General features: G+C 42.1%; 1 pseudogene; it reads right to left on the bottom strand.

The window, feature by feature from the left end:
- Window positions 1-26,729: 26,729 nt before the first annotated feature.
- Window positions 26,730-29,435, bottom strand: LOC129561802 (ATM interactor pseudogene; annotated as a pseudogene).
- Between the last annotated feature and the right edge of the window lie 42,654 nt (window positions 29,436-72,089).

The following is a 72,089-nucleotide window of genomic DNA, read 5'->3' as shown; positions in this document are numbered from 1 at the left end:
TTTTCCAGTGAGTCAACTCTTTGCATGAGGTGGCCAAAGTATTGGAGTTTCAGCTTTAGCATCAGTCCTTCCAATGAACACCCAGGATTGATCTAAATGCTATGAAGTAAAATGAAACAAGAGTGAAAGTGACGGGCAGGTGGTAGGGTGAGGTGGTGGGGTGTATTTTAAATGGAATAGTCAGAGAAGTCATCTCGAACAAGAGCTTTGAGCAGAAACTGAATGACCCGAGAGGACATTTGATGTATATATGTATGTACTATAGATGTATTGGGGAAAAAGTGTTGAAGCAGCTGTGCAAGGTCTTGGGTTGGTTCAAGCAAGAGTTGGGAGGCCTGTGAATCTTAGCATGAGTACTAATTATTCTGCTGGACCAAGTCAGAGTCATAAGAAATTTAAAAGTTGCTATGTGGTTTTCCAAACTTTGTCAGGGCAGACCCAGTCAATTTTTCTGCCTTATGGGGAAAAAATGTACATGATTAAGAATAGCTTATATCTATATAGTATTTTATAGTCTTAAAGTGCTTCGACATAACGATCTCATGGGTCCCCACAACCTGGCAAGGTAAGCACAGAGTGCCTTTCCTACTAAAGAAACGGAGGTGCATCAAGGTGAAATGACTTGCCCAAGGTCACACAGGTATATGGCAGGTCCATATCTAGGACTCTTACTTGCATCATCTTCCCTCTTCAAAGCCGGGGTTCTTCGTCTCCCTATTTACTATAATCACCATCCAGCCTAGGACCTGCCATAGCCCTCTAAACCCACAATAAATGCCTCTTGATGTTGCTGCTGAAGGCTGTTGTAAAGGGTGCCAAGGGGGACTTCTCAGAAGAGATGAGGTAGTGAGAGCAACTAGAATATGGCAGGATGTTGAATCTATTCTTGGCATCTTGTAGATGGAAATTCTAAGGCCCAAAGAGGAAACTGACCTGTTCCCAGAGTGAACAGAGGTCTCAGCAACTGATGCCCAGTTCTTTTGTTTTCTTCCTTGAAAAAGAATACATATGCATGTATATAGCTGTCTATTTATACATATCTATCAAGATACTGAATATTAACATTTCATTTACTTGAAAAGGAATGAAGAAAAGCAATAAGAATTTAAGAAATTGATTCCAAAGGCAGGCAACCAGCCCTCAATTTGAAACCAGCCTACTTTCTCTCTGTGTGGCTCAAGTAGGAACACACTCTTTTAAGACTCGGTTTCAATTTTTTAAGAATTTTTTTAGACAAGTTTTTGTTTTACAACAAAACTGAGAGAAAAGAACGGAAATTTTTTACGTATTTCTGTCCCCTATACATGTATGCATGCTAAGTCAAGTTGGACTCTTTGCAACCCTTTGGACTATAGCCCACCAGGCTCCTCTGTCCATGGGATTCTCCAGGCAAGAATAATGGAGTGGGAAGCCATGCCCTCCTCCAAGGTATCTTCCCAACCCAGGGATCAAACCCAGGTCTCTTACATCTCTCCTGCATTGGCAGGCAGGTTCTTTACCACTAGCACCTCCTGGGAAGCCTCCTACACATGTTTCCGTTCCGTTCCGTTCCTTCGCTCAGTCGTGTCCAACTCTATGTGACCCCATGGACTGTAGCCTACCAGGCTTCTCCGTCCATGGGATTCTCCAGGCAGGAATACTGGAGTGGGTTGCCGTTTCCTTCTCCAGGGGATCTTCCCGACCCAGGGATCGAACCCGGGTCTCCCGCATTGGCGGCAGACTCTTTAACCTCTGAGCCACCAGGGAAGCCTCTCCCATTATTAGCATCAATCACCAGAATGGTGTTTTGGTTTTTTTTAAACTAAGGATGAACCTACACTGACGCATCATAACCACCCACAGTCCATTGGTTACCTAAGGGTTCACTGTTGGTGTGGCCCATTCCATGGTTTGGACAAAGGTACAATGATGTGTATTCATCATTATAGTACCATGCAGAACAGTTTCAGTGCTCTGAGAGTCCTCTCACTGCATCCCACTGCCCCACCCCTGGAAACCACTAATCTTTTTACTGTCCCCGCAGTTTTACCTTTTCCATAATGTCATATGGTTGGAATTATAGGGTGGGTTGCCTTTTCAGATTGGCTTTTTTTACTTTGTAATAAACACTTAAGTTTTATCCATGTCTTTTCATGGCTTGATAGCTCATATCTTTTGGATACAATTGCTGTGAGTAATATTCCACTGTCTGAATATACCACAGTTTATCTATCCATTCAGTTACTGAAGGACATCCTGGTTGCTTCCAAGTTTCAGCAATTATGAATAAACATCCATGACCAAGTTTTTGTGTGGACATAAGCTTTCAACTCATTTGAATAAACACCAAGGAGTCCAATCATTGAATTGTAAAGTAAGAGTATGCTTAGTTTTGTAATAAACTGCCAAACTGTCATCCAAAGGAATTGTACCATTTTGCATTTCCACCAGCAATAAAGGAGAGTTCCTGCTGTTCCACGTCCTTGCCGGCATTTGGTATTGTCAGATGTTCTGGATTTGGGCTCTATTCCAACAGGTTAAGACTCAGTTTTCACATCTGTAAAGCAGAACTAGCAACAGTGCCTAATTTTTATCCATCCGTCCGTCAGTGGACACTAGGGTTGCTTCCACCTTGTGGTTATTGTGAATGACACTGCTGTGAATATGAGTCTATGAATGTGCTGTGCTGTGCTTAGCGCTCAGTTGTGTCTGACTCTTTGTGACTCCCTGGACTGTAGTCTGCCAGGCTCCTCATCCATGGGGACTCTCCAGGCAAGAATACTGGAGTGGGTTGCCAGCTCCTCCTCCCAGGATCTCCCTGACCCAGGGATTGAACCCACATCTCTTTGTATCTCCTGCATTGGCAGGTGGGTTCTTTACTGTCTGACCCACCAGGGAAGTGAGCCTATGTATACCTCAACTCTTTTGGCTATATACCCAAAATGGAATTACAGGATCATATAGTGATTCTAATTTCAACTTTTTGAGGACTGCATCAGGGACTTGACATAAACTATTCTAGTTCCTACCACAGATTCTGCAATGAGGGCACTGTCACACTTATTTTAGAGATAAGGAGCTGAGGCCTGCACCACCCAGCAAATTGAAAGCCTGAGCTCAGATCTAAACGTGCCCAGCTTGAAATCTCTAGCTCTTTCCTTGAGGCAGCTCTGTCTCTCGTCATAGGTTTGAGAAGGGTATTTTGAGAATTTGGCTTCCGCTCTTAACTCACCAGCTAAACCACAGGACAACCTGAGTGAGTCTCTTTATCACTTTGAATCTCAGGGTCCCAGTCCATTCTGGCTGCTGTAACAGAATCCTATAAACTGGGTGACTCTAACAACAAACATCCTTTAGAGATCTGCTTGCAATAAGGAAGAAATAAAACTGTCTTATTTGCCAAATCAACGTGTTTGTGTGTTCATGAGTGACTTTGGGGTGGCCAGAACCAGATTATTCTGCAGAAGTTCAAAAACCTCTTTTGCAGCCTCCTTCATACAGTCTAGCATTGCACATTAAGGAGAAGAATGGATTCAAATGGCCCACCACACTCCTTCTGGGTTAGGTGCATGGAATACGTGAGTTGACGATGCTATGTCAATGCCTTTGCTCAAAGCTGGAGCAATTGGTTCTGAGCTTCAGGAACAATGATGTGAAATAGGTTGTCCTTGCTCTAGAGACTACGTCCCAAACAGACAGCTTACTCTCGGCTCCATGCAGCATCCTCCCTGGCCAGGTTCTGCAGGCCAGCTTAGCAGGGGTTCCTGCCATCATTGAGCACATATCTGGCCCCTCCATCCCCGCTCCTCTACAGACATCTCATCTCTCCCTAACTGGCCAGGGAAGTTGGTACCACACCTTTGCATTCAGGTAGCAGATACCTCTTCTAATAGGTTGGGAATTGGTCCCTAGGTAATGTTTCCAAAAACATGGAAGGTGAACAGCATCATGGGGTCAGAGCCTGAGCTCCAGACTCAGTCTTCCACCAGTTGGGGTTCTTATGCACAATCATGTATGGATGTGAGAGTTGGACTGTGAAGAAAGCTGATCGCAGAAGAACTGATGCTTTTGAACTGTGGTGCTGGAGAAGACTCTTGAGAGTCCCTTGGACTGCAAGGAGATCCAGCCAGTCCATTCTAAAGGAGATCAATCCTGGGTGTTCATTGGAAGGACTGATGCTAAAGCTGAAACTCCAATACTTTGGCCACCTCATGCGACGAGTTGACTCACTGGAAAAGAGTCTGATGCTGGGAGGGATTGGGGGTGGGAGAAGATGGGGACGACAGAGAATGAGATGGCTGAATGGCATCACCAGCTCGATGGACATGAGTTTGAGTGAACTCCGGGAGTTGGTAATGGACAGAGAGGCCTGGCGTGCTGTGATTCATGGGGCCGCAAAGAGTTGGACATGACTGAGCGACTGAACTGAACTGAATGGGTGGTGGCAGTAGTGGTAAAAAACCCACCTGCTAATGCCAGAGACTTAAGAGATGTGGGTTCGATCCCTGGGTTGGGAAGATCCGCTGGAGAAGGGCATGGCAACCCACTCCAGTATTCTTGCCTAGAGAATCCCATGGACAGAGGACCCCAGCAGTCTACAATCCATAGAGTCACAAAGAGTCGGACAAGATTGAAGCAACTTAGCATGCACGCACATGGGTGCCTCCACTTCCCCATCTGTAAAATGAAAATAATGATAATAATAACAGCAAACATTTGTTTTTATCTTCTCCCCAACAGATACAGTTCTGAGCACTTTCCATATATCAACCAGCTAACTCACACAAGTCAGCACTGCTATTAACCGCCTTCTCCTCCTCCCCCTACTTCACCATGAGGGTTAAATAAATTTACACCCAGGAAGGAAGCAACTGGAACAGTTCCTGGCCTACATCACTCAATAAATCTTAGCTATTTTCACATGAGATGACTCTAAAGGTCACATGGATAGCATTTTTGTGTTCATAGAGTGCATTCATAAAATTAAACGCATATTAGAAAGAAACTACATCCTTTGCCCAAGAGTTCATTGCTATTATTGCCTAAATTAAAGACAAGAATGGTATTTAAGTAAAAATATAGAGTCAATTTAAAAAAGATTGAGTAAACAATAGCATAGACTCTAAAGAGATTGCAGTAAAAACCACTAAAATGGAACGTAAATGCCCAAACTTTGGGAAATACTGCTCTAGACCCAAAAGAGTGTCTTGTTTTTAGCAGTTGTCTTCCCTAATCTCCTTTATTCCTAATGCCCACCTCTGTCTAATTCCCCAGTTGAGAAAGAAGCCCTATTACCTCCCTAAAACAGCCTGTCCTTTTCAGCTCCTGCTGTTTCCAGGGTCCAATCCATGCCTTCAGGAAGAGGCAAAGAGTGTCTCCCACTCAATGTAGAGGTGAACTGGAGGGAGCTCCCTAGACCACACCTGTCAGGCAGGTGATGATAACCTCGTGGGTGAAGAGATACCCCTGTCCCACTAATGACAGGACACGGGCCAGCCAGAAGCCTTAATGGTTCCTCTGGCCCTTTAAGTCCACTCCTCATTTAACCCATAACAAATCCCTTCTCCAGGAAATTGGAAGGCACTTGAGCTGTTGACAAGTGCCCTTGGAGACAGAGGGAAGGGCTTGGCTGGGTTGGCGAAGCTGTCTCAGCAATATTTACAAACAGGTAACCCTTTAGCTTTTCGGTATGATGTTGAATCAGGAGGGAGCTGTTGAGGCTCTGGTAGGTCTACAGAAAGAAGTCTTGGTCACATGTTTGCTTTCCTGTGAAGAAAAGCACGTGTCTGTCCCAGTCAGCTCAGACTTCCTCGTGGACTGATCAGGAAACCAGGGTGGGTAGCTGGATTTCCTGGGATCTGCCTAGGCTTGTAGCTGCCAGACTGCTCTCTTTCAAATGCATTCAACATCACCTTCACAGATTTAGTTTCATTCCCAGAGGAAAACACGAACTGAGAAACAGAAATAGCTTATTTTTAAAGGCTTCCAAACCTTGTGCCCCCCAAACTAGAATCCCTGGTCTCTCTGGTCTGCAGTCTCCCCATGCTCTGCTATTGTTTTCCCTTCTCCCAGGGGCACTACTGCCATTCCTCTGATGATTACTCTGCCTTCAGTAGTCCCTGAGTCTTGAAATTCAGACCCATGTGTTGGCAGCTTATGAGATACCAAAGACTCTGCTAAGAGCTTTTCAAACATCATCTCATGCAAACCTCACAATGGCCCTGTGAGTTTGGGTTTATTTTTTTCTGGACGTCACTTAATAGGAAGTCTGGAGTTAAAGACAGGGCTGGTTCAGTGGTTCCAGCTGTCATCAGTCTTCCTAGTTTTCCATCTTTGCTCACTGCCATCCTTCTCCAAGGAAACAGAGGTTCAAAGGGTTTAAGCCAGGGCCCCCAGCCTCTAGGCCACAGACCAGAGCCAGTCCGCGGCCTGTTAAGGAACCAGGACGCACAGCAAGAGGTGAGCAGCAGGCAAGCAGGCAAGCCAGTGAAACTTCGTCTGCCGCTCCCCATCACTGCATGACCACCTGAATCCCCTGTCCCCACACCACCCGTAGAAAAATTGTCTCCAGTCCTTCCAGTGCCAGAAAGGTTGGGGACCACTAGTTTAAGCAATTTGCCACCAATCACGAAGCTAGTTAAAAGAAGGGATGGGATTTGAACCCAATACTTCCTACCTCCAAAATTCTTTTCTGGTATGCCAGCTGGAATTTCCCTAGGGATGGAGTAGGGGAGGGGATGACAGGGATCTATCTGCCCAGCCCCAGCTCAAGTCCCCCACACAGGGAGGATTTGGACCAGCAGCTGTTAATAGGAGCTGCAGACGTGGGAGGAGAAGCATCTGGGACCCTCACTTCCTGGGCATGGGCTCTACCTCTGCCTGATGCCGCTCCTATTCTTGCAACTCCTACCAACCTCCTCACCCAGGACTTCAACCTCCAGATCCTCCTCATGCAGAGCTCTCAGATTTAGGGAAAAAACAAGACAAAACAGAATGTTCAGTTAAATTTGAATTTCAGATACACAAAGAAGCATTTTTTAGTGTAAGTACAGACATCCATTCAACAGAATAACAGGCAGGTTGGCAAAAATGATTCATTAAAATAATAACATCACAGTTCTCTGATCTCCCTAGAAACAAACTATGTAAGCATAAAACATTATGACTAATATACTATTATCATTTTATGCTTATGTTTGAGATTACTCTAATCTTAATACTAAAATGATATAGGTGTTAACCAAAGACATAAGTATTAATATTAGACACAGAGGGTGAGATTTTAAAGACCATAACACGGATAAGTTATTTTGCAGTCAGCACTAAGAAACGAGGACAGCATATAATGCATATTCTTTTTTGCATTATGATTCACTGCAGCTGGAAGGATAAAAGATAGTGTTTGAAACTATCTTATAAAACATTCTTAGACATCAAAACTTGAACAAAAAGGTGTTAAAGGTGATCAACCTCACTAATACCAAAGAGTTAGAGCAAAAATTATTACTTTTTATTTATTATATGAATACATGAATCAAAGAATTGAATAAACCATGCTGATAATGGCTGGTGTTGTGATGGAAGTGGGTAGAATGTGGCAGGGTTCTCACATTCAACCCTAAAAGGAGAAAATATCTATACTTTTCTCTAGAACAGTTCAGCAAAATACATCAAAAGTCTTAGAAATGGGCATACACTCTGATTCAAAGTTTCCTCTAGGAATTTGTCCTAAGAAAATAACTTGGGATGGGTGGGAAGACTTCACTGCAAAGATGTCCAGTGTAGCATCGTTCATGTGTAGATACTATTGAGTTGGCCGAAAAGTTCCTTCAGTTAATGAATACACTGCTCAGTAAAGTTCTGGGTGAAAATGAAAAATGTGTCTTTTATTTTTTACTTAAAATCGAACAAACTTTTTGGCCAACCCAGTATTGTATACCATTACAGTTTAATTATAGGGCTTGGCTTCCTAAGTCGCTCAACAGTAAAGAATCCACCTGCCAATGCAGGAGACGCAGAAGACCTGGGTTCGATTTCTGGGTCCATAAGATCTCCTGAAGGGGGAAATGGCAACCCACTCCAGTATTCTTGTCTGCAAGACCCCATGAACAGAGGAGCCTGGTGGGCTACAGTCCATGGGAACGCAAAGAGTCGGACACAAATGAGCACACACACATGCACCCACATGGTTTAATCATATATGCCATTATTAGTAATATACAGACACATATGTATGTGCAAATATACATACACACAAATGAGGGAAGAGAGAAATAAATTGTGGCATATGTATTCAAAGGCAGGCATTTTAAGTGATGTTATAAAAGACTATTTCAAGATAAAATAGTGTTCATGAGTACCTTCCTTCTTCCTTGCGTGGACCTGAGGCTAGAGGTGAAATAGCCATCTCGCAACCATGAGGTGACAAACACGAAAACAAAGGCACCCACTCAGGGCAGCGAGGAGAAAAGATGAAGGACCAGAAACACAAACAGCTGTAGAGCCGTTACACCAGGCTGAGCGTCAACCCCAAACTCCTTGTGAAGTGATTTGCCCTTTCTCACTTGGAGCTTTTAAAATTTCTCCTTTCAACAAAAAATATTGCAGACTTAGGATATTAATAACTTTAAAATGTACAAAATATATGTAAAGAAAACATTTTAATTTTATTGAAGGACACAAAGACTTGAATTTATATTTTCACCCAGTCTTCACAAAGATGCTTCGGATGGATATTATTTCACCTTTTTATGCCTGGAGATCAGGTAAGTGGCTCCAGTCCCCAGAGTGGCAGAGCTCAAGTTCAAACCTGGGTCAGCCAGAGTCTCACATTGGTGCTCTGTATGGTAATTTACACTGGCTGAAAGGAACTGATGAACAAAATAACAAAATGTGATTTCAAGTCTTCCTTTACCCCAAATTATTCCATCATACACACTCACAATGACAGACTTACAATTACAGGAAGTTTCCCTTTTAGTTGTAAATACAATATGAATCTCATATTTGTGACAAGAACCATCCAACACTGAAAGGAAATTTAAAGGTTTTTAGAGTTAATGTTGTTAAGATTCTAAAATGATGATTGATAAAGAAGTTCCTCAGGACCTTTGCACTTGCCCTTCTCTCTGTCTGGAAAGACTTCCTCCTAGATGTTGATATCACTAGCTTCTTAACTTCTTCAAGACTTTGTTTAAACATTGCTTTCACAAAGAGTTCTTCCCTGATCACCCATTTAAAACCATAACTTCTCCTGACTTTACTAGACAGTGTATTAATAAGCAGAGACATCTCTTTGCTGACAAAAGTCTGTATAGTCAAAACTATGGTTTTCCCTGTAGTCATGTATGGATATGAGAGTAGGACCATAAAGAAGGCTAAACGCCAAAGAATTGATGTTTTCGAATTGTGGTGCTGGAGAAGACTCTTGAGAGTCCTTTGGACAGCACGGAGATCAAACCAGTCAATCCTAAAGGAAATCAACCCTGAATATTCATTGGAAGGACTGATGCTGAAGCTGAAGTTCCAATTCTTTGGCCACCTGATGCAAAGAGCCAACTCGTTGGAAAAGACCCTGATGCTGGGAAAGATTGAGGGCAGGAGGGGAAGGGGACAACAGAGGATGAGATGGTTGATGGCATCAGATGGCATCACTGAATCAAGAGACATGAGTTTGAGCAAACTCCAGGAGATAGTGAAGGACAGGGCAGCCTGGCGTGCTATATAGTCCATGGTGTCTCAAAGATTTGGGCACGACTTGGAGATTAAACAGCAACAACAGATAGTTCTTATCACCCTCTATTATACTATACAATTTACATATTTATTTTACTTTACTGTCTCCTCCTTACCCTCACCCACCCCCAAAAATATTAGCTCCAGATTAGAAGCAAGATTTTTATCTGTTTTGCCATCAGCACCAAGAACAGTGCTTTGCATGCAGTTGGCACTCAATGTTTGTTGAATTAACGTATGAACAAATGAAACCAAAAGCACACAGTGTAAGCACCACTCAAGTGCTGGCAAATTAAAATCTTGCCCACGGTCATCTCAAGATGGAAGGGGGGAGAAACGGAAGGAGAGAGGAACACAGATAGACTGATCGGATGGGAATATAGTTCATTCTATCTGCTTTTGCACTTTATGTAAATGATACATTCTTTTTCACACGTCCTTTTGTGAATTGCTTCTGTCACTCATATTCTGACTGTAGGATTTATCTGTGTTGTCATGCCGGATGTAAATTACATACATTTTTATTGCTGTATGAAATGCCATTGTAAGAAGAATATAAAATGTATTCTACTTTTTCAGACATTTATGTTGATTCCAGTTGGGGGTGTTTTGATCCATCCTAGTGTAACCATTCTTGTCCAAGTTACAGGTATACATGTGTAAGAATTTCTCTAGAAGGGAAGGTAATAGAATTTCTCTATTTTGCTAAGTAATACCAAACTGTTACCCAAAGCAGTTGCACTGATTAACACTCCCATCAGCAAAGAATGCTGTCATTGATTCTCCACATCCTTGCTAATGCTTGGATAAAGGTTGCTGCTGGAATTTTTGCCATTCTCAGGAGAGTAAAACGGTATTTCCCTCTGGTTGTGTTTTGAATATCCCCGATTACAAATGAGGTTGAGAACCTCTTTATAAGATACATTTTTTGTTTTTCCTTCCTTTTACTAAAAGGAAACAGTCCATGTGGGTACTGGAACCAGGTACATATCACAGAGACTGGTGACGAAATAACTACCCAGGATCTCAGCCCATAAGAGATGAGGACCTGGAACTGAGCCCATTCCCAAGTAAACACAGAAACCATGAAGTCTCTGAAACAGGCAGCAGCAGAAGTCCTTTTATTGGCCAGGTATGCAAAAAAGGAATCTGACAATCTTTCAGGGCCATGAAAAGCAGAAGAATCGCTCTAAAAAGAGCAGAGCATCAACACTTGGCCACACACACAGGCATCTGATCTGAATCCACACTACCAATGAGATATAAAAAGCCAGTCTGAGAAACTACCATAAAAATAGTCTGGGCTCCATAAAATCCCAACCAAGTACATGCGTTTCATGGAAAACCACTCCCACTGGAGATAAGCTCATCAAAAAATTTACTAATCACATGAAGTAAATAACGGCTGGGAGAAAATCCGCAAACACAACAAATGCAACAAAAATTCAGAACCAAAAACTACAAATATGAAGCAATCCCAAAGAGATCTTAAAATCATCAATTCAGTTCAGTTCAGTCACTCAGTCATGTCCGACTCTTAAAATCATAGCACCCAATATAACATATTGCAATAATATGAATGAATAAAATTATGAAAGTAAGAAAGAAAATGAAGGAACATGACACTAAGGAAAGGATAGTGAAACATTTTTAAGAAATTCAACTGAGCTCATGGAAATTAAAAAAAACTCATAAAAGTTAAAAATTCAATAGACACTCATCTGAAGAGAGAACTAATGAATCGAATGATTGATTTGAGGAAAGCATCCAACTGCAGCAATAAAGAGGTGGAAAGTATGAAAGAAATAAAGAGATGCACAATTTAGAATGAAAAGGTTCAGCATACACTTAATGAGTCCCAGAGACAGGAGGGAGCTAATAGGAGATTCCACTAGGAGTCCAGGTCAAATTATTATACATGAGAGAGCAGACAAAGGTATTTTAATCATAAAACATATATTTTAGACTTTTATGTCTAAAATAATTTACCATAACATTCCCTCACTAAAGTAATACCAAAGGTGACATCTTAGCAAGAAAGAAACTCAACGCAGAAGGGGTGAGATGCAAAAAAGCAATGGTAAGACAAGGAACCAATACAAAAGTTAATACACCTAAATAATGTAGAAGTTAATACATCTAAATAATGTAGAAGTTAATACATCTAAATAATGTAAAATTAATGTAATGTAAAATTAATATTTATTAATTTATAAAATTTATTAATTAATTTATAAAAAGTAATTTATTTATTTATTTATTAAAAAATAAATGTAATGTAAAATTATAACAATAATGATGACCAACTAGGAGGTTTTTTTTTCAAGATGGAACTAAAATATTACCCAGGTTTCCCCAATGGCTCAGCGGGTAAAGAATCTACCTGCAGTGCAGGTGACACATGAGATGCAGGTTTGATCCTGGGTGGGGAAGACCCCTAGAGGAAGAAATGGCAACCCACTCCAGTGTTCTTGCCTGAAAAGTCCCATGGACAGATGAGCCAGGCAGGTTACAGTCCAAAGGGTTGCAAATATTTGCTCGTGACTGAGCAACTAAGCACACAGTATATTACCCAACAATTAAATAGAAACTATGAGAAGGTTATAGAAGTTAAAGAACTCTGAGTTCCTTGTATTGTCTGAAAAAAAAGGAAAAAATAATAGAAATACTAGAGAGATATTATCTTTAATCATGCTGGCTAACAATTAACCACCAAATGAATAGAATTGTATGTATAACTTCTAAACAGGTGAAAGGGAAAGTGGTAGGTGGAGAAGCAAAGAAAAAATATGGTAAATAGAAACAAAAAACATAAATTAAGCTAGTAAAAACAAGTCTACAGTTATCAGTAATCATAGTAAATACAAATGACTGTAGAGAAACCCTCCCACATATGCCCAAGAAAAAATATGCTAGGCGGTTCACCACAGTATTGCTTGCAAAAGGAAAAAGTTAGAAACAACCCAAAGTTACCATCCTTAGGAGACTAGACAGATACATTGCGGTATATTTATAAACTGGAACTTTCTAGAAGAGTTAAGAATGAATGAGACTGACTTATGTATGAAGCCAATTTTCATGTATCAACATGCATAGGGCTCAAAAGCAAATTAATAAATGAAAAAGGCAAGTTTTATACAGTATTTACAGTATAATGCCATTTGTTTAAATTGTTTAAACACTTAAAGAAGGCTACATAGTGTTGATAAATAGTTAAACTATAAAAACATGGATGGGAAAGATACATGCTTCTGGTAATGGGGGGAAATCCTAAGAAAACTTCAACTATATCTTTAATATTTTATTTCTTTAAAAATCTCTGAAGCAAATATAGCAAAAAGTTAACTATGTGTATATTCCAGTTGATGGTTTTAACACCTTCTGTAACTTTCTTAATATTTAAAAATATACCATAATAGAAAATGCATCATTGACTCAAAATTTCATACAATCGGGTCTCCAATAATTAAATTTACATTTAATTTCATTAACATTTCAGTTCCTCAGTCACTAGCCACGTTTTCAGTGCCCAGTAAGCACAGGTACTGCACTGGACAGTGCCATTGGAGAACATTTCCATCACAGTAGAAAGTTCTCTGGGGAAGTTATAGAGCCTCAAGACCCCCCTGGTTCATATTACTTCTCATTATTCAATACTGTGGGTAGATATTGATGATAGTAATATGCAAAATGAAGCGCAGAATGTGGAGCAGAGCTCTACACCCTTATAGGAACTTGGTTAAGTTCTACTGCTGTGTTTCATTTCATCAAATTACTAGAAGTTCCAGGAAGGCTGATGTCCAGTTAATTGAGATGTGTCTATAGTATTTCAATTGAAAACAACCACAATACTTTAGAACTGGCAATAATAATAATGTTGTTCCAGCCACTCTATATTTGATTCCCTAGCTATTCCAATTCCACCTAGTGCCTTCCCAAGGTATAAATCTGGTCAAATTAATACAAAAAGGGATACTTCTCAGATTTTCTCATTTACCAAAGTGTTTTAAAGAGTTGTCTGAGTGGCCAGTATTTCACAAGGAATTTCAGCATTAATGACAGCAACAAAAGCCTATTGCAAAAGCATTGAGAAAGTTGGAAAATCAAGCATTGGCTCCAGGAAGGGAGAGACTTGAAACTTTGCCCTCAGACTTCAGAATTACTACAGGTCATTAAATACTTTCCACTGAGGCTTTAATTGACTTTCTCACAGGCATCCATTTTCTTGCATCTCCCCTAACTGTCTTATCAAGACAGACCTGTGAAATACATCAAAGCAGAAATGAACTGAGTTCTGTATGTGGTATTCCTAGCTGCTCAGCCGTGTCCGACTTTTTACCACTCTCTGGACTGTCACTGGTCTGGCTCCTCTATCCATGGGATTTCTCAGGCAAGAATATTGGAGGGCGTTGCCATTTCCTCCTTCAGGGGATCTTCCTAACCCAGGGATTGAACCTGCATCTCCTGTGTCTCCTGCTTTACAGGCAGATTCTTTACCTGCTGGGCCACCAGGGAAGCCCTCAGTATGTAGATGGCTCCCCAAATAAAGTAGTTTTACTAGCCATCATCAGATTAACACATGGGAAATTCTCCAAGTACCAAAAGCTTTGTAGAATACAAAATCATTGATGAGGTATGGCTAAAGAACAACTCAATTTTTTTTTTTTTTACCATACTGCACAGCATGTGGGATCTTAATCCCCAACCAAGGATCAAACCTGTGTGCTCTTTATTGGAAGGTGGACTCTTAACCACTGGATCACCAGGGAAGTCCCAAGAATGTCAGTTTCAATATTATGATTCTATGAATGGATAGATAGATTCATTAATTCATTTGACAGTTGTATTTGAACTGGCACCAGGCACTGTCGGGGACACAAAATACAGAGAATGATGCAGTCTCTGCCCTCATTTTGCTGACAATCCACAGGGAAGATCTCTCATCCTGGCCTGTGGCACTGGCTAACTCGAGATAATCCTAGTCAACAAAATGCTAATTGAGGCCTGGCAAATTGTGGAGTTGGTTCTCACTGTAAACAGAACTGGAATCTTTATAAATGGTGAAGCCGAATCTCTCCCACAATTCCAGGTCTCAGTGCAAACATCTGTCCTTGGCTCTGCTGCCCTTTGAGCTGAATGCATGGTTTTTACTAATCACCATAATCTCGCTAATCCTGTTGAGATAAATATGCAGCTAACACCCTAGAGACCTTCTGAAGAGAACTCAAATTCTACTCAAAGGACCTAATTAAAAGAAGAAATAAAGGGCTCCCGTGGTGGTCCAGTGGTTAAGACACCACACTTCCACTGCAGAGAGCACATGTTTGATCCCTGGTCTCTGGTCGAGGATTCTGCATGCTGTGCAGTGCAGTCAAAAGAGTCAAAAGAAGAAGAAAGTGAAGGAATGAGATGTTCCACTGTGACCCAAGGCTGAAGATAAGACTTATAGAGCAGGAGAGCAAGCACGGCAGATGTGTGTCCCCGTGGAGCAGGAGCTACCCTTTATTGAACAAGTCCTTTCTTTCAGGGGCCATTCAGTTACCTCTTGTTCAATCCGCACAGCAACTCTGCAAAGCAGGCATTCCCACTCCTAACTTATCAAGAAAGCAAGGTGCAGAAAGGTGCAGGGTCCTCTTCAAGGCCATCAGCTAATGCACTGAGTGTACTGGCTTCAGTTTCGTGCCCTTTAACCCACCTGCTCTGACTGACAGGTGAAAACAACCTCTAAGGTTCTTTCCAGGGTCTCCTGATCAATGATTGCACCCTGCCACTCAGTGGGAAGAAGAAAGTCAAAAGGAAGTCAGGGAAGGCCGTTAAGCTGCTGATAATTAAGGGATTAGAGCTGTAAACCACAATGAGCATCATTTCATGAGTCTCTTTTTATTACTTTCAAGTTTCATTCACTTGATAAGGTATTGGGAGAGTAAAACTCATCCAAAAGGCCTTCGATTCCCCTCAGTACCCAGGAAGCAGCGACAACTTCATCACTATGCTTTGTGGACAGATTAAGTATTAAATTATGAAACTAATCTGCTCTGATAGCAGGAATAATGTCAACTTTGATAAAGCTTTGCACTATAGGAAGATTGCTTTCAAAATGACTCAATGCATAATTTAAGAATTGATTTTTCTGGCAGAGACACTAAAGAATAAAAGATACTGTCTCCCAAGATAATCTTCGGAGGAAAGTTTTCCTTCTTCTCCAAGACCTTTATTTCACCTTGCCTTTGATGGGGTGGATTCCGCCATTTGACCCCACGAGTGTCCGATGGACTGGAGACTTATAGCTAATCAAGTAAATGCTGTTTGTTCTGGTGTGAAGATTTATGTCCCCACCCCTGTCCTGGGCAGCAAGACAAAGGACGCTTCTCCTAGGTTTGAACTAGACCAGGCACTAGGACTTCAGAAGTCAAAGGAATATGGTCTTTCTCCTGGCGGAACTTAAGAGCTTGAGGAACAAAGAGAAGCCAACACAAGGTGAGACATGTAGCCTAGAGGAGGGACTCTTGCTTCACCCTGGGGTGTCAGAGATGCTTCTCAGAGAAGTCAGGGAGGCACTGTCGTTGTTGTTTAGTCGCTCAGTTGTGTCTGACTCTTTGGGACGCTATGGACAGGTGCCCACCAGTCTCCTCTGTCCATGGGATTCTCCAGGCAAGAATACTGGAGTGGGTTGCCATGCCCTCCTCCAGGGGATCTTCCCAACCCAAGGACTGAACCCATGTCTCCTGCATTGGCAGAAGGATTCTTTACCAATGAGCCACCAGGGAGGCATAGGGAGTGCAAAGTCCAGGAGGAGAGAGATAGCATGGCACCTTCAGAGAGCTTCCTGCATCCAAGCCAGCCTGGAGCATAGGATGTGAAGAGTCAGGCAGAGGCTGCATCGTAGAAAGACCTCTAAGCATGGAAAGAAGCTTGGTCTTTCTCCTGAGAGCTTTGGTGCAGTCCTCTTTGGATGGGGCCTAGGAATCTGAATTTTTAAACAAATCACCCTGTGGAAGAGGACTCCATTTTTCTGACCTCTTGTTTCCATGATCTCCCTGCACTAGGCCAGTACAGACCCAGGGCCTCATTTTTATATGAAATAATTTATAACACTGCCTTTCCTATTTTGATACAGAATGCACAGGTAATATAACCTACCTAAGGAAAAAAATTTAATCACCCTATCTGTAATGGCTGGATGGCATCACCGACTCTGTGGACATGAGTTTGAGTGTACTCCGGGAGTTGGTGATGGACAGGGAGGACTGGCGTGCTGTAATTCATGGGGTCGTGGAGAGTCGGACACGACTGAGCGACTGAACTGAACTGAACTGAACTGTAATGTTGGGCTTCTCTGGTGGCTCAGATGGTGAAGAATCTATCTGTAGCATAGGAGACCTGGGTTTGATCCCTGGGTCAGTAAGATCCCCTGGAGAAGGGAATGACTACCCACTCCAGGACTCTTGCTTGGAGAATTCCATGGGCAGAGGAGCCTGCTGGGTTATAGACCATGGGGTTGCAAACAGTTGAATAAGTACTTTTACTTTTTTTCATTGTCAACTTTCATGTTAGGGATAAAAAGAAGGTAATTTTTAAGTAAATACTTAAATAAATGTTAATAAATAAAATGTTTAAGATGCATTTTAATATGTAAATATTTGGGCACAAATTATCAGAAGTCAAAAGGGAGCCATCAGCTGTTTGTACTTACATGTGGAAACACAGAGAATGCAACGGCCACAGATACTGGCTGATACAGTGGTGACAATGACAATATTGTATCAGTGATGAGAACACTACGAGTCATTGTCATCAGTGACGTAATTTTATGAAATATTAGCAATCTTCACCTAAGTTCTCAATCCACCAAAGGATAATCAACACTCAAGTCCCATTTAGTATAAAATGTCTACCAAAACTCTGTAAAAGTACTTCCTTTTGGAAAGACAGAGTCTTGGTCCAGATGTGACTAATTAGAACCATCATTCACCTGCAAGAATGTCTGGTGGAACGCTGGAGATTTATGCAGAATTAGGCAAGTTCTTTACCACGGAGAATGGGTCCATGTATGGCTATGCCTAGCATCACTGGCCCCCATCCATTAAATGTATGCTGCTGCTGCTGTATAGTACCCCATAAATTACAAAGCACCAGGGAACAGGACCACTCTTTTCAGTGGAGGGTAACGTGCCTGGTCTCTGTTTTAACCCCTTCCAGCCTCTTCCCCTTGGCAGGAGAAGTGACTTTTTCTCTGACGCCTTTGAGAGAATATCACCCCTTCTACCTTCTCCTTTGAAAGAATTCTGGACAGCTCTCCAGCCAGGCAGAAATGCTTCTAGATGTCCAGTGAAGACCAGGACTGGTGAATTAGTTCATTGGGAAGAAAGCAAGCCCATTTGGCTATAGATTTAAAGCTAGTAATGAAGCTGACTTTTTCTTCCTTGTGTCCTGTGTCTTATGTCTCAATTGCTCGAAAGAAGTATCGGGATGTTCCTCACTGTCCTCTGCACTCACCACATTTGGAGGAAGGAGAGTAAGTGACGTTTACTCTTGGAAGGATGAGACCATCCCGTGAAAGTAAGTAGAGGGAGAGATGAAGAGGCCAAGTCTGGAAAGAAAACCTAGCATTCAAGGGTGTGGTTCTCACACTGTACTTCCCAGAGTGCCGGGGTCTAGAGAGGTCCCTTCAGGGCTTCCGGGAGAGGAGACCAGGGAACAAATCACCACTAGCTCCCACAACCACCACCTCTGTTTCAACCACAGCAGTTGTGATTTTCTGCTCTTTATATGAGGCTTGCTGCTGCTGCTGCTAAGTCGCTTCAGTCATGTCCGACCCTGTGCGACCCCATAGATGGCAGCCCACCAGGCTCCCCCGTCCCTGGGACTCTCCAGGCAAGAACACTGGAGTGGGTTGCCATTTCCTTCTCCTTAGGTATACATAAATTTCACTTGTTAAAAAAAAAAAAGTTTCCACTGCAAAAAAAATAAAATAGTTTGAAAACCAGTGATATAAAGAATGAACACAGAAAAGAGCAATTCACAAAGGGGAGTGCGGACGATCTGCCAAAAACACAAGAGGAAGGAGGAATGTTTGCAAACTAGGAAGACTCAGAAATGGAGGGAGGGACGGACAAAGGCACCCCAGGCTGGAGGGAAAGCAGGTACATGGGCTGCGGACAGAAGGGTGACCAGTGGGTCAGTTGACACTGTGATCCTGGCAGAGGGCTGACCACCAACCCCATATGGCCGTGGCTGAAGAAGTGAGTTGAGAAACGATGAAGGTTAGACAGTGCGGACCTCACCGTGATAGAGAGGAAGATAGAGAGGTGATAGAGAGGAAGGTATCGTTTCCCAATGGCTTCAGGCTGTCAAATGGATCCACACACCAAGGAAATTCAGTCTCTGCAATGTGCTGGGCAATTAAGTGTGCTTCATGGTAGAAAGGGAGAAATCCTTCAAATAGAGTGGCAGAAATAGGGGCAGCAGAGGCAAGGGGGAGTGAGTACCAAGACGTGTCCTAGGCGTCTTTCCTGGAAGGGCAAGGTGGGGCTTTTTTGTTTCCGTTTTTCCATGTTAAAGAGAACATTCATCTTTCTAGGAAGTCCAGGTGTCAGGTAGGAGCTGCCATTAACAAGGCCTCCTCTGTTTCTAGCATAGTGATGACTGTCAGACCAGCAGGGGAGAATGGCTCCTCTTCCCCCACATTTTATGTCCCGCTGGCAGCAAGGAAATACATGTTATGGACTGGCTGCCTAATGGTCCCTGGAAGTCAATGACATGACATCATTAGTGTTGGGGACCTCAGAGGGTCCGCTGCCTTCCTGCTTAGGGAAAAACACTGGAAAGAATTAGAAAGCAATAGCTAGACAGAACAAAAACTTCTGAAGTGAAGAAACACTGGGAAAGCAATAGGGGAAAAAATTAAGAATCTCATGTGTCGTTTTGCTAAGGGCCTTCTGACATTCAGATTATGTTTGACCTCCTCACACAAGGACACAGAAAGGAGACAGAAACGTTTGCACAGCCTTCTGAACTCCGCAGGAGAAACGACCGACAAGAGGCACTTCAGACCACTGGAAGGAACCAAGATCCCTGCTCTTCTAGCCCCAGTTCTGATCTTATGAGTGACCCTGGCTCTCCACTACCTGTGTTTTCTGAATCTTTCTTCACTCATCAGCAAAACTGCTTTTACAAACCTAATCCACTAGTGCTTGCCATGGTTCCTGGCTGCTTAAGGGCAGGTGAGGAAAGGTGTCCAGGTCCTTAATTAGGTTTAGCTTTCACAACAACCTTGAATAACCTCATTACCCACTTTATAGATGGGAAAACAAAGACCCGGAGAGCACAGGTCACTGGCTCTAGGTCTCTCAGCAGATAAGCAGCAGAGCTAAGTCAAGAAGAGAGAAAGATCTGGCTTTAAAAAAAATGAGAGGAAATAGAATGAATGGTAAAGGGATAATGAACTAGCATTATTATATATTTTAGAAATGTAAAGTCCCACTTTGAGACTTTTGTGTTCTTACCCTGTTTACTCTCAGAGTTACATTTCTGTCCACAAATAACTGCTAGTCAGATAGTCCTGTTCCTGGTGGGAGTTTAATGCTCAAAAAGTGGTAACTATGCAAGTTCTGGCATGTTAAGCAGTACAAAATGGATAAATCTTAAAGTATCCAGAAGATATTAAGTGGAGAGCAGGTGAAAAACACAATCTCGTGGTTATTTTTTTTATTTATTTTATCGGAGGCAAATTATCTTACATTAATATATTGGTTGGTTTTGCCATACATTGACATGAATCCGCCCCGGGTGTACATGTGTTCTCTTTCTTGAACCCCCCTCCCACCTCCCTCTTCTCCATTTTCTCCCTCCATGTACTCACCAAAATGGGATGCAATACAACCATTAAAAACATGACATGGAGGAGTTGCAAATGGCATGTTATAAGGCTAAGTGAGAACAGATGTGTGCACGTATAGTATTAACAGTAATCGACTTTGGAAATGGGATTATGGACAATTTTTTTCTTCTTTTTTTATTCTTTCTTGTGTTTCCCAGATTTCCTTCAATTAGCATTTATGACTTTTAGAATTAAAATATAAGTCAAACTTTCTATTATTTTTGAACACTTGCCAAAATCAAGCCACTGGAGTTCATCTTTCTGGAGGACACAGTATGTTCAAAACCTCAGGTTATCCTCTCCTCCCGTTCTCCATGGACACCCTCTGCTGACCCCCGAAGAACTACTTAGAAGTAACATCTACCCACTGTTTTACAGATCTCCATGCATCGTCAGAACCCCTCAACAGCTCGGACCCTATTGGACTCAGAGCAAATTGAGGATTAGAAAGTTATATGGCCTCCCAAAGTCCTATGGCTAAAAAAAAAAAGGGCAGAAATAGAATTAGAACCTTGGGTCATCTAATTCTAAATCCCATGTGCCTTCCAGGGCAGCACTCTGTTGCCTGGAAGTTCCTTTCCTTTCAAGACACATTCTGAGGGGTTTCATGGGCCATCAGGAGCCACTGTAATTTGGCCTTAAAGATCTATCACTCTGGTCACAAATAGCCCCTTTGGGGTGTTAACAGATATCCAATGCTAATTTTCCTGGGAAAGAACCTAAATTCTAGAATAGTAGCCGCTGCCTCTGGCAAAGCTGAATAAGATCACCAGTAATCCCAAGAACAATTTCCAGAAATAAATATATTTATGACTTTTTAACTGGGGTGGGCTTCACTTGTGGCTCAGCTGGTAACAATCTGCCTGCAATGCGAGAGACCTGGGTTGGGATGATCCCCTGGAGAAGGGAAAAGCTACCCACTCCAGTATTCTGGCCTGGAGAATTCCACGGATTGTATAGTCCATGGGGTCGCAAAGAGTCGGACATGACTGAGCAACTTTCACTTCACTTCAAACTGAGGAGTAAACAATAGTCAAAATCCAATAGCAACTCAATATCATTACTTATAATGGAAACAAAATCCTTATGATATAATTAATTTCTACACATCTACCAGAATGGCTAAAATTTTCAAGGCTGATGATACCAAGTGTTGACAAGCAAGTGGAGCAATGGAACTCTCCAATATCGTAGATGGAAGATTGAAGTGGTTCAACAACTTGAACCAGTTTGACATAATGCACTAAAACCAAACATGCTTATCTGAGACCCAGCAAATCCACTCCAAGGTATATATCCAAGAGAAATGAGTGCATATTTCCATTAAAATGTATGTACATGAGTGATAGTGGCAGTTTACTAATTAGTAGCAGAAAATAGGAAATAACCCAACAACCATCCCCCAGGAAGTGAATAAGTAAACTATGGTATATCCATGGAATGAAATGCTACACACCAATACAAAAAAGAATAAAAGACTTATACACAGAGGGATAGGGATGAAATTCATGGATATTATGTTGAATGAAAGAATCCAGACACAAAAGCTTAGTATATAGCGTATGATACAGTAGTGAGCAGGAGACAGCTCATAATAGCTCATGAGAACTGATTATTATGTTTTCAGGAATTTTGCAAGCTGACTGTTAAATGCAACCTTTACTATTAAAAAATAAATTGTATAAATACACAACTAGGTAAATTATATTTAAGACAAAGTATATACAAACTCAGAACTCTAACTCCTAATACTCAGAACACTTCTTAATTCTTTTACTACACTTTTACCATTATCTATGTGATTGGGGCTATTCAGACCTGTTGTATCTGTATAGTGGAAAAACTATAGAATTGTGGTCTATTGTGCACCTATTCCCAACTCTCTGTTCAAGGACTTCACTATGATGACTTCAAATCAGTGATGGTAATTGCCAGGGAAATGGGCTACAAATCAGGCTTTTTCAAAAAATGTATTTATTTTGGCGAGCCTGTTGTCAAACAATCACTGGCATACCACAGAAAAAATTCTATTTTTATGAAACTCAAGGATACAACAAACTAATACATGGTTATTAGAAGTCAGAAAGGAGAGAGCACCTGGAGGAGAGGAGTCCTGCCTGGGGCGAGGCATGTGGAAAACGTACATGGTGATGGTAAATGTTTTATATTTTGTTCGTGGTGATGATTCCATGGGTGTAAATATATTAATATGCTTGCATTTATACCTCAGTTAAAAAATAAATGTAAAAACATTTCCAAAACAGCTATCCTTCTGGGAGCCCCTGCAATAGGAAGGTGAGAGATTTGACATCCTCACAGTATCTCCTGTCCTGCCTCCGTGGTTCCACCTGAGTTATGTGAGACCTTGGAAGGAGAAAGAGGCTTCAGTAACTTTTTCCTGTGATTTCCAGAGAACAAGACCTGAGTTGGATTAATCATTTAATTGGTCACAATTCTCCAATATGTTGGGCTTTACAGGTGGCACTAGTGGGGAAGAACCCACCTGCCAATACAGAAGAAGTAAGAGACGTGGATTCGAAAGATTCCCTAGAGGAGATCATGGTGACCCACTCTGGTATTCTTGCCTGGAGAATCCCATAGGCAGAGGAGTCTGGTGGACTACAATCCATAGGGTCACAAAGAGTCAGACACAATTGAAACAACTTAGTAGGCAGCACACACACTCCCATATGTTACAGATAATTTTAAAAATGGCTAATGTTGCTAATGGAACAGTGGTTTGTTTTTTTTTAATTTTTATTTTATCAGTTCAGTTCAGTCGCTCAGTCGTGTCTGACTCTTTGCGACCCCATGAATCACAGCACGCCAGGCCTCCCTGTCCATCACCAACTCCCGGAGTTCACTCAAACTTAACGTCCATCGAGTCAGTGATGCCATCCAGCCATCTCATTCTCTGTCGTCCCCTTCTCCTCCCACCCCCAATCCTTCCTAGCATCAGACTCTTTTCCAGTGAGTCAACTCATCGCATGAGATGGCCAAAGTATTGGAGTTCCGGCTTTAGCATCAGTCCTTCCAATGAACACCCAGGATTGATCTCCTTTAGAATGGACTGGTTGAATCTCCTTGCAGTCCAAGGGACTCTCAAGAGTCTTCTCCAGCACCACAGTTCAAAAGCATCAATTCTTCGGCAATCAGCTTTCTTCACAGTCCAACTCTCACATCCATACATATTGGAGTATAATTGCCAATGTTGTATTAATTTCAAGTGCATAGCAAAATGATTTAGTTATACATTACTTATGCTTTTTTAAAATCTTTTCCCACTTAGGTTGTTACATAATATTGAGCAGAGTTCTCTGATCTATCCAGTAGGTCCTTGTTGATTATCTATTTTAAATACAGTAGTGTGTACATGTCCATCCAGAACTCCACATTTATCCCCCACACCACCTTTCCCTTTATGGTTACCAATGGAGCAGTATTCTAAGTGCCTTACCTGGGTTATTCATTTAAACCCCTTAAAACCTGAGAGGATATCATGATTCTCATTTTTCAGATCAGGCAATGAGGTCAAGGACCCAGGTCCAGGTCACATAGCTGGGAACGGCCGTCAGGTTTTCCACCCAAGGAACCTGTCTCTGGAGGCTGTGCTCATCACACACCTTTCTGGTAATAAACTATCAACATAATCTATTAAGTTGTTAAATAGCTAGCACCCAGATAACATGGCACGCTGCCCACTTCTGCATCTCCATTATCTGTTCCTGTGAAAGGAGATGGAAGGAGGTCCAAACACTTGGCCTCAGTGACCAGCTCCCTTTGCCCTTTTGGGTGCGGCAGGCACATCACGAACTTGTCTGGTGTGAAGTTAAACGAAGGGGCAATCAAGGTGGTTAGTTGAAAATGATTCAGAAGCGGAACCATGACTGGCAGTTTCAGGGGTGCCATCAGCTTAGCTGTGCCTGGTGAAGCCACTTGTTTCATTAGGGCAATGGAAACTCAGAGATCACCCATTACCCCTGGACTTGACAAGTTGTGTCCAGACTCCCCAGCAAGACAAAGAACGAGGTGCTAATGTGTTAGCTGTTGCCTATGGAAATGAGAGAACCCGACCCCAACCTGTCTGAGCACGTGACTCTCCTCACACACCAATCTGCAGCATGACCCAAGCACAGGGAAACCCCACCACCTCCAAATGAATCCTGGGTGCTCTGTGGAGTCATGGGTGGGCAGAGCCGGGAAGGGCTGTCTGAATCAGAGAGCCCGTGCTTTTATGGGTGTGAAACTTGAGGCACAGAGATGGGTTGTGTAAAGGAACACCACGAAATAGACCAGAGAACTCCACTCCCAGCGTGCCATGTGGCCTCCTGCTCTGTTCAATGCATTTGGTGCCAAAAAATATTTCTCTAGCTTCTCAGATCGCACTGTGTTAGGACCTCTCGCCTAACCAGCGGCCATCTCCACAACGATCGCTTGATCTCAGTGACGACATACATTGAGAGCCTATCTGGTGCCAGCACTGTGCCTGACTGGCTTGTCAGTTGTTGGATCTTACCAGTAAAAGAGCCCTGTCTAGTGCCAGGTGTAAAGGGAGGCGATGGGGAGAATGAAGATGGTCCAGAAAAATCTAGGAGAGCAAATCAGTGCCTGCCTCGGGCTGCTGGTGTCAGCAGAGCTGTGCAGTGTGACCACAGGGAGGACCGCACGTGTCCAGTCTTGGAGCAGAGGGCAGGGCAGAGCCCAGAAGGACCCTGGCCAGGTGAAAGTCCTATCTCCTCTTAGACTTTCCCCAAACCCTCACGTAGCCTTTCCTCTTCTTGGATCCTGTCCCTCCTCTTCTCCAGCTCATTCCTACTTCCCTCTCTCCCTTTGAGAGAACAGAAATAAATCAGAGTGACATGGGACCAAAGAGGTGGTCTCTGCAGACATACACCTAAGACCCTGGCCAGCTTACCTCCTGGTCTCTGAGTGATCATGACCTATAAAATGGGGGCATTTCGTAGGACTCTGAAAGGCTTTGGAAGAGGCTTTGTGCATGCAAGTGTACAAACACATATACCTTATTTCCATTAATGTGATAGGCACACTAAGATAAAAAACTAAATAGTCTCCTTTATTATGTCTATCCTCAACCGTTCCTCATACTCAGAAAGAGAGATCAAGCTTTAAATTCTGCAATTTTCCTCCTGAACCCAACTGAAAGGCATTTTGGACTTTCAGGACCCTTAATCAGCCAGTCTTTGGAATTACTTTCTCTTCCTTCTTCTTTGGGCTTCCCTGGTGGCTTAGATGGTAAAGAATCTGCTTGCAATGCAGGAGCCCTGGGTTAGCTCCCTGTGTCGGGAAGATCCCCTAGAGAAGGAAATGACTACCCACTCCAGTAGTCTTGCCTGGAGAATTCCATGGTCAGAGGGGCCCGGCAGGCTGTAGTCCATGGGGTCGCAGAGGGTCGGACCCCACTGAGCGACTAACACCTGCTTCTTTACCTGGTTGCTGCTGCTGCTAAGTCACTTCAGTCATGTCTGACTCTGTGCGACCCCATAGACGGCAGCCTACCAGGCTCCCCTGTCCCTGGGATTCTCCAGGCAAGAACACTGGAGTGGGTTGCCATTTCCTTCTCCAATGTGTGAAAGTGAAAAGTGAAAGTGAAGTCGCTCAGTCATGTCCGACTCATAGCGATCCCATGGACTGCAGCCTACCAGGCTCCTCCATCCATGGGATTTTCTAGGCAAGAGTACTGGAGTAGCTTGCCATTGCCTTCTCCATCTTTACCTGGTTAACTCCTACTAATACATGAGACTCAGATCAATTGTTCCTTCTTCCTAGAAGCCATCCCTTATAATATCAAGATACCATCCCCTCCCTAAGGCCCCTGAGCTGACATCTTTCTAGTCATGCCCTTAACCCCTGGGTCTCATGAGAGCATGCTAAGTGACTTCAGTCATGTCAGACTCTTTGTGACCCTATGGACTGTAGTTCACCAGGTTCCTCTGTCCATGGGATTCTCCAAGCAAGAATACTGGAATGGGTTGCCATGACTTCCTCCAGGGAATCTTCCCAATGCAGGGATTGAATCCGAGTCTCTTATGTCTCCTGCATTGGCAGACGGATTCTTTACCATCAGTGCTACCTGGGAAGGCCAACTGCTAGGTCACAGCTTCATAATTGGGAGTTTCTGCTCTGTGGTCCTTTATTTATTTATTTTTTTCAGATCAACATCTTACACTTTATAATACACTCACAAATTTTTACACAGATTTCATGTTTACAAGTACAAAAAGGCAAAGAACCTCAAAGAATCGAAGTAACTGTATCGTCGACTACATTCAATAGAGTTAATACTGTTGTCCCTGTTCTTCATCTCCTAAATCCAGAAGGGAACTGTGAATTTATCCCCCATGTGGACTCCGCTTTCAGAAGTTGGAGACTGGGTGTAGTTCTGCACACGTTTGGGTTTCAACAGAGCTGAACTGAGATTCCATCGTGTTCCAGGCCAGGTCGGCCAGAAGAAAGTCATTCATTGCTGTCTGAGTTTCATTGCTGGTGAAGAATAAGCTCCCCAAAGTTTCGAAGCCAGAGTTCATGGTCTGTGTTTCGGCACTGTTCAACTGAACTTTGCTTTCCAGGGCAGGCAGGTTTTTAGCAGTGGCGATTCCGTCAGTCTGGGTCTCTGTGTCAGATGAATCAGTACTCATGGAAAAGCTGGAGTGTTTCAGGATACATCCCAGTGGCAGACGAGGGCTACTGTCTAAAAAGAAGTTCAGATCTGTCTGTGTCTGCGTGTCAAACATCTCAAGGCCTAAGAAGCTAGAATTTCCCCTACAACTGTAGGCCTGGGCAGAAGGGTCTGCAAGGAAGAAGTCAGTTTGGGTTTCTATGTCCAGCGACTCCAAGACTGGCTCAGTGGTCATGGTGCTAAGCTCACTCTCCTCGGTTTGTGTCTGTATATTTGAGGCTGAAAAGAATTCTTCAATATCAAAATCAATTGCAGGATTCTGGGTTGGGCCAGATGGGAGCTGGGTGTCAGGTCCAGTATTCGTGTCAGACAAAAGACTACGATTGTCCAGGGTTTGACCAGGTAGGTTACTTGACAAGATGTTTTCTAGATCACTTAATAAATCCATGGTTTGGGTCTGATTATCTGTCATGTTCTGTGATGAAAGCATACTGTTTGGTGCACTGAAGTTTATAATTGGTGTGGATTTCTCAATATCTTGAGTTAAAGTTTTAGGGTGGTTCTGAGGTAACAAGTCATGAGTTACAGTCTCTGCTACTAAGCTGCTGCTTATAATATTGTCTGTAGACACACCGTATGATGAATGGACACTCTCAAAAATGTCTCCACACATTACAGCTTGGTCCATCTGTACTCGGTCATCTGCTGGACTCTGCATTCCGCTGGACTGAGTTTCTCTGGAGATCCCACCTGGCTGGAAACTGGCATCTATAAATGCATCAGTCTGAGCAGCGATGGATGAGGTTACCTTAGAACTGGGCAAAAAAGTCTGAGTTTGAACACTAATGGGAAGGGAAACCTGGGAACCAAATGTCAAATCAGTTTGCGAACAGGACGACACAGAAGAGTCAGGGCTGGCCCACTGTGCAGACGGCATGAACTGTGGTGTGGTGTGGGACAGGTCTGTCTGTACATTGATGGAAGAAATGCTGTTCTTCTGACATGTGTTCCCGAGTTCTTGTATTGGGCTAAATGGACTTTTACCCAAGTTCACTTGAATACCTGTGCTAATCGGCTCAACAGCAACAGGATTGACAACTTTTGAAAGAGGGAGGCTCTCCTTGAGAGAGCAGGCCTCCGAATCCAGGCCGAGGATCAGGGTTCCGATGGACAAGGGCAGTAAGTGCACGGCCCCGGGCGCAGAGTCCTGATGGTCGACACCCAACACCACAGGCTGGGCCGAGGAGTCGGCTGCAGGCACGAAGACAGGCACGGGAGAAAACTGCATGACGGGGAGTTTGACCAAAGCCACTTTGGGCTTTGGTAAAAGCAACTTCTGAGGGTACCTTGGAGCTGCTGGAAGAGTCTGTTGTTTGGCATTAGAGCTGCAAGAGTCTTCAAAGGAAGCCACCAGCTTTATTTCTGAAGTTTCTAGCTCTGGAGCGTCTGGAGCAGAATTGGTTGGTTGCTCAGAGATTCAACGGTCTTACTGGACAGCTTCTGGTTGTGCAGGCAGTTTTCCATTTTCCTTTTCTTACTAGGTGGATCCCTGTGTTCTGCAGGGATCTCATGGCCAGTTCGGTAGATGTGGGACTGTAACGCAGTCCTGCTGGCATAGGGACAGCCACATGTGCACTGGAAGGTCTTGCCACAATCCTCTGCATGTCTTTTCAAGTCCCACTAGGTCCCATACGAATTGCTGCACTTACTACATTTATGCTTCTTTTCAGCATGCATTTTCATAAAGTGCTGTTTTACAAGAGAAAATTGAGAAAATGGTCTGTCAGGGCCTCTAGGACATCCTTCAATTGGACAACAATAGAATTTCGGTACAGTTTTCAAATCTTTTCTTACTGTTGGGTTTACTATGCCATCCTGCAGGCGGTGGCTCTTGACCAGGTGCCTGTTGAGCGCGGGGCTTTTGGGCAGGATCTTGCCGCAGCCGCGCACCGTGCACAGGATATTGGTCCGTACGGCCGGGGACAGCTCGCTCACCGACGGCTGGATGAGCTCCCGGGCCGGCGGCGCCGAGCCCGCGGGCTGCTGCCTCGCCGGCGGCGGTTGCGGCCGGCTGCCTCTCAGCCGCCCGGGGGGCACCCACGGGCCCGAGGCGGCGGCGGCGGCTCCCCTCGCGGCCGCCGGGACGGCCGGGGCGCGCGAGGCGAGAGCCGCAGGATCCGCCGCCGCCGCCTCAGAGGCCGCCATGGCTCTCGCGCCGCCTCTGTGGTCCTTTAATCACTGTATTCAGAGTCTAACAGGACACTGGGCAGAAAGCTGATGCCCATGAAGGAATACCCTCAGGTCAATAACAGAGTAGTAAAATGCACTGATTAAAGTGTTGGTGACTTAAAATCACCTTTCCAAATGACTTTGCTTAAAAGAGAACAAGGAAAAGACAGTGCAAAAGGTAAACTGCCAGTGGTGAAATTTCAGGAGGATGGGGGCCTTTCCTAGGGCTTGCAAGACAAGATCCAGAATTTTTCCAACTGAAAGGAATCCAAGAGATAGTTAAGTTTTGTTTTTTTTTCCACCTGTGTTCTTTGCCTACAGAGGTTCATGGAAAGTAGGGAGGGAGTAGTGAGGAAAGATAAGGGTTGGAGGATAGGACCGCAGACCTCCGTCCCCTAGTCAAGAAAGGAAGCTCTGCTACTATTTGTTTTCCAAATAAGGTTTACGTGCAAGATTTTATATAAAGAACTGATTTCTACTGTGGGAGTTGGGGCGGGGGGATTGATCTGGTCCAACTCACCCATTTTATAGATGAGGATATGAAACTAATGTCAATTGTCCAAAATAACACCATGGATATCCAGATCTTTTGATTCTCCATCTAGTGCTTATTTCAGGAGCTGTGTTGGTCTCCAGAGCAGGCTGTGCACTCAGCTGACCCTGCACCAGGGTAGGAAGAGAGCTCCCTGCATGCTCTTCACCTCCCACACGCCTCCCCAAATCACCCTCCCCTGAAGGAGAGGAAAAGCTAGGTACCTCCCTGGTGATCCAGTGGTTCAACATCTGCCTTGCAATGCAGGGGACATGGGTTTGATTCCTGATCAGGGAACTAAGATCCCACGTGCTGCAGGGGAGCACCACAACTGGAAAGCCTGCACGCTGCAATAAAAGATCCCACGTGACCCAACTAAGACTCAACGCAGCCAAATAAATAAATATTAAAAAAAAAAAAGAAAGGAAAGGGAAAGCTGATTTGGTGAAATCACCGGATCTTGTGATTCTCTTTTTCAGATGATGAAACCAGGGCTCAGATTCTGTAGCTCGTCCTTGGTGGACTCCATGTTGATTCAGAATGAGAAAAAACACCAGAGTGAGCCAACCAGAGTGAGCCCCAGTGAACCCCATGGCTCTTGCCTGAGATTCTTAAAAAAAAAAGGTCTGTGATCACTTGTTCCTCCTGCTAAGATCATTTGGAATAATCCTTTTAAGTGTTAAGATCCTCCTGGATCCTTATATCAAATTTAATACTGCCTACTGACTCAGGCCTTCCCTGAGACTGGGCCAAAGAGGCAACACAAATAAAAAGCACAAAGGGTCTTGTCATCCTGGGAGATGTTTTCTTTATTTGTGTCTTCTGGAAACCAGCAGACAGAAGACAATGGTCCTTTAAGGATTTACCACCAACTGGAACTGCAAATTACTCTTGAAAGCCCAAGACAAAACACACCACAGGGAGAACATAAAGAAGAGCTATTTTATTTTATGTGGATTCTGACTCTTAAAGTGCCCTTCCCTCCTGGTAAGATTTTTTGCCTTTTTTTTTTTTTTTCTGTGCTCCAATTTGACTGCCTTATTGTTACTGTGGCAAATATAGTCCTATGAACTGAACTCAAATTAGAAGCCAACCTAAACGTGCACAGAGGAAAATAATAGTAACAGCTGGAATGTTGAATCCATATAGTTATCGGGGTTCTTATTTCACAGGGGATGAGACTGAGGCACAGAGAAATTAAGCAACTTGTCCAAGGACACACAGCTTGCGAGAGGTAGAGCTAGGCTTATAAACCCAGGAAGTCTGGATCAAAAGCCACAGCCTTAATTAATGTGCTACAGAGACTCAACATCCACCATCCAGCAAGACTGCAGATCAGAGCCTCTGCTGGCACAAAGCAGACTCACAAAAGAGCAAGACAGCTGGCCATCAGGAACTTGGCTGGCCTGGTTGAGAAAGGTGAGCAAACATTCATCTGGTCAGAATCTTATTTATTCTAAACCCTGAGACAGAGCCCCTGGGGTGAGCCAGAGACTTGAGTCGGGAGGAGGGCAGGAGCCATGACACTGATGCTTATCTGTTTCAGTGCCCAAATTTCCCCTTTTTATAAAGACACCAGTCATATTGAATTAGAGTCCATCTTAATGATCAAATCCTAACTTGATAATCTGCAAAGACCCTATTTTCAAATAAAGCCACATTTACAGGTAATAGGAGTTCAAACTTCAAAGTCTTTGAGGGGACACAATTCAGCCCATTGCATGCTCTATGGAATTATGCTGAAGAAGTAAATTTCCAGCTCCAGATCTCAGGACTTGGAACACTTAGACTCAGCTACCATGGCACTTCTGAATCACCCCTTCTCCTGTCTGGGGAGAACCGTCTTAGCCATAATTTCTAGATGGCTCAGAGAATCTCTGCCCTCTTCCCTAGGCATTTTAACTTTGGTAGGATTTCTTATTTTACATTAAAAAAATTATTTTATTTATTTTTGGCTATGCTGAATCTTTGCTGCTGCACGCAGGCTTCCTCTAGTTGCAGCAAAGGGAGCTACTCTCTAGTTGCAGTGCTTGGGCTTCTCACTGTGGTGGCTTCTTCTGTTGCAGACACAGGCTCTAGGGTGTGCGGGCTTCACTAGTCATGACAGGTGGACTCAGTAGTGGCACACAGGTTTAGTTGTCCTGTGGCATGTGGAATCATCCTGGACCAGGGATCGAACCCATGTCCCCTGTATTGGCAGGCAGATTCTTAACCACTAGACTACCAGGGGAAGTCTTTTATTACCTTTAAAAAATGTTTTTTTTTAATATATGTACAAGGTCAAGCAACCATCACCACAATTTAATTTTAGAACAATTTTGTCTCCCCTAAAAAAACCTCTTACCCATTAGAAGTCACTCCCTGCTCCCTACCCCACCTCCAGGCAGCTACTCATCTGCTTTCTCTCTAAGGACCTTCCAAGACCATTCCCAGAACAGAACAGGTTTCTTCATATGCAGCCTGTCTACACAGAACAGTGAATCCACCACTTCCCAAGAGAGAGAATCTCCCATTCGCTTGATGCAGCTTGTCAAACTGGTTTCCTCTGCCCATCTGTGCACTTGAATTTTTGAACCTGGGTGCAGGAATGTGTATTTAAGACTGAATGATGATAGTCTAATGATTCAAAACAGTTTAGAATCTGGATTCTGTCATTCTTTGTATCCCCCATCCCTCTCAATTCTGTCCCATCTGAGTCTCATTAGCATGTCTTCCCTGCCCTTCTCTCCAAGTCACCCATAAGAATATTGAGAGCCTGCATTCTCAAAGAGGGTGATATCACCCCAAAAGGGGCAGAAAAAACTTACTTTTTAATATATAAACCATAGATGTGCATATGATTTGTAAACAGGTATCCAGTATATCAACTATGGTATTAAAATTTCATAAGAAAAATGGGTATTTGGGAAAATGTCTAATAAGGCTCCTTGAAAAAACATTAATGAAAAATGATAGAGAAACACTGGTCAAAAGTTTAAGGCTTAGAGCAAAACATCACCTGAGTCCACTGGAGGTCTCCCAAGAGCTGCGGACACCCATCAGCATGATTAACCAGCATCAGCAGAGCCCCTCCACCCCAACCAGGGCCAGCTAGCCATTTTCAGATAGGCAGGAATCTATAAATGCTCTAATATATTCTAATACATTGTACGACAATACTTTCAACAGCTAATAAAGAGGGCACGTGGATTAGCAAGTAACTTACCTCTAAAGTGAAGTGAAAGTGAAGTCACTCAGTCATGTCCAACTCTTTGCGACCCCACGGACTGTAGCCTACCAAGCCCACCAGGCTTCGGTCCACGGGATTTTCCAGGAAAGAGTATTGGAGTGGGTTGCCATTTCCTTTTCCAGGGGATCTTCCCGACCCAGGGATCAAACCCAGGTCTCCCACATTGTAGGCAGATGCTTTACCCTCTGAGCCACGAGGGAACCCCAACTTAGCTCTAAATGGGCATTAAATTATTTATCAATTCATTCATTCAACAGATATCTATTGAATGCCAACAATATGGCAGGCAACGGTCTAGGAGCTAGGGATACAACAAGCCCCAAAATAGTTAGAAATCTCCACCTTCATGGAGCTTACAGTCCAGAAAGTTTTGGGGTGAGAGGAAGACAGACAAAAAACAAAAATGTAATTAAACTATAGAGTATTATCAGATGGAGAAAAAAGCCTCAAAAAAGCTATCATCTGAAGGGGCTGATGCGGCAATGAAATTATTCTATACTAAATCGAAATGATGGATATATGCATACAGCATTGGTCAAAACCCATAGACATATCCAACACAAAGAGTGAATATTAAGGTAAACTGATTAAAAGACGCTTACTCCTTGGAAGGAAAGTTATGACCAACCTAGATAGTATATTAAAAAGCAGAGACATTATTTTGCCAACCAAGGTCTGTCTAGTCAAGGCTATGGTTTTTCCCGTGGTCATGTATGGATATGAGAGTTGGACTGTGAAGAAAGCTGATCACCGAAGAATTGATGCTTTTGAACTGTGGTGCTGGAGAAGACTCTTGAGAGTCCCTTGGACTGCAAGGAGATCCAACCAGTCCATTCTAAAGGAGATCAATCCTGGGTGTTCATTGGAAGGACTGATGCTAAAGCTGAAACTCCAATACTTTGGCCACCTCATGCGACGATTTGACACACTGGAAAACACTCTGATGCTGGGAGGGATTGGGGGCAAGAGGAGAAGGGGACGACAGAGAATGAGATGGCTGGATGGCATCACCGACTCGATGGACATGAATTTGAGTGAACTCTGGGAGTTGGTGATGGACAGGGAGGCCTGGCGTGCTGTGATTCATGGGGTCGCTAAGAGTCAGACACGACTGAGTGACTGAACTGAACTGAACTGAATGGACAGTAGCTAATAATGATGTATCAGTATTGGTTCACTCGGACATGACTGAGCAACTTTCTCTTTCACTTTTTCTTTCATTGGTTCATTGGGACTTCCCAGATGGTGCTAGCTGTAAAGAACCTGCCTGCCAATGCAGGAGACATAAAAGAGATGTGGGTTCAATCCCTGGGTTGGGAAGATCACTTGCAGAAGGACATAGCAACCCAGACCAGTATTCTTGCCTGGAAAATTCCATGGACTGAGGACCCTGGCAGGCTACAGTCCATAGAATTGCAAGGTGTCGGACACAGCTGAAGTGACTTAGCATGCCACATTTGTTTATTAATTGTAATAAATGTACCATACTGAGCAGCATGTTAATAATAGGGAAAAGTGTGAGGGTGGAGGTGGAGTGGGTATGTTGAACTCTATGTACTGTCTGCTCAAAATTTTGTATTATACTGTATTATATATATTCTGTATCATATACAGAATATAAGTGCATATTCTATATGCTTAACACTATACTAAATAAAGTGTTGTTGTTTTTTTTAAATAAAGCTGCAGTCTGAGCCCAAGCAAAAATCCAGAGAAAAGGAAGAGGGTACCTGTACTATGCTTGGAATTGAAAATTTTGGCAAGAAGAAAGAGTGAAAAGGAACATGAGGATGAGTGACGTTGACTCCGTCAGGTGAAATGAATCCAGGTGCCAATAGGAATCAGGTGAAATAGTACAACTAGGAAGAAGCAGGAGGGAATCGATTCCAAGAGATGATGTGGAACAATGAGGGCGGAGGAGCTCAAAGAAGCCATGCACAGCAGTTTTGGAAAGACCTTTAATCATAAGATAGAAAAGCCACAACTCGACTACAAGAAGGAAAGGAAACCAAGTTGTGATCAATTTTAAAGGGAAGTTCAGGGCCAGAAACCAGGGATGTGGTTATCAATGCACACAGCAGAATTTAAGAAGTAGGAATGGAGAGGAAATTACATACAGTTTTTAATTCCTTTCTCTCAGACATAATTTTCAGCTGACAAATAATTAGAGTTAGTTTTATGAGTTTTCCCAGCTACAATGAACTATGAAAAATAATAATGAAGACAAGGAACATTTCATTATACCTAGATTAATTCACCTTAGGAATCCAAACAGCTGATAAGTTTCTCACGTGGGAACTTTAAAAACCACAAACTTGCAATATACACAGACATGTGAAGAAAGGAATCAGACCTTGTGGATACAGAAGTGACTTCATCAGTACATGAGTCACACAGGTGAACTTTGAGTCTACTATCTATACATCCAGAAAATCCCAAGGGATTATCTGACATCCAAAAGAGGTAAACAACCCTGCTCCTCTCCTTAGAGCGACTAAAGTCTTAATGGAAAGGCTAGACTTACACAAAATAAAAAATAAATAAAAGTGAATAGAATATGGTTCCACTGAACATAACACAGAACAAGTGCTGTGGACTGACTGTGTGTGTCTCCCCAAAATTCATATGTTGACGTCCTAATCCTCAAGGTCACAGCATTGGAAGTGGGGCTTTTGGGAGGTAATTAGGTTTAGATAAGGTTGTAAGGGTAGAGTCCCATGATGAGATTAGTGCCCTTATAAGAAGTGGAAAAGGGCTTCCCAAGTGGCTCATGATAAAGAATCTGCTTGCCAGTGCAGGAGATGTGGGGTCATGAGTTTGATCCTTGGGTTGGGAAGATCCCCTGGAGGAGGAAATGGCAATCTACTCCAGTATTCTTGCCTGGAGAATCCCATGGACAGAGAAGCCTGGCAAACGACAGTCCATAGGGTCACAAAGAGTCAGATACAACTGAATGACTGAGCACACACACAGGAAGTAGAAAAGTTTGGTGCTTCCTCAGCTGTGTGAGAACCTAGCAAAAGGGTGACTCTCTGCAAATTAGGAAGAGGCTTCTCACCCAAGAGGTTGGCACCTTGATCCTGGACTTCTAGCCTCAGAACTGTGAGGAATAAATATCTGTAGTTTAAGCCACCTGGTCTATGGCATTTTTGTTATAGGGGCCCAAAGGAACTAAGGAGGGAATAAAAAGGGAGGACAGATTATATGGGTTCAGCTAAGCTACTTGGATGCAATCTTAAAAACGACAGAATGATTTCTGTTCATTTCCAAGGCAAACCATTCAATATTGCAGTAATCCAAGTCTATGCCCCAACCAGTAATGCTGAAGAAGCCGAAGTTGAACAGTTCTATGAAGACCTACAAGACCTTTTAGAACTAACCCCCCAAAAAGATGTCCTTTTCATTATAGGGGACTGGAATGCAAAAGTAGGAAGTCAAGAAACACCTGGAGTAACAGGCAAATTTGGCATTGGAGCAAGAAATGAAGCAGGGCAAAGGCTAATAGAGTTTTGCCAAGAGAACGCACTGGTCATAGCAAACACCGTCTACCAACAACACAAGAGAAGACTCTACACATGGACATCACCAGATGGTCAACACCGAAATCAGATTGATTATATTCTTTGCAGCCAAAGATGGAGAAGCTCTATACAGGTAGCAAAAACAAGACCAGGAGCTGACTGTGGCTCAGATCATGAACTCCTTATTGCCAAATTCAGACTTAAATTGAAGAAAGCAGGGAAAACCACTAGACCATTCAGCTATGACCTAAATCAAACCCCTTATGATTATACAGTGGAAGTGAGAAATAGATTTAAGGGACTAGATCTGATAGATAGAGTGCCTGATGAACTCTGGACAGAGGTTCATGACATTGTACAGGAGACAGGGACCAAGACCATCCCCATGGAAAAGAAATGCAAAAAAGCAAAATGGCTGTCTGAGAAGGCCTTACAAACAGCTGTGAAAAGAAGAGAAGCGAAAAGCAAAGGAGAAAAGGAAAGATATAAGCATCTGAATTCAGAGTTCCAAAGAATAGCAAGGAGAGATAAGAAAGCCTTCCTCAGCAATCAATGCAAAGAAATAGAGGAAAACAACAGAACAGGAAAAACAAGAGATCTTTTCAAGAAAATTAGAGATATCAAGGGAACATTTCATGAAAGACAGGCTCAATAAAGGACAGAAATGGTATGGACCTAACAGAAGCAAAAGATATTAAGAAGAGGTGGCAAGAATACACAGAAGAACTGTACAAAAAAGATCTTCACGATGAAGATAATCATGATGGCATGATCACTCACCTGGACCCAGACATCTTGGAATGTGAAGTCAAGTGGGCCTTAGAGAGCATCACTACGAACAAAGCTAGTGGAGGTGATGGAATTCCAGTTGAGCTATTTCAAATCCTGAAATATGATGCTGTGAAAGTGCTGCACTCAATATGCCAGCAAAAATTTGGAAAACTCAGCAGTGGCCACAGGACTGGAAAAGGTCAGTCTTCATCCCAATCCCCCAAAAAAAGGCAATGCCAAAGAATGCTCAAACTACCGCACAATTGACTCATCTCACACGCTAGTAAAGTCATGCTCAAAGTTCTCCAAGCCAGGCTTCAGCAATATATGAACCGTGAACTTCCAGATGTTCAAGCTGGTTTTTGAAAAGGCAGAGGAACCAGAGATCAAATTGCCAACATCCGATGGATCATGGAGAAAGCAAGAGAGTTCCAGAAAAACATCTATTTCTGCTTCATTGACTATGCCAAAGCCTTTGACTGTGTGGATCACAATAAACTGTGGAAAATTCTGAAAGAGATGGGAATCCCAGACCACCTGACCTGCCTTTTGAGAAACCTGTATGCAGATCAGGAAGCAACAGTTAGAACTGGACATGGAACAACAGACTGGTTCCAAATAGGAAAAGGAGTACATCAAGGTTGTATATTGTCACCCTGCTTATTTAACTTATATGCAGAGTACATCATGAGGAATGCTGGGCTGGAGGAAGCACAAGCTGGAATCAAGATTGCCGGGAGAAATATCAGTAACCTCAGATATGCAGATGACACTACCTTTATGGCAGAAAGTGAAGAGGAACTAAAAAGCCTCTTGGTGAAAGTGAAAGAGGAGAGTAAAAAGTTTGGCTTGAAGCTCAACATTCAGAAAACAAAGATCATGGCATCTGGTCCCATCACTTCATGGGAAATAGATGGGGAAACAGTGGAAACGGTGTCAGATTTTATTTTTTGGGCTCCAAAATCACTGTGGATGCTGATTGCAGCCATGAAATTAAAAGACACTTACTCCTTGGAAGGAAAGTTATGACCAACCTAGATAGTATATTAAAAAGCAGAGACATTACTTTGCCAACCAAGGTCCGTCTAGTCAAGGCTATGGTTTTTCCCGTGGTCATGTATGGATGTGAGAGTTGGACTGTGAAGAAAACTGAGGGCCGAAGAATTGATGCTTTTGAACTGCGGTGCTGGAGAAGACTCTTGAGAGTCCCTTGGACTGCAAGGAGGTCCAACCAGTCCATTCTAAAGGAGATCAATCCTGGGTGTTCATTGGAAGGACTGATGCTGAAGCTGAAACTCCAATACTTTGGCCACCTCATGCGACGAGTTGACTTATTGGAAAAGTGTCTGAAGCTGGGAGGGATTGGGGGTGGGAGGAGACGGGGACGACAGAGAATGAGATGGCTGGATGGCATCACCAACTCAATGGACATGAGTTTGAGTGAACTCTGGGAGTTGGTGATGGACAGGGAGGCCTGGCGTGCTGTGATTCACGGGGTCGCAAAGAGTCGGACACAACTGAGCTACTGAACAGAACAGAACACAAGCTCTAGCTGTCTCTTCAACCAGGGGAAGTTTGTATATTTAGCCAGGAATGGACACTCCTGGGAATTAGGATGGTGGCAGCAACAAAGGGACCCAGGGAGATCACTGAGACAAGAGGAATAGTTCTCAAATGAAAGAGGCAACCCTATACACAGAACAATGTAGTGTCTAATCTCCTCTTGTCGCCTTTAGCCAAGTTCTGCCCTGGGGACCTCATTCTTCCTCTGCCCTTTAAGGTCAAGTTCAAGTTCCATCTCTGTGGAGGAACCTAATATTAGCCTCATTTTCCTTAGAATTCCAGGGACACACATGATCTATTCCATTCACTTAGTATCCTTGTATGCAGTATGGTGGGCAGTTCTGAATTGGCAGTAAATCTGGGTTTCAGGAGATTCACCTCTCACTAATTATGTTATTTTGGATGGATATTTAGCAACTCTGAGCATCAATTTCCTGATTTGCAAATTAGGGGAAATGAGAGAATTCTAAGCATCAATTCTTGAGGATATGGGGCAATGGGAACTCCCATTCTTGTGGGTTGGGTGCAAACTGATCCAAGGCCTTTGGAAAACTATTTGCCAGTGTCTACTAAAGTTAAATCCATGCCTACTCTCTGAGCTAGTAATTCCCTTCCCAGATATAAACCCAATAAAAATGAGTGCTTATGTTCACCAGAAGATATACACAATACTCATAATGATTGTAATCGTAATAGTCCAAAGATGAAACAACCCAAATGTCCATCAACAGTAAAATTGAGTTTTTAAATGGTGATCTATTTGTACATTGCATATTGAATAGCAGTGAAAACAAACTACAGTTACACATAGCAATATGGGTGAATCTCACAAGTACAATACTAAAAAAATCAAAATGCAAAAATATATATATACTAAACGGTTTTATTTAGTCACCAGTAGGGAAGCAGCAATGATGATGATGATGAGAGTCAAAAGAGGTTACTTTTGGGTTGTTCATTGGAAAAGTCAGGGAATTTGGGGGGTGCTAGAAACATTTTATTAATATATATGATCTGGGTGACCTGTACCTATGAAACTAATAACTAAAATGTTAAAAAAAAAAAAAAGTTGAAGTGTAGAAATCAATCCAGCTGTGCCTTTTCAAGTCATACTTCAACTTTTAGAAGTAAATAAAAAGGAAAAAGAGCACTTAGTCTTGCCCACGGAGGAGGCAATGGCACTCCACTCCAGTACTCTTGCATGGAAAATCCCATGGACGGAGAAGCCTGGTAGGCTGCAGTCCATGGGGTCGTGAAGAGTCGGACAGGACTGAGTGACTTTACTGTCACTTTTCAATTTCATGCACTGGAGAAGGAAATGGCAACCCACTCCAGTGTTCTTGCCTGGAGAATCCCAGGGACGGGGGAGCCTGGTGGGCTGCCGTCTATGGGGTCGCACAGAGCTGGCCACAACTGAGGCAACTTAGCAGCAGCAGCAGCAGCTGCAGTCTTGCCCAGGGTGTGTATCCTCAAAACATGCATCAATAATGGTCAAAATATACATCAACAATGGTGGGAGGGGTCTTGACAGCTGCATGGCTGGCTCCTTCCGGTCTCAACCCCATGGAATGGGAGGCCCTCCTATCCTTACCCCAAACCTACTGTCGTATTCCCTTGTAATTTTCTTTGCAGCACTTACTGACAGAATTGGAAATTATCACATTTTCTGGTTTGTTTGTTGATTTGTTTTTTACTGGTTTAACATCCCCAAGGCATTGTCTGAGTGATCCAAGTCCAGCAAGTGCCTGGTTCACAGCGAGCCCTACTTAGTATTCATTGGATGGATGCCTGAATGAATGACAGAGGGAAAGAAGGCATGTGTGACACTGTGCTAGAAAGCTGGGAAGACAGGGATTGATAAGATGCACGTCTCTCCCACAAGGAGATCACAGTGGTTGATTCTGCTGATGCTGACTTGAAGAGGTCCTTAGAAACCCAGCCTTCCCCTCTGTCTGACCCTCATCATCACTTTCCTGACTTGGTCACCAGCTCCTGAGCTCCCTGTCTTTGGGCACTCCCACTCCCCCCCACCCCTCAGCCCCCAAACACAGTCTCTGCATTGCCACCAGTTAACTTACTGAAAACTAATTCTGATCATGGTGTCCCATTTCTTCCAACCTCCTTTGACTCCTCTCTCCAAGTCAATATTGAGACATTTTCTGAAAATATGCATAATGGATTTGATAAGAAATTTTCCTTTCAGTAGTCAAAAAAATTTAATATAGTTGCCTAAAATCAGAATTCAATGTTCAACAAGAAATGCATAATTATTTGTAAATAAATTTTTAATTCTTTAAAATTTTAAATAAATTTAAACAGATCTATACTTATACATTTGACCAGCTACAAAAAGAAACAAAAAACCTTGGATTCTTACATAAAAGAAAAACACTTCTAGATAAATAAATAGTAAAAGAAAAGAAAAGACCCTGATGCTGGGAAAGATGGAAGGCAGGAGGAGAAGGGGATGACAGAGGATGAGATGGTTGGATGGCATCACCGACTCAATGGATATGAGTTTGAGCAAGCTCCGGGAGTTGGTGATGGACAGGGAGGCCTGGTGTGCTGCAGTCCATGTGGTCGCAAATTGTCGGACAAGACTGGGCAACTGCCCTGAATTAAAATATTAACAGAAAATTCTGAGGACAGGATCAAAAAAGATATTTTACAAAAAGTGGAAGCTCTTCAATTATGTCACCAAATAACTGCTTATAAAATACAAAACTTTTCTAACAGTAGCAAAGACCAATCAATAAACTTGAAAAATCACAAGTACTTTTCCTTAGTTTTAGATTTATCATGTGCTATAACTAATACTTTGCCTAATTAATACTTTGGGTACATTTTGTCTCAAAGACCTTCCAGTTTACAAAGAAATGTTGACAATTAACACCTTAAAAATACCTAGCATGTGGCATAGATACTTTTAAATTCTTTAATATCTGTGAAAGAAGAATTCTAGCTAGATTTTTTAAAAATCAGTTTCCATCACTACAAATGGTAATTCTGTTATGCTGGGTCAAACTTTGCATTGATAGGAATCTCTGAATAAGAAACCATTATTTCCCTGTGTTCATTGTTCAGTCACTCATGTCCAAATCTTTGAAATCCCCTGGACTGGAGCATGCCAGGCTTCCCTGTCCTTCACCATTTCCTGGAGCTTGCTCAAACTCATGTCCATTGATAGTGATGCCATCTAATCATCTAGTCCTCCATCATCCCCTTCTCCTCCCACCTTCTATCTTTCCCAGCATCAGGGTCTTTTCTAATTTCCCTAACTGCTTATAATACTTGTTGAAAATACTTACAGCTTTCTGCAGCAGAATCTACGAAAAGCATCGATAGCTTGTGGTGAACGAAGTCAGATTCGAGATCTCCGAAGATTTAGCTTCGGAACCAGAGACCAGGCTTGATCACTCAAGAGCTTTTGTATCAGTTCAGTTCAGTTCATTCACTCAGTAGTATCTGACTCTTGCAACCCCATGGACTGCAGCACTCCAGGTTTCCCAGTCCATCACCAATTCCCGGAGTTTACTTAAACTCATGTCCATCTTCTGTAATCCCTTTCTCGTCTCACCTTCAATCTTTCCCAGCATCAGGGTCTTTTCCAGTGAGTCAACTCGTCACATCAGGTGGTCAAAGTATTGGATTTTCAGCTTCAGCATCAGCCCTTTCAATGAATATTCAGGACTGATTTCCTTTAGGATGGACTGGTTGGATCTCCTTGCAGTCCAAGGGACTCTCAAGAGTCTTCTCCAGCACCACAGTTCAAAGGCATCCGTTCTGCGGTGCTCAGCTTTCTTTATAGTCCAAATTTCACATCCATATATGACTACTGGAAAAACCATAGCTTGGACTAGATGGATCTTTGCTGGCAAAGTAACATCTCTGCTTTTTAACATGCTCTCTAGGTTGGTCATAGCTTTTCTTCCAAGGAGCAAGTGTCTTCTAATTTCACGGTTGCAGTCAACATCTGCAGTGATTTTGGAGTCTCGCCCCCCCCCAAAAAAAATAAAGAGCCAAAGGAAAAGCAACACCCAGTTGTGGATGTGACTGACGATGGAAGTAAAGTCCGATAAGAACAATACTAAAAAAGAACCTGGAATGTTAGGTTCATGAATCAAGGTAAATTGGAAGTGGTCAAACAGGAGATGGCAAGAGTGAACATCAACATTTTAGGAATCAGTGAACTAAAATGGACTGGAATGGGTGAATTTAACTCAGATGACCATTATATCTACTACTGTGGGTAGGAATCCCTTAGAAGAAATGGAGTAGCCCTCAGAGTGAACAAAAGAGTCTGCAATGCAGTACTTGGATGCAATCTCAAAAAGGACAGAATGATATCTGTTCGTTTCCAAGGCAAACCATTCAATATCACAGTAATCCAAATCTATGCCCCAACCAATAATGCTGAAGAAGCTGAACGGTTCCATGAAAACCTACAAAGCCTTCTAGAACTAACACCACCACCCCCCAAAAAAAGAGCTTTTGTTTAGCAGAGTTTTATTAAAATATAACAAGGGACAGAGAAAGCTTCTGACATAGACATCAGAAGGTGGAGGGAGAGTGCCCCCTCACTAGTCTTTGTGAAGGAGCTCTATACATTATTACAGTAAAAGGTATTACCAGACCCTCTCCCACAATATAAGATAACAGGATTAGAACAAAAGAGTCCAAAATGCAGTAACTGGACGCAATCTTAAAAACAACAGAATGATCTCTGTTTGTTTCCAAGGCAAACCATTCAATATCACAGTAACCCAAGTCTATGCTCCAACCAGTAATGCTGAAGAAACTGAAATTAAATGGTTCTATGAAGACCTACAAGACCTTCTAGTACTAACCCCCCAAAAGATGTCCTTTTCATCATAGGTGACTGGAATGCAAAAGTAGGAAGTCAAGAGATACCTGGGGTAACAGGAAAATTTGGCTTTGAAGTACAAAATGAAGCAGGGCAAAGGCTAATAGAGTTTTGCCAAGAGAACACACTGGTCATAGCAAACACCCTATTCCAACAACACAAGAGATGACTTTACACATGGACATCACCAGATGGTCAACACCGAAATTAGATTCATTATATTCTTTGCAGCTGAAGATGGGGAAGCTCTATACAGTCAGCAAAAACAAGACTGGAAACTGACTGTGGCTCAGATCATGAACTCCTTATTGCCAAATTCAGACTTAAATTGAAGAAAGTAGGGAAAACCACTAGACTATTCAGATATGACCTAAATCAAATCCCTTGTGATTATACAGTGGAAGTAAGAAATAGATTTAAGGGATTAAATCTGATTAAGTGCCTGAAGAACTATGAACAGAGGTTTGTGACATTGTACAGGTGGCAGGGATCAAGACCATCCCCAAGAAAAAAGAAATACAAAAAAGACAAAATGGTTGTCTGAGGAGGCTTTACAAATACCTGAGAAAAGAAGAGAAGTGAAAGGCAAAGGAGAAAAGGAAAGATAAACCCATTTGAATGCAGAGTTTCAAAGAATAACAAGGAGAGATAAGAAAGCCTACCTCAATAATCAATTCAAAGAGATAGAGGAAAACAATAGAGTGGGAAAGACTAGAGATCTCTTCAAGAAAATTAGAGATACCAAGGGAACATTTCATGCAAAGATGGGCTTGATAAAGGACAGAAATGGTATGGACCTAACAGAAGCAGAAAATATTAAGAAGAGGTGGCAAGAATACACAGAAGAAATATACAAAAAAGATCTTCATGACCCAGATAACCATGATGGTGTGATCACTCACCTAGAGCCAGACATCCTGGAATGAGAAGTCAAGTGGGCCTTAGGAAGCATCACTACAAACAAAGCTAGTGAAGGTGATGGAATTCCAGTTGAGCTATTTCAAATCCTGAAAGGTGATGCTGTGAGAGTGTTGCACTCAATATGCCAGCAAATTTGGAAAACTCAGCAGTGACCACAGGACTGGAAAAGGTCAGTTTTCATTCTAATTCCAAAGAAGGGCAATGCCAAAGAATGTTCCAACTACCGTACAATTGCACTCATCTCACATGCTAGCAAAGTAATGCTCAAAATTCTCCAAGCCAGGTTTCAACAGGACATGAACCAAGAACTTCCAGATGTTCAGGCTGGATTTAGAAAAGCCAGCGGAACCAGAGATCAAATTGCCAACATCTACTGGATCATTGAAAATGCAAGAGAATTCCAGAAAAACATCTGCTTTATTGATTACACCAAAGTCTTTGATTGTGTGGATCACCCCAAACTGTGGAAAATTCTTCAAGAGCTGGGAATACCAGACAACCTTACCTGCCTCCTGAGAAATCTGTATACAGGTCAAGAAGCAACATTTAGAACGGGACACGGAACAACAGACTGGTTCCACACTGGGAAAGGAATACATCAAGGCCATATATTGTCAAGTTGCTTATTTAACTTATATGCAGAGTACATTATGAGAAATGCTGGGCTGGATGAAGCGCAAACTGAAATCAAGGTTGCCGGGAGAATATGCAGATGACACCACCCTTATGGCAGAAAGTGAAGAGGAACTAAAGAGCCTCTTGGTGAGTGTGTAAGAGGAGAGTGGAAAAGGTGGCTTAAAACTCAACATTCAAAAAACTAAGATCAAGGCATCCGGTCTCATCACTCCATGGCAAATAGATGGAGAAACAATGGAAACAGTGATAGACTTTATTTTCTTGGGCTCCAAAATCACTGTAGATGGTGACTGCAGCCATGAAATTAAAAGATGCTTGCTCCTTGGAAGAAAAGCTCTGACAAACCTGACAGCATATTAAAAGTAGAGACATTATTTTGCCGACAAAGGTCCATCTAGTCAAAGCTATGGTTTTTCCAGTAGTCACGTATGGATGTGAGAGTTGGACTGTGAAGAAAGCTGAGCACTGGAGAATTCATGGTTTTGAACTATAATGTTGGAAAAGACTCTTGAGAGTCCCTTGGACTGCAGGGAGATCAAGCCAGTCAATCCTAAAGGAAATCAGTCCTGAATATTCATTAGAAGGACTGATGCTAAAGCTGAAAATCCAATACTTTGGCCACCTGATGCAAAGAACTGACTCCCTGGAAAAGACCCTGATGCTGGAAAGATTGAAATCAGGAGGAGAAGGGGATGACAGAGGATGAGGTGGTTGGATGGCATCACTGACTCGATGGACATGAGTTTGAATAAGCTCCAGGAGTTAGCAATGGACAGGGAAGCCTGGAGTGCTGCAGTCCATGGGGTTGCAAAGAGTTGGACACAACTGACTGAACTGAACTGATTGACCAGACCCACTCCTACAACATACATCTTAAGATAACAAGATCTGTCAGAAGGTTCTTGTTAAGGGAAAACACGTCCTTGAGCAAGATACATTGTTATACTAAGACAAAGCAATGTAGAAAAAAACGTTTGTCCTTTTCTCCTCCTTGAGAACTCCAGACCTCTCTCTCCTCCCCAAAAGCCTCAGACCCCTTGCTCCTCCTCAGGGACCCCAGACTTCTTATCAACTTGCCTAGGAATTGACTCTCCCAGCATCATGGATACAGTTGTTAAAGTTGTTTGCCATATATATTAAAATACTATGAATCATTTCCAGTTTATGGAACAGTTGGAAAAAACAGAATATTTTTAATGACCTTGTGTTCTTTGTCAATGCTCTTTATTTGAGTCATGGAAGAGTTTTGCAAAAACTTGCTTCATCTTTAACTTTGAATCAAAATTTTCTTTAAACAAAGATAATGCTTGCCAAATATTCATTATCAAAGACAGAAAATGGCAGTGTGACTTATGTTTTCTCATCAAAATCAAACTGCACACACATCAACAAAATTTGAAACTCCAAGGTAAGAAAGGTTTAACTTATTACTTAGCTAGACAGGTATGAGGATTCATGTTGAAACTGAAACTTTTATAACACAATTCAATGATAATTATTTTATACCTTTTCCTAACATAAATAATAGGCAAATTAATTTCATTGTAATTGATGGGTGTCACGTAAATTGGCTATAGTCTAAAAACAAGTCAAGAATGCTTCATCATCAGCAATGAACTTTAAGTTGCCTTTCAAATTATGCAATATGCTTCTGAATTGACCCAAGAGTTGGTGAATTTACTTAAGTTGGACAAATGTAGCTTTGAAACTGTATGTCTTTTCTTCACAGGTGGTGCTAGTTGTAAAGAACCCACCTGCCAATGCAGGTACATAAGGGACGTGAGTTTGATCCCTGGATCAGGAAGACAGGAAGATCCTTTGGAGGAGATCATGTCAACCCCTCCTGTATTCTTGTCTGGAGAATTCCATGGACAGAGGAGCCTGGCTGGCTACAGTCCATGGGGTCACACAGAGTCAAGGAATGACTGAAGCAACTTAACACGAATGCTTTTGCTCCAAAGTCAAATAAATTCTAGAAAAGATTAACAAGTTTTGTCAACATAGACACAAATATTTTTTAGAAATTATTTTTGGTACTTTTTTAGATTAGTGGAAAACTTTTAAGTATGCTTGGGGAAATAGATGGGGAAACAGTGGAAACAGTGTCAGACTTTATTTTTGGGGCTCCAAAATCACTGCAGATGCTGATTGCAGCCAGGAAATTAAAAGACGCTTACTCCTTGGAAGGAAAGTTATGACCAACCTAGATAGCATATTAAAAAGCAGAGACATTACTTTGCCAACAAAGGTCCGTCTAGTCAAGGCTATGGTCTTTCCTGTGGTCATGTATGGATGTGAGAGTTGGACTGTGAAGAAAGCTGATCGCCAAAGAATTGATGCTTTTGAACTGTGGTGCTGGAGAAGACTCTTGAGAGTCCCTTGGACTGCAAGGAGATCCAACCAGCCCATTCTAAAGGAGATCAATCTTGGGTGTTCATTGGAAGGACTGATGCTAAAGCTGAAACTGCAATACTTTGGCCACTTCATGCGACGAGTTGACTCACTGGAAAAGACTCTGATGCTGGGAGGGAGTAGGGGCGGGAGGAGACGGGGATGACAGAGAATGAAATGGCTGGATGACATCACCGACTCGATGGACCTGAGTTTGAGTGAACTCCAGGAGTTGGTGATGGACAGGGAGGCCTGGCGTGTTGTGATTCATGGGGTCACAAAGAGTTGGACATGATTGAGCGACTGAACTGAACTGAACTGGGCCATATTAGGTATGTGAAACTACTTATTCAACTGTGAATTTCATGAAATGTATTACAGATCAATTGAATCAAGTGGAAAAGCTTTTTTTAAATCAAGTTGTGCCAAAAGTAAAAACTAAACACTGAATTTCCAAGACTTACATGAAAAAATATATATATCATTAAAAATTGATTATATTAGTCACATCTTGAAATAATATTTTGATAATTTGGTTAAGTAAAATACATCACTAAAATTAATTTCACCTGTATCTTGTTACTTTTTAATAATGTTGATACTAGAAAATTTAAAACTACACATGTGGCTCATATTATGTTTCTTTTGGATAGCTCTGCTCTGGAATAAAATTTCCACGATAATATGACTAAGGTGACATGAACTTTGTGTTGTTCATTGTTGTATTCCCAGGCCCTAAAACCAGTGCCTGTCACATAGTAGGTGTTCAGAAAATATCAATTAACTAAATGAATGTAGCTGTACCTCAGTAGTAACAGCAAAGGTTCAGTAGCAGGATATAGGAACAACTCCAACTATTGTAAATAGAAAGGGATTTAAAATGGGAAATTAAGAATTTACAGACATTTAACCAAAGACATATAAATGGCCAACAGGAACATGAAAAGGTGCTCAACATCACCAGTCATCAGTTCAGTTCAGTTCAGTCGCTCAGTCGTGTCCGATTCTTTGCGACGCCATGAATCACAGCACGCCAGGCCTCTCTGTCCATCACCAACTCCCGGAGTTCACTCAAACCCACCTCCATCGAGTCAGTGATGCCATCCAGCCATCTCATTCTCTGTCGTCCCCGTCTCCTCCTACCCCCAATCCCTCCCAGCTTCAGAGTCTTTTCCAGTGAGTCAACTCATCGCATGAGGTGGCCAAAGTATTGGAGCTTCAACTTTAGCATCAGTCCTTTCAATGAACACCCAGGACTGATCTCTCAAGAGTCTCCTCCAACACCACAGTTCAAAAGCATCAATTCTTCAGCGATCAGCTTTGTTTACAATTCAACTCTCACATCCATACATAACCGCTGGAAAAACCATAGCCTTGACTAGACAGACATTTGTTGGCAAAGTAATGTCTTTGCTTTTTAATATGCTATCTAGGTTGGTCATAATTTTCCTTCCAAGGAGGAAGCGTCTTTTAATTTCATGGCTGCAATCAGCATCCACAGTGATTTTGGAGCCCCAAAAAATAAAGTCTGACACTGTTTCCACTGTTTCCCCATCTCTTTCCCATGAAGTGATGGGACCAGATGCCATGATCTTTGTTTTCTGAATGTTGAGCTTCAAGCCAACTTTTTCACTCTCCTCTTTCACTTTCACCAAGAGGCTTTTTAGTTCCTCTTCACTTTATGCCATAAGGGTGGTGTCATTTGCATATCTGAGGTTATTGATATTTCTCCCGGCAATCTTGATTCCAGCCTGTTCTTCTTCCAGTGCAACGTTCCTCATGATGTACTCTGCATATAAGTTAAATAAGCAGGGTGACAAGATACAACCTTGACGTACTCCTTTTCCTATTTGGAACCAGTCTGTTGTTCCATGTCCAGTTCTAACTGTTGCTTCCTGACCTGCATACAGGTTTCTCAAGAGGCAGGTCAGGTGGTCTGGTATTCCCATCTCTTTCAGAATGTTCCACAGTTTATTGTGATCCACACAGTCAAAGGCTTTGGCATAGTTAATGAAGCAGAAATAGATATTTTTCTGGAACTCTCTTGCCTTTTCCATGATCCAGTGGATGTTGTCAATTTGATCTCTGGTTCCTCTGCCTTTTCTAAAACCAGCTTGAACATCAGGGAGTTCATGGTTCACATATTGCTGAAGCCTGGCTTGGAGAATTTTGAGCATGACTTTACTAGCATGTGAGATGAGTGCAATTGTGTGGTAGTTTGAGCATTCTTTGGCATTGCCTTTCTTTGGGATTGGGATGAAGACTGACCTTTTCCAGTCCTGTGGCCACTGCTGAGTTTTCCAAATTTTTGCTGGCATATTGAGTGCAGCACTTTCACAGCATCATCTTTCAGGATTTGAAATAGCTCAACTGGAATTCCATCACCTTCACTAGTTGTTCATAGTGATGCTTCCTAAGGCCCACTTGACTTCACATCCAAGATGTCTGACTCTAGGTCAGTGATCACACCATCATGATTATCTTGGTCATGAAGATCTTTTTTGTACAGTTCTTCTGTGTATTTTTGCCACCTCTTCTTAATATCTTCTGCTTCTGTTAAGTCCATATCATTTCTGTCCTTTATTGAGCCCATCTTTGCATGAAATGTTCCCTTAGTATCTCTAATTTTCTGGAAGAGATCTCTTGTCTTTCCTATTCTGTTGTTTTCCTCTATTTCTTTGCATTGATTGCTGAGGAAGGCTTTCTTATCTCTCCTTGCTATTCTTTGGAACTCTGCATTCAGATGCTTATATCTTTCCTTTTCTCCTTTGCTTTTCACTTCTCTTCTTTTCAGAGCTATTTGTAAGACCTTCTTAGACAGCCATTTTGCTTTTTTGCATTTCTTTTCCATGGGGATGGTCTTGATCCCTGTCTTCTGTACAATGTCACGAACCTCCGTCCACAGTTCATCAGGCACTCTATCCATCAGATCTAGACCCTTAAATCTATTTCTCACTTCCACTGTATAATCATAAGGGATTTGATTTAGGTCATACCTGAATGGTCTAGTGGTTTTCCCTACTTTCTTCAATTTAAGTCTGAATTTGGCAATAAGGCGTTCATGATCTGAGTCACATTCAGCTCCTTGTCTTGTTTTTGCTAACTGTATAGAGCTTCTCCATCTTTGGCTGCAAAGATATAATCAATCTGATTTCAGTGTTGACCATTTGGTGATGTCCATGTGTAGAGTCACCTCTTTTGTTGTTGGAAGAGGGTATTTGCTATGACCAGTGCGTTCTCTTGGCAAAACTCTATTAGCCAAGTGACAGCGGCTGCGTGGGCACAGAAGGACCGAGAGGAGCTACTCCACATTCAAGATCAGGAGGGGCAGCCGTGAGGAGATACCCCTCATCCAAGGTAAGGTGCAGAGGCTGCGCTTTGCTGGAGCAACCTTGAAGAGTTACCCCACAACCAAGGGAAGAGAAACCCAAATAACATGGTAGGTATTGCGAGAGGGCATCAGAGGGCAGACACACTGAAATCGTAATCACAGGAAACTAGTCGATCTGATCACAGGGACCACAGCCCTGTCTAACTCAGTGAAACTAAGCCATGCCGTGTGGGGCCACCCAAGATGGGTGGGTCATGGTGGAGAGGTCTGACAGAATGTGGTCCACTGGAGAAGGGAACGGCAAACCACTTCAGTATACCTGCCTTGAGAACCCCATGAACAGTATGAAAAGGTAAAATGATAGGATTCTGAATGAGGAATTCCCCAGGTCGGTAGTGCCCCCTATGCTACTGGAGATCAGTGGAGAAATAACTCCAGAAAGAATGAAGGGATGGAGCCAAAGAAAAAACAATACCCAGTTGTGGATGTGACTGGTGATAGAAGCAAGGTCTGATGCTGTAAAGAGCAATATTGCATAGGAACCTGGAATGTTAGGGCCATGAATCAAGGCAAATTGGAAGTGGTCAAACAGGAGATGGCAAGAGTGAACGTAGACATTCTAGGACTCAGTGAACTAAAATGGACTGGAATGGGTGAATTTAACTCAGATGACCACTATATCTATTGCTGTGGGCAGGAATCCCTTGGAGTAGCCATCATGGACAACAAAAGAGTCTGAAATGCAGTACTTGGATGCATTCTCAAAAACAACAGAATGATCTCTGTTCGTTTCCAAGGCAAACCATTCAATATTACAGTAATCCAAGTCTATGCCCCAACCAGCAACGCTGAAGAAGTCGAAGTTGAACGGTTCCATGAAGACCTACAAGACCTTTTAGAAATAACATCCAAAAAAGATGTCCTTTTCATTATAGGGGACTGGAATGCAAAAGTAGGAAGTCAAGAAACACCTGGAGTAACAGGCAAATTTGGCCTTGGAGCACCAGTCATGAGGGAAATACAAATCAGAACCAAAGTGAGATATCATCTCACACTCATTAGAGAGTCTATTATCAAAAACACAAGAAATAACAAGTGTTGGTAAGGATGCGGAGGGAAGGGAACTCCCCAAACATTGTTGGTGGGAATGGGAATGTGAATAGGTATTGTTGCTATGGGAAGCAATGCAGAGACTCCTCAAAAAATTAAACTAGAACTGCCATATGACCCAGCAGTTCCACTTCTGGGTATTTATCTGAAGAAGATGAAAGCATTAACTTAAAAAGATATCTGCAAAACACAAACAAACAGATATCTGCACCCTCATATTCACTGCAGTGACATGGAAGCAACCTAGTATTCACTAATGGGTGAATGAATAAAGAAAAAGAAGTGTGTATATTATATATATACACCACACAGTGAGATATTCTTCAGACATTGGGGGAAAAAGAAAACCTTGCTATTTGCAACAGTACGGATGGACCTTGAGGGCCTCACACTAGACAAGTCAGATAAAGGACAATGTGTACCATTTCACTTATTGTGGAATATAATTTTTTTTTTTAAGATTAAAAAATAAAGTGGAGCTCTCCCCCTGGTGGCTCAGATGATAAAGCGTCTGCCTGCAATGTGGGAGACCTGGGTTCGATCCCTGGGTCGGGAAGGTCCTCTGGAGAAAGAAATGGCAACCCACTCCAGGATTCTTGCCTGGGAAATCCCATGGACAGAAGAGCCTGGTAGGCTACAGTCCATGAGGTCCCAAAGAGTCGGACACAACTGAGCGATTTCACTTTCTTTTTTTCTTTCCTAGAAATGGAGAATAGATGTGTGGTTACCAGGGGCAGGGGTTGGGAATTGAGCAAATTGGGTGAAGGGAGTCAAAGGTACAATCTGCCTATTATAGAATAAATAAGTCATGGAGTGTGATGTACAGTATGGTGACCATAGTCAGTATTAATAATATTGTGTTGCCATTTGAAGTTGCTAAGAGAGTGGATCTTAAAAGTTCTCATCACAAGAAGAAAACATTTGTAACAATGTGTGACAATGGATGATAACTCCACTTATAGTGGTGATTATTTCACAATATATACTAATGCTGAATCATGATGTTGTACACCTGGAACTAGCACAAAGTTATATGTCAGTTGTATCTCAATTAAAGGGCTTCCCCGGTGGCTCAGCTAGTAAAGAATCTGCCTGCAAGGCAGGAGACTGCCTGCAATACAAGAGACCCAGTTTCGATCCCTGGGTCAGGAAGATCCCCTGCAGAAGAAAATGGCAATCCACTCCAATATTCTTGCCTGGAGAATTCCATGGACAGAGGATCCTGGTGGGCTATAGTCCATTGCTTGCAAAGAGTCAAAAGAACCTATGGAAAGCATTAGATGGGCAGGAGCAGTGGACTCTAGACCAGACCCTCAGCAATGGCCCCGGAATGATACTGCTCTGCCACCTCTGTCACCATCAGGAAGGCAGGACTAAAGAAGGCACTCCTGAAGCTGTTGTTAGGAACACACCTCTTCAAGCATAAAATGTTAGATTTAGAGTCACAGCACACCTGAAAGATCCAACCTAGTGAAAAACAGATGGCCCATGCTCTGCCTCTGGACTCCCAGGTAACTGGGGCCTGAACACTGGAACACACCGCAGAAAAACCAGCAATGCTATTCTATGCATGGCACCATTCAGATGCCTGCCAATTCTCATGCAAGTTCTTCTAAGTTATGAAGCCTAAATCACATCTAAAAGCCACAACAAAGAAGTCTGCTCCATCACCTAGCTCTCCTAACCAGGTAAACTCCTTCAAATTAAACATCCCTTCCTCCAGGAAGCCTTCCCTGACTTCCCCAAGACTATGCTAAATTGGTGTCCATGTACTCTGGAGGTATTCTTGGCTCACTTTATTAAATTTATTTATTCTGAAGTGTTTGTCTTTCTCCCTTGATAGGCCATTAGCTCTATGATGGAGCTATGTCAGCTTATTCACAATCATCTTCTCCCCACCTAGTGGTAGATGCTGAATTTACATATGTTGAGTGAATGAATGAACAATGTGACAGGTTTGGGATTTGAGCCATCTTTCCTCACACTCCAAGCCCTCTCATAACACAGCCACGTGCCCCCACAGATGTCCAGCACCTGCCAGAGGAAGACTGTGGCTGGCATACCCATCACCAGGATGCAAACTTGCCCACTCAAGGAAGATGGCCTGAGGCTATTACTAAGAAACAGTGAGGAAGTTCATGCAGTGACTTTCAAGAAAATGCCATGGTCTCTGGGATGCTGGGACCTGAGACCAGGTCACAGAATAGTCAATGGAAAATTGGGCCAAGGGTTATGGGGACATTCACAAAACCCACCTAGCCACACTCCTGTCATCAAGGAAGACTGTGGACACTAAAGTGAGGGGCCCAGAAGAGCATCCGGGTCGTGCAAACAGTGAGACTTAACACAAAGGCATTTACAGTTTGTGAAACCCCTTCACACACATTGGCCAGTTCATTATTACTCCATTCCCCATTTTACAGATGAGGAAACCGAAGCATAGCAAGATGAGCAACTTTTCCAAGGGCAAGTGTCAAATTTCAGTCTCGGACCCAAGCTGCATAGTGCTATGGTCACAACACACAATGTAGAGCTAAGTTCAAAATTATTTTCTGCCAAACACCAGCCATGTTTCTTGGGCACATCATTCTCTGATGTAAAGTGAAGGTCAGAGCATCTAACTCACAGGGTCCTTGTGAGAATCAAGTGAAACATTTATGCAAAGAACTTAGCTCAGCACCCTGTGCAGAGTAAAGGATTTGGTAATTAGTCTCTGATTATTATTACTATTCCAAGTTTGACTTTATTATCTGAGATTGATTTTTAATTGTATACATATAATAAACTCCAATACTTTGGCCACCTCATGCGACGAGTTGACTCACTGGAAAAGACTCTGATGCTGGGAGGGATTGGGGGTGGGAGGAGACGGAGATGACAGAGAATGAGACGGCTGGATGGCATCACCGACTCTATGGACATGAGTTTGAGTGAACTCCGGGAGTTGGTGATGGACAGGGAGGCCTGGCGTGCTGTGATTCATGGGGTCACAAAAAGTCGGACACGACTGAGCCACTGAACTGAACTGAACTGAATAATAATAATTTATTCTGAAATACTTCAGCAAAACCAGTGTGATGTGAATGAGGGAGGGGTATTTGGTTGCCTTGATTAGGTATGCATACTCCAGGCCTGGTGAGCTATTGCTGCTGCTGCTGCTGCGTCACTTCAGTTGTGTCCGACTCTGTGTGACCCCATAGACAGAAGCCCACCAGGCTCCCCCGTCCCTGGGATTCTCCAGGCAAGAACACTGGAGTGGGTTGCCATTTCCTTCTCCAATGTGTGAAAGTGGAAAGTGAAAAGTGAAAGTGAAGTCGCTCAGTCGTGTCCGACCCTTAGCGACCCCACGGACTGCAGCCTACCAGGCTCCTCCATCCATGGGATTTTCTAGGCAATGCCCCTAAAAGCCACCCCAGAGGACAGGACTATCAGTACTTCCTCTTCTTTTCTGTCTGTCCAGTCATGACACCACATTGGTAAAGAATCTGCCTGCAGTGCAGGAGACCCAGGTTCGATTCCTAGGTTGGGAAAATCTCCTGGAGAAGGAAGTGGCAACCTACTCCAGTATTCTTGCCTGGAGAATCCCTTGGACAGAGGAGCCTGACGGGCTACAGTCCATGGGTTCGCAAGGAGTCGGACAAGACTGAGCAACTTACACTACTACTATTCTACATAATGAGTGTTAGAGAAGAGTTTCTATTAGGGGCACTTAGTGATTTGCTAATAATCAGCATAAATAGAGCCCATGTACTAAATGTGTTCTATCAATAAGGTAAGTAATAATATATACAGTGATATTCAATATGTAGATTAATATTCAATATAAAATATTTGCAACGCTTCCTGCCCTTACTTGATCCTTTACCCTTAAACTTCAAGGGTGGCACCAGAAGTTTGACCCCGGAAATCAAGGACTCTGGGCCCACCCCTGGCAAGAGTGCTATGGTCTCTTCAAGAGAGCTCTTCTGAAGGCATTGTGGGAGCACCAGAAGGGACTGGGGGCTGGGGCTTCCCAGAGCTTGCAGAACGGCTCTTAGGCTATTCTGTAGGCCTCCACTGAGCCCATAGGTTAAGAAACATCTAACCTTGAAGTAATTTTGGTCTGATACTTCCTTACTCCCTTTTAGTATCAACCCCCCACTTACCACTAACTCCTGAGGGTTCCAGAATTAACCAAAAAGAGTCTAATATCCGTGAATGACCAAATTAGCTTAGGCCAACTTGCAGCAAAGGTTCTACTGAGTTTCTCAAAGGACTGTCACAAAGGCCAAATAACTAAACACTTCACTCCAATCACACTGGCTCATTCCTGCTTCTTCAGCACTAACGTTTCCCTCTCAGTCCTACCCTATGTGCTTTCCATCAGATGTCCCCTTGGCCCCAAAACTTTCTGCTTTCGCCTGGTCTTGACCTTTGTATCACCCCAACGACACTCAGGTCACCTCAGAGGAGACTTTTCCAGCCACACAATTTAAGGAAGAGCCCAGGGACCACAACTACTGAAGCCCACACACCCTAGAGCCCATGCTCTGCAAAAGAGAAAGCATCACAATGAGAAGCTCTTGCACCGCAACTTGAGAGCAGCCCCCACTCACCTCAACTAGAGAAAGCCCATGCAGCAATGAGGACCCAGTATAGTCAAAAATAAATGAATAAATAAAATTCACTTTAAAAAAGGATTCACAGGTCAGGCAGACCAGGTATGGAGAAGGAGTATCTGTCTGAGAAGTCACACCAGGCCACCCAGGCCCACATCCTCCTTCGGGAAGCAAGCTTACCTTGGTGGCAGAAACTGCTACTCCAAAGCCAGGGTGGCTCTTCCTCAACAAGGCCCACTCAGGAGCCACCCTGCAGGGAAATAATGAGAGGTGACCCCATTTGACAGGGAGAACAAGGAGAGGCCAAGGAGGAATCCCACATCAGTCTCGCTCCAAGCCTACAAGTAGCTCAAGAGTTGTGAGACTCAACCATTATGAACAGGAAGATGTAATCTCTTCTAATGAGTCTGATGAGGATTTGGTAAACTTCAGGAGTCCCTGTGTGTCCAGAGAATTTAGATGTTGCCTGAATAAGAAAACTTCCAAAGGCAAAGAGAAATAAGCCAGTAAATAAGAGGAACCAGTTCTGCTGCTTCTTTTTCTCTCCATTATATAAACCACCAGCTCAGGAGGCAAGTTCCTGGGCATGTCAGCCAGACCTGAGGCCAGATGTCACTGTGCCACTTGCTGGCTTTGTGAACATGGCACTCTCTTAACCTCTCTAAGCCTCAGTTTCCTCATCTGTAAAATGTGAATAATACTAGTGAATAAACCCTCAGGGTTTATTGTAAGAACTAAGTGCTGCAAATCACTTGGCCCAGGGCCTGGCACATAAAAAGTGCTCCATAAATGTTATGCCTTGACTCTGTAAATATTTTATTAAGTAGCTCCCATAGCACTGGTGATTATGTAATAGGTGATTTACTTTACTAGAAGCAAAATGGCTCTTCTTGAATTACCAACCCTGGAATCCATCTCTGCAGCTTTACTGGAATATTGCCATGCCTATGGTGATTTCAGGACCTTGCTTATTCATAAAGAGACTTTCTCAGTAGATGATGTGTTAGAAGCCTAGCGTTGAGGTATGGAGGGGATGGAAAAGGGTATGATTATCTTAAATAATTTAAAGGGTGGCTCTGCAGTTTAGGGGTTACATTTAATCTATGGGTTCCCAAAGAGAAGAATTAAATCCAATGGGAGAGAATTTCAGAGAACAAATTTCTGGGGCATTTGGCCTTGTTTTGTTTTCATGATCCAGCCAGAGTTTCTCCTGTGTATCAGGCACTGTTCTGGGTACCAGGAACATGAGTGGTGAACACACTACCCTGATGGAGCCTGTATCCTAATAGGAGCTGAATGATGAGCAAACAAGTAAATAAATAAACAAGATAAATTAAGATACTGATAAGTACTGTAAACAGCATAAAACTGAGTGCTAAGGTGGAGGATTATTGGAGATTGGATATAGACTTTATTGAGGTATAACTGACATTAACATTAGTTTCAGGTGTACAACTTAATGATCTGATATTTCTATATATTGCAAAATGATCACCACAATAAGTCTAGTTAACATCTGTCATCACACGTAGTTACCAAAAAAAATTTAGGATGAGGAATTTTAAGATGCACTTTCTTAGCAACCTTCAAATATGCAATACAGTACTACTATAGTCGCCATGCTGTACATTACGCCTCTGTGACTTATTTACTTTTTAACTGGAAGTTTCTACCATGTGAGTCCCTTCATCTATTTCACCTACTCCCCACCCCCCACCTCAGGAACCACAAGTCTAGTCTTGTACCCATGAGCTTGGCTTTTTGCTCGATTTGATTTTGTTTCTTAGATTCTACATATAAGTGAGATTATACAGTATTTTTCTTTATCTGTATGACTTATTTCACTTAGCAAAATGTCTTCAAGGTCCATTCATGTTGCTGCAGATGGCTGATTTCCTTCTTTTTTATGGCAGAAAATATTCATATATGTGTGTGTATATACTTACATACCCCAGGGTTTGCATGACTCTTAACAGACACATCAGACTTTCTATTTCTATTTATTTCTATTTTGATCTTAAATAAATTTCTATTGCACAGCTGTCATAAAACTAGATAATGCAACTGAGTTCTTCCACACCAAGCAATATTTTAAGAGCTTACCTATATCTATAACCTCTACAACAAGCCTGTGAGACAGGTATTATTATTCATGTTTTATAAAAACAGACAGGACAAGTGAACCCTCCAGTGTCACACAGCTGACAAGTGGCAGAATTTGGATTTGAACCCCACAGTCTGGATACAGAGTTTACATTTATAACTACTACATGACTCTGTCTCATATTTAAATACAATTTACAAATTTTAAACAAACATATATGGGGGTCACATGCTCAAGTTTTTGTTTTGTTTTTAACTGAAAACGCTGTTCAATTAAAAAAGGAAAATCTTTGGGACTTTCCTGGTGGTCCAGTGGTTAACACTCCATGCTCCCAGTGCAGGGGGCCTGGGTTCGATCCCTGGTCAGGTAAGTAGATCCTGTGTGCTTCAACTAAGACCTGCAGTCAAATAAATTTTTTAAAGTATATATATATTTTTAAACTTTGGAAAAAATGTTGATAAATTCTGATAAAATATTCACCTATTTCCTTGGGAGCTTCTAGGTAGCAGGGATAGTTGTCAGGCTCATTAAAGTCTTAGGTACAGCATGCACTCCAAAGCCACTAGAACTGTGCTTCCAAAGGACAATCATTTGTATATCGCTTTCACAAGCTGTGCCATGTCTTTCAGCACTTTTGTCTAATTCATATTTTCCTCTTCTTTCTTTTTAAAAACCAAATTAATAAATTTTCTGAATAAATAGTCACCACTACAAATGGAAAATTAGCATCTCTTGTAGAGATGCCACCATCTCATAAAATATTGTAGAAGTTCTACTTGAAACATCTTGTTTTTTAGGAAAATAATAACAGCTGATGCTTTATAGTGCCAGGTATCTTATACTGCTAGGTTCTATTCCAGGTAATGAAAATATGTTGAGTTTTCAATAACCCTGTGTGTGCTCAGTCACTCAGTCGTGTCTGACTCTGTGACCCCATGGACTTTAGCCTCAGGCTCCTCTGTCCATGGGATTCTGCAGGCAAGAATCCTGGAGTGGGTTGCCACGTCCTCCTCCAGGGGATCATCCCTTCCCAGAGATTGAACCTGGGTCTCCAGAGATTCTTTACCTCTGAGCTACCAGCTATGAACTACAATAGCCCTACTGGGCTATTAATATTATCCCTATTTTACAAATGAAGGACAAAAATTTTCAGTAACTTGTGCAAGCTGACACAACCACTGAGGCAGAGATAGAATTTGAACCCAGGCAGCTCCAGAGCAGGATGTTTGGTTGTGCATTACATATGCAGTGAAGTTGCCTATAGCACTTCCTACATCAAAGTCTGAGAGGAGAGGAAGGAAGTACCCTCCTACCCTCAACCTGGTTAGTGACCTATTGCTGGGCCTCCGTGGGCTGCCCAGCTCCCTATGTCCAAGTCACAGAAGTCACTGCCCTTTCCTCCTCCAGTGGTGGGTCAAAAGCGGGAGTGCTCACCCCTCTAACTCCGGGATGCAACAGGAATTTGCAATAAGAACGTTGCCCTGGATTGGTTAGGATCCTCCCAAGATGGCGGCCTCCAGCCGGAGAGGACCCAGGTGGTAAGAAGCTGTGGTAGGAACATCTGGTGATAGAAGCTGAGGCTGGCTGGGGAGCAGCAAGTTGCAGGAGAAGCATTCCCAGATACCCCAAGTTGATGTTGAGCAGACCTAGGATGGGAGTCCTGGACAAGCCACAGAAATACCCGTGAAAGAAAGGCAGCTTCAGTAATCTCCCAGGTCTGGAAAGACAGGGTGAGATTATTCCCACTCTAGCCTACTAAGAAGTCTCCACAGAAGGAAAATCCCACAGAGGTTTTTAAAGAGACTTTTATGACTATATCTAAAGAATCCTGCTTGCTTCATTTTCAAGAATCCTTTCTCAGTTACATCCTTTGGGGTAGGGGGAAGGAGCTGGAAAATCCACCCACATAACCAGGTTCATGGACTCTGCAATATTTCCCAATAAACTGAAGTGTGACTTCCATTCTTAAGTCCCTCTTTGTTATGACATTCCCAACAAAGAGCACGGAACTGTGATAGAAGGACCAAGTGGGGGTCCTAGGGAGAATCACTGTATTAGATATGTATTTGTTGTTGTTTAGTCACTCAGTCATGTCTGATTCTTTGCAACCCCATGGACTATAGCCAGGATTCCTTGTCCTTCACCATCACCCAGAGTTTGCGCAAGCTCATGTCCATTGAGTTGGTGATGCCATCCAACCATTTCATCTTCTGTTATCCCCTTCTCCTCCTGACTTCAATCTTTCCCAGCATCAGGGTCTTTTCTAATGAGTTGGTTTTTCACATCGGCTGGCCAAAGTATTAGAGCTTCATCTGCAGCATCAGTCCTTCCAATGAATATTCAGGACTGCTTTCCCTTAGGATGAATTGGTTGGATCTCCTTGCAGTCCAAGGGACTCTCAAGAGTCTTCTCCAACACCACAGTTCAAAAGCATCAATTCTTTGGCCCTCAGCTTTCTTTATAGTCAAACTCTCATATCCATACATGACTACTGCAAAAACCATAGCCTTGACTAGACAGACCTTTGTTGGCAAAGTAATGTCTCTGCTTTTTAATATGCTATCTAGGTTGGTCATAACTTTTCTTTCAAGGAGTAAGTGTCTTATAATCTCATGGCTGCAATCACCATCTGGAGTGATTTTGGAGCCCCAAAAAATGAAGTCTGTCACTGTTTCTCCATCTATTTGCCATGAAAGGACCGGATGCCATGATCTTAGTTTTCTGAATATTGAGCTTTAAGCCAACTTTTCCACTCTCCTCTTCCACTTTCTTCAAGAGGCTCTTTAGTTCCTCTTCACTTTCTGCCATAAGGGTGGTGTCATCTGCATATCTGAGGTTATTGATATTTCTCCCAGCAAACTTGATTTCAGCTTGTGCTTCATCCAGCCCAGCGTATCTTATGATGTACTCTGCATAAAAGTTAAACAGAAGTGTTAAAATGTACTCAAATTTGTCAGTGTTTTTCTTTTTGGTCTTGGGGTTTTGTCTTACTTTAAATCATGCCTCCGAAATCCATATTAGAAAATTATTCTCCTATATATTTTTCAAACTCTTTTATATCATGTGTGTGTGTGTGTGGTGTGTGTGTGTGTGGTGTGTGTGTGTGTGTGGTGTGTGTGTGTGTGTGTGGTGTGTGTGTGTGTGTGTGGTGTGTGTGTGTGTGTGTGTGGTGTGTGTGTTTACGTGTGTGGGTATTTGCTTTCGTGTATGTTTTAAAATGTGGCTTCCCTGATGGCTCAATGGTAAAGAATCCACCTGCCAATGCAGGAGACATGAGTTAGATCCCTGGGATGGGATGATCCCCTGGAGAAGGAAATAATAACCCGCTCCAGTATTGTTGCCCGGGAAATCCTATGGATAGAGGAGCCTGGCAGGCTATAGTCCATGGGGTCTCAAAAGACTTAGACACAACTAAGCGTCTAAACAACAACAACACAATGTTTTAAAATAGTGATCTGACTTTATTTTTCCTATATAGATTGGTAGTTGTTCCAACATCATTAGTCAAGTAGACCAGCCATTTACCACTGAGTTAAATTTTGTTTATGTGTATCACCACGCATGCCTAGATGTATTTCCAGTTTCTCTGTTCAGGTCCAACTGATTGATTTGATCTCTCCTATAACAACACTACAGTGTAATTACAATAACCTTGGAGAAGGTTTTGATTTATCTAGGGCAAGGTTTCTACTTTCTCATTTTATTTCTTTTGCAATAATTTACTAGAATCCTTCTGCATGTTTTCTTCTAGATGAATCTTTTAATCCATTTATTGAGTTCCATGAAACATTGGAATGAGTTTATATATTATTTATGAGTGCTGATTTATTCACACTATTGAATATCCCAATTCTGGAGCATAAGATATCTCTCTATTTTTCCAAATATCCTTTTGTGTACTTGTGTTAATGCATATCTTCAGCTTTATTCCTAGGTTTTTTATTTTGGTTTGGTTTGGACACTTTTGTGAATGGGACTTATTTTTTCATGGTATTTTGTAATTGATTATTGGTGGTACATAGAAGAATCCTCATCATTTTTAACTCTGATGTTTTATCCAGCAATCTTACTAAACTTTCATTAGTTTTAATAGGCTTTTAAAGTTACCTGGAATTCTCAGCAAATAATAGTATCATTTGCAAATAATAACACTTTTGTCTCATTGCTTAAAATATTTTTTCTGGTTTTATTATAAGGGCAAGAAACTATCTTCTATCGGTCAGACTTTTAAATGTTGAATACACACAGTAGTAGCAGGTATTCCTGTCTTATTCCTGACTTTAACAGGAATGCTTATAGTTTTTCACTGTTAATGTGATATTTGGTATAAGCTTATGGAAGATATCCTTTACCAAGTTAAGGTAGATTCTTCTGTTTTCAGATTTGCTAAAATTTTTAATCAGGTATTGATCTTAAATTTAGTTGAATCTTTTTCTTTCTTGGCTGCACTGGATCTTTGTTGCTGTGAATGGTCTTTCGCTAGTTGCAGCGACCAGGGGTTATTCTCTACTTGCGGTTCACAACCAGACACAATTTTTGTTTCTGTGTTTGTAAAGATATTGGTCTGCAGTTTCCTTTCCTTGTGATGTCTTTGTCTGGTTTTGGTATCAAGGTAATAGCACTGGCCTTAGAGTGAGTTGAGAAGTGTTCCCTCCTCTTCTGTTTTTTGGAAGAACTTGTGAAGAATTGGTCTTAATTATTCTTTAAACTTTGATAGAATTTACTAGTGGGCTTTTGTTTGAGGAAGTTTTTAAATTACTAATTCAAGCTTTTTTCTTGTTATAGCTCTATTCAGATTTTCTACTCTAGAGGCAGTTTAAGTAGCTTGTGTTTTTCTAGGAATTTCTTCATTTACCTACATTACCTACTATGTTGACATAAAATTGCTACTCGTTTCATCTTGATTTTCAATTGTAAGGACTGAGTTTTTCAAAATGTTTTCTCAGTTTTCAAATTGATTGTTAATGTTTTAAAACCCTTTTCATTGAAAAGACTTATATCCTTTATTTTATATTTGGAATCATTCTGCTACCCTATCTGATGTGTTGTAATTTTGTTGTTTCTTCTATTTTTTAAAAATAATTTTATTAAAGTATCGTTAATATTGTGTTAGTTTCTACTCTACAGCAAGTTTCTTTTCTATTTCTGCTGCTCCTTTTATATTTTATTTCTGACTACACCCCCTTAAATTTTTAACAGTCAATATTCCATTAAGTTCTAAAAATATTAATCATCTCCATTATCACTTTAAGCAGAAGAGTAAAATTCACAGTATTACATCCTCCCACTATGCCAACATTGCGATCATCTCCCATTAGATCTAGATTATTAATTCTTTTGCTTTTTACATTATGGATTACATTTAGATTTAACACTAATTCTACACATTTCTCATAATCCTCATCTTCCTGATTTTTGTATTTATTTTTCACTTTACTGGACTATATCCTCAAAGAGTCTTTTCAAAGAGAATTTGTTATGCTTTTTACATGCCTTTACACGTCTTACATTGGGCCGCTCTGGTAGCTCAGATAGTAAAGAATTTGCCTGCAATGCTGGAGACCTGGGTTCAATCCCTGAGTTGGGAAGATCCCCTGGAGAAGGGAATGGCAACCCACTCCAGTATTCTGTCCTGGAGAATTCCATGGATAGAGGAACCTGGCAGGCTGTAGTCCATGGGGTTGCAAAGAGTTGGATACAACTAAGTGGCTTTCACTTTCACATGTCTCAAAATATCTACTTGTCTTTCTCATTGAAAGCTGGTTTGCCTGAGTACAGAATTCTAGGCTCAAAATGTTTTTTCCTCAGCACTTTGAAAATACATCACCATTGTCCTCTAGCCATTGGGGTCATTATTAAGAAGACTGATGTCAACTGGATTCCTGCTTACTTACAGGAAGGTTGCATTTTACTCAAAGTTTCAAGAATTTTCTGTTACTCTTTGGAATTTTGAAATTTTGCCAGGGTATTAACCTATTCGTGCTTATATATTTTCCCCTTACCACAAGACCAGATATTTTTACATGCACATGAAATTTTAAAAGAAAACTAAAAGTTCTCCATCCTTCCTCCATGTTACCCTATGTTCCTTCTGCTTTAAGACGTAAATTCCTCCTAAAGGAAAGCATCTGTCCTTTATGGAATCAAAGAGAAAATTAATCTATGTTCCAGCCATCTGCTTGCTATCAGCACCTAACAGGGTACCTGGCACTTAGCAGACATAAATAAATGTTTGAAGAAGTAATGACTGAGTTATGTTGCTGCAGACTGAATACCCTGCAGTATCTTTTGCTATTTAAAAAAAAACCAAAAATGCAAGATTAAAAAAAGTTTAATAGATTTTAAAATTCATGACTGAGGTGGAAAGAAAGTAAGGGAGATACCCAAAAGCTAAAGATGAGATGAGAGTGTTTGTTGCTCAGTCATGTCCAACTTTTTGCTATCCCATTGATTGTAACTTACCAGCCTGCTCTGTTCGTGGAATTCGCAGGCAAGAATCCTGGAGTCAGTAGCCATTCCCTTCTCCAGGGGATCTTCCAGACCCAAGGATTGAGATGGGAGCTGGATTACAAAAGTCAGCAAGAGCTGGAACCAGAGACATCTCCTGCTCCTCTGTGCCCTAGAGTAAGAGTTTTATCTGATGTCATGAGGAAGAGGAGGCAGGATGTGGGGAGCTGGCAAGGTGAAGGTCAGATTGGAGACCACTGCACAAAGCTCAGTTCCCCAACATCTACATTCACGTAAAAAGGTAGTCCATTTATCACTCTGTGTGCATATCTTCTGTTAAGCAATAGATGAAGGAAAAAAAGGAAACAGTGGCAGATTTATCTTCTTGGACTCCAAAATCACTGTGGATCGTGACTGCGGCCTTGAAATTAAAAGACACTTGCTCCTTGGAAGAACTATGACAAACCTAGACAGCATATTAAAAAGCAGAGACATCACTTTGCCAACAAAGTCTATCTAGTCAAAGCTATCGTTTTTCCAGTAGTCATGTACAAATGTGAGAGATGGACCATAAGAAAGCCTGAGCACCGAAGAATTGATGATTTTGAATTTGTGGTGCTGGATAAGACTCTTGAGAGTCCCTTGGACAGCAAAGAGATCAAACCAGTCAATCCTGAAGGAAATCAATCCTGAATATTCACTGGAAGAATTGATGCTGAAACTGAAGCTCCAATATTTTGGCCACTTGATGCAAAGAGCCAACTCACTGGAAAAGGCCCTGATGCTGGGAAAGATTGAGGGCAGGAGGAGAAGGGGGCAACAGAGGATGAGATGGTTACTGACTCAATGGACATGAGTTTGAGGAAACACAGGGAGAGAGTGAAGGACAGGAGCACCTGGCATGTTGCAGTTCATGGGGTTGCAAAGAGTTGGACACAGGTCTTTAGTTGTGACTTAGTGATGAACAACAAGAAGGCAGGAGAGGGAACACACTGATCTGTCACAAGTGTGCCTTGTGGCTAGAGAAGTTCTCTGAGAATGAAGAGTCACAATCAGACTTTATCCATGCTTTTTGCAGAACAATTTATACTACTTCTGTAGTATTAAAAAAAAAAAAAGTGTTACCTTGCAAAGCAAAAGTCAGTTTTTTCAGAAAGAACCCAGACTTCACAGAGTTCCAACAAAGTTCCATCAAATATCAAAAATCACAAAATAAAATTTATAAAAATCACCAAATACACCAAGAAACAAGGTGTCAAGAAGAGCAACAACACAGTTGAAGAGGAAATGAATTAGAACATAAATTTGAGGACAGAATACAGACATAAAAATGGACAATACCAACCTGGAGGACTGGCTGATAAAGTTGAAAACACACTGAATTGGAGTTCCATAAGAATAGACACCACCCTTATGGCAGAAAGTGAAGAGGAACTCAAAAGCCTCTTGATGAAAGTGAAAGAGGAGAGTGAAAAGTGTGGCTTGAAGCTCAACATTCAGAAAACAAAGATCATGGCATCTGGTCCCATCACTTCATGGGAAATAGATGGGGAAACAGTGGAAACAGTGTCAGACTTTATTATTTGGGGCTCCAAAATCACTGCAGATGCTGATTGCAGCCAGGAAATTAAAAGATGCTTACTCCTTGGAAGGAAAGTTATGACCAGCCTAGATAGCATATTAAAAAGCAGAGACATTACTTTGCCAACAAAGGTCCGTCTAGTCAAGGCTATGGTTTTTCCCGTGGTCATGTATGGATGTGAGAGTTGGACTGTGAAGAAAGCTGATCACCGAAGAATTGATGCTTTTGAACTGTAGTGTTGGAGAAGACTCTTGAGAGTCCCTTGGACTGCAAGGAGATCCAACCAGTCCATCCTTAAGGAGATCAATCCTGGGTGTTCATTGGAAGGACTGATGCTAAGGCTGAAACTCCAATACTTTGGCCACCTCATGCGACGAGTTGACTCACTGGAAAAGACTCTGATGCTGGGAAGGATTGGGGGCAGGAGAAGAAGGGGACGACAGAGAATGAGATGGCTGGATGGTATCACCAACTCGATGAACATGAGTTTGAATGAACTCCGGGAGTTGGTGATGGACAGGGAGGCCTGGCGTGCTGTGATTCATGGGGTCGCGGAGAGTAGGACACGACTGAGCAACTGAACTGAACTGAAGAATAGAATTAGAGAGAATAAGGAGATACAGTGTTAGAAGAGATGACACTGAGATATTTCTGGGAAAAAAATTCTGAAGTAGATAAAATAAATAAGTATATAGTAACAAATTGAAAGAACACCCTGAACAAGAGAGCGTCTTAAAAGCAGCCAGAGCAGAAAACCGGATTACCTTCTATGCAGCCAGAAAATAATTGAACAGTATTTTCAAAATTCTGAGAGACAATAACTGCAAATCTGGAATTGTATATACAACAAAGTTACCTTTCAATAGTGATAAAAATAAAGACATTTTCAAGTAAAAAAAAAAAAAGACTGACAGAGTTTGCCATGAACTGCTAGAACTTTTAGACTGTACCTCATATGCAAAAGTGAATGATGACCAAAAAATAAGTGAAAAAGTAAGCGGATTGGGTAAGAGAAGAGGCAGCTGATTTCCAGGATTTTCCCCTACAAATCTCCTTATGTCTTATTCCTTTCTTATCGCTAAGTGACTTTTACTAAGTGCTTCCCTAAGTCTGAGGCCCTGTGCTAAGCCCTTGATACGCATCTTACTAAGCTTTAAACAGCCCTGTGAGGAAAAGGTCATTGTTCCCATTTTATAAACAGGAAATGGGGACTTATTTTGTCTAAGGTCAGACAGTCTGGCTAATGTACAACTAATCAAGAGGGAGAGTCAAGGCATATAAGCTTGGGCTGAAGTTGTAATCTAGCCCCACTTGGAATCAAATGCAATAAAATTTAATCTCAAAACACAAAGAAAATACTTTATTTAAAAATTCTTTTGAGGGGAGAAGCTAAGAGTAGCAGAGGATCAAGAAAAGTAAACACAGACTACCAGACATGACTTACATTTCTGAATATAATGGAGTTGATTGTAGCAGATCAACCTTCCAACAAATAACAGCTAGAAAAGTCAATAAAATACCAAAGAAAAATTTACTTGAGGCTTTGGAAAGAAGTTGAGGTACTAGGACTTAATGGGGAAAGCTTCTGGGAGAAAAGCAACTGGAAAAAGATGAGTTGACATTCTACAGCCATTTTCCCCCTCAAAGTAATTCTAGTTACAATTGTTGTTGTCCAGTCACTAAGTGGTGTCCAACTCTTTGTGACCCCATGGACCGTGGCACAACAGGCTTCCCTGTTCTTCACTGTCTCCCAGAGTTTGCTCAAACTCATGTCCGTTGAGTCGGTGATGCCATCCAACCGTCTCATCCTCTGTCGTCCCCTTCTCCTCCTGCCTTCAATCTTTCCCAGATCAGGGTCTTTTTTAACGAGTCGGCTCTTCACATCAGGTGGCCAAAGTATTGGAGTTTCAGCTTCAGCCCTTCCAATGAATATTCAGGACTGATTTCCTTTAGATGAACTGTTTTGATCTCCTTGCAGCCCCAGGGACTCTCAAGAGACTTCTCCAATGCCACAGTTGAAAAGCATCAATTCTTCGGTGCTCAGTTCTCTTTATGGTTACAGGGCAGGTGGCAAAGAATCCAGGTCATACCAGTCAGAGGATTGCTGTTAAGAGGTAAAGAAAGCAGCTATCTGTGGGCTAGAGAGATAAAATTAGAAGTTTAGGGGCCAGGGCCCCAGTGAGAAAGGAGAAGAATACTGAATACAACACTATTAGTTTTTTCTGGAAAACACCCACTACCTTCTGAATTTGTCTGAGCAGGAAGCTAGGAAGAGAAAGAGAAAGCCTAGAAACTAAAAACAGGGTTTTGGCAGTCTCACTGTGGCAAACATACAAGTATAAGAATTTGAGACCTACTAAAAGAAAGGATGTCTGCTTAATACCCCAGATTCATAGCTGGAGCCCCTGGAAAGATCTACCCTGGAAGTTACAGGGAAATAGAAGAAGGAGGTTTGCCAAAACTGTAACTCAGCCTAGAGCTGACTGTCTCTGTATTAAAGACTAGTCACCACTCTCCCTGACCAGCTAAAGAAAGGATAACTCCATCTGAAACAAGATATTATTTACAGTATTACCATTCTTTTTCATATACAATGTCCATCATTGATTCAAAAATTACCAAGCATGCTGCTGCTGCTAAGTCACTTCAGTCGTGTCCGACTCTGTGTGACCCCATAGACGGCAGCCCACCAGACTCCCCCGTCCCTGGGATTCTCCAGGCATGCTAAGAGATGTAAACTACCAAAAACCAAGAGAAGAAAAAAGGAAAGTAGAAAAAGAACTACAGATCACTCAGATGATGGAATTAAACAGCCAGAGTTAAACAGTTTTTTTAAAATAATAAAAACAATGGATAAACAGATTTTAAAAATTATTTTCTTAGAAAATCAAAACCTATTAAAAATAATCAAATGCTAGGACTGAAAAATACAATAAATGAAAATGGGAAATCCAACAGATTGGGCTTAAGAGCAGATTTAGACCCAGAAAGGACAGATTAGTGAACTATAAAAGAATATGAAAGTGTTAGTAGCTCAGTCGTGTCCAACTCTTTGTGACCCCATGGACTGTAGCCCACCAGGTTCCTCTGTCCATGGGATTCTCCAGGCAAGGATACCGGAGTGGGTTGCCATACCGCCTCCAGGGAGTCTTCCTGACCCAGCAATCAAACCCAGGTCTCCTGCATTGCAGGCAGATTCTTTACTGTCTGAGCCACCTGTTAAGACAACAGAAAATATTGAGACTAAAGACGAAGAGAAAAAGGGATGGAAATTATAGAAAAGAATCTAAGAGGTAAATGGCATACAGTGAAAAGGGATAACATATGTGTAACTAAGGACATGGAAAGAGAAAAAAAGACATTATTTAAAGTAATAGACAAGAGTTTCCTGAAACTGATGAATATCTTGTAATTCAGATTAAAGAAATTCACTGAATTCAATCACGATGAAAATGAAGAGAACCACATTGAGGTATATCATAGTCAAACTTCTGAAAACCAGAGATAAAAAGAAAAGCTTAAAAGTATAAACTTCCAAGGAACCACATTGAGACTGAAAGGTGATTTTCAACAGAAACAATAAAACTCAGAAGACAAGGAGCTAAAAGGAAATAACTGCCCATCTAGGATCATCAACTCCATGAAATTATCCTTCAAAATGAAAGGTCAAAGGACAAGCAAAACAGAATTCTTAGCATCAAAACTGCACTCAGAGAAATACTGAAGGGAGTTCTTGTGATAAAAGGAAAATTATTCCCAGTAGAAATACAGAATGCAGAAAGAAAGAGAAAACCCAGAAAAAAAGGGTAAATGAAAATGAATATTGACTTGCAAAACAATAATAAAAATGGACATGCCTCTAAGCTAGAATTTCCACTCCTAGGAATTCCCATAGATAGACTGTGTGTCTGCTCCACGCCCACCCCAGATCCACCTACTACTCTTCTGTGCCCATCTTTGTCCTTGGAGGGAAGGTGATAACCCTGGTCACCTACTGGCATCTGTGTTTGGATTTGGCTAATGGGAAGAGCTGAGAGGAGATTGCGGTGCAGGAGGAGAGAGCAGCAGAGGTATTTCTTCCACAGAAGACTTTAGCAAAAGTCTTTTTTGTATTTGTACAAATATGAATGTCTGTACAAGAATATACAAAAATATGATATTATTGGTTGATCTTTTTTGTACTACTTAAATTTTGTTTTACCCTGTGGACGTACTACTTTAACATCTTTTATAAAAGAAAATCCTTTACTAGAGTCAGAGCACCTTTTAAACATTTGGCAAATCAGCTTCCTTGTCCTGTCTCTCTGGTCTCACTCTCGGAAATACGCTATCAGCCAAACCAAACCTCACACTTAAGTAGTACTTCAGAGGAATTGAAGAAATCAAGAGAGGCAAATGGAAGACCCAGATTTCATGACCTTCACCAGATTTCTCTGTAACTTTCCTCTGTATCAGTGGAAAGAAGACTGGAGGTTGATATTGGGTTCTGGAGGGGACAGAAGGGCAGGAACCGTCTATTTCCCTTCCTCTCCCACCCAATCCTGCCCTTGAGTGTCACTTAACCTGTCACGACTGCTTCTAGAGTGGATAAACTTCTGGTCACCTCTTGGAATGCCTAAGTGAGGCTGAACACAAGACTAAGCTCCCTCTAAGACAGCTAAGGGGTTACCAAGTAGTTACCTCACCAAATAGCACAAAGCCTAAAGCAGATGGTTTCTATGTCATCTTTATCTTTCAAAAAAAAAAAAATCCAGGGCTGCTTCTGTGAAAATGGCATGTCTTCGTCTAATGAAGACTGTGGGTCTCATGGCTGGCCATGTTTCCCTCTTTGCTTGGTTGTCAGGAAACTCCGACATGAATTTGCTTCCCACCTTGAAAATTTGAGTGCAACCCTTGTAGCACCCACATCTGCACTGATTCTCTGTGCTTTATAATTCTATTAAATTATTTTCTTCCTTTACGTGCATGCATGCTAAGTCACTCAGACATGTCTGACTCTGCAACCCTATGGACTGTAGCCTGCCAGACTC

The sequence above is a fragment of the Moschus berezovskii genome, chromosome 5, assembly GCF_049115385.1.
Source record: "Moschus berezovskii isolate FMDL1 chromosome 5, NW_MosBer_1.0, whole genome shotgun sequence".
In the NCBI taxonomy this organism is placed as follows: Eukaryota; Metazoa; Chordata; class Mammalia; order Artiodactyla; family Moschidae; genus Moschus; species Moschus berezovskii.
The sequence above is the reverse complement of the archived record's forward strand: the minus strand, read 5'-3'. Positions and strand labels throughout refer to the sequence as shown.